Source organism: Macaca thibetana, chromosome X (genome assembly GCF_024542745.1).
Source record: "Macaca thibetana thibetana isolate TM-01 chromosome X, ASM2454274v1, whole genome shotgun sequence".
NCBI lineage: Eukaryota > Metazoa > Chordata > Mammalia > Primates > Cercopithecidae > Macaca > Macaca thibetana.
Window position 1 is genome coordinate 92,003,573 of NC_065598.1, and position 72,089 is coordinate 92,075,661.

Genomic DNA, 72,089 nt, shown 5'->3' on the forward strand with positions numbered 1-72,089 from the left:
ACTTGGTTGAAATGAATTTGGCGGCATATACAATTCTTGGTACCAACATATTTACTCCCCCAGCCCCCTATTCACTGAAGAACAACAAAATATTCTTTTGCTGCTAAAGGCACTTATTATCTTTCACGTATCAAACTGATGTCATAGTTAAGTATTGAGGTATGAATATGAGTATAGTTTACTTACAAGTATGCATAGCTAACATGTCTTGTGTTAAGTGCACACTTTACTGTGTTTTCTCTATAAATTTTCTGTAAACTCATATATGCAGATCCTAATTAATCCAGAGACTTGCGGATACGTGAATTCACAGTATACTACCATCACAATTCATAGAAAAGGCACAGGTGAGAAAACACAGCCCAGAAAGCTGAAATTCTTTGACTAAAGTCCCACTCTCTTGCATATAAAACTAAATCATTCTCTTTATATATGTTTATTTAGTGGGGTGTTATGCTTTAGAGAAAGAAGAAAATAAAATGAAAATCACTTGTTCTGAGTGCAGTGTTGATCATTAAAGTACTAAGATTAAAAGAAGCCTATACCCACAATAGGATCTGCCATTTGTTCATTTTACAAAACCAAATATTATTCCTTTCTTGTTTCTCTAACACCAAACACACAAACACAGGTTGAAACAGTAGGATTAGTATTTCTGCTGTAAGCACTCATTACCAAACCTGAATTTTCACTAAAATGTATGCCTAGGCTGCAGTGTAACACCCATCATTATCTTCATCCCTTTGCAGATAAGTCAGGAGGATTTGAAGGGTTTGAAAAATATCTTTTTTAAAATAGCCAGAAAAAAATTACAGTGAAATGCTTCTCTTTCATCAGGGTATAACTGATCAAATATTTTCTAATCCATTTCCTAAAGGAAAGCTACTGCTGCTCATTAGAGAATGTGATCTTATTTTTTACTCATCCTTATAGTTGAAAAGTCAAAGACAAGAACTATGAATAGAATTTGAATTAAGACTTACAGATACAAGTAAACCAACTCTTAAAATAATAGCTAGAGCTACATACATAGCTGGCCCAAGGCAAAATTGTGAAGTAAGTGAAGCCTAATTGCACATAGCAATCACTTGCTAAAATTTCCCCCAGGCTCTTTATTCCTATTCTTTCAGTGTTTTTTGTTTGTTTGTTTGTTTCGATTCACAGATATCTTTGTACCATCATCCAGGTATCTCCATAGTATCTCTTTTTTTTTTTATTATTATACTTTAAGTTCTAGGGTACATGTGCATAACGTGCAGGTTTGTTACATATGTATACTTGTGTCATGTTGCTGTGCTGCACCCATTAACTCGTCAGCACCCATCAACTCGTCATTTACATCAGGTATAACTCCCAATGCAATCCCTTCCCCCCCCCCCCCCCTCCCCATGATAGGCCCCGGTGTGTGATGTTCCCCTTCCCGAGTCCAAGTGATCTCATAGTATCTTTATGCTGAATGCCCTTACCATTCTCCGGCTAATCAAACTCATTCCCACCAGATAATGTCCTGTATTCTTTCTTGGAAAACCTGTTTCCAACAGGTTTTTTGCTTTGTAGGGACATGGATGCAGCTGGAAACCATCATTCTTAGCAAACTATCACAAGAACAGAAAACCAAACACCGCATGTTCTCACTCATAGGTGGGAACTGAACAATGAGATCACTTGGACTCGGGAAGGGGGACATCACACACCGGGGCCTATCATGGGGAGGGGGGAGGGGGGAGGGATTGCATTGGGAGTTATACCTGATGTAAATGACGAGTTGATGGGTGCTGACGAGTTGATGGGTGCAGCACACCAACATGGCACAAGTATACATATGTAACAAACCTGCACGTTATGTACATGTACCCTAGAACTTAAAGTATAATAATAATAATAAATAAATAAATAAATAAATAAATAAATAAAAGATCTGTTCAATTAATTCTCACTTAAGGATTAATAACACTTCATTACTTAATACATTACTCCTCCCAGAGCTATTAGCATCTTTAAGGGTATCATCAAATTTCTACATCAGAAGAGTGATTAATGATTATTGCAAGCACCAGTAGGGAGCTCTTTGGGAGTATAATTGTGTTATTGTAAAGTACAGTATTTTAAGTTTCCTCTATCTATGCTCATGGACAGCAATACATTCCAGAGGGCCTTTAAAACATTAAATAAGCATCTTAGGATGTACAGATATAGTATCCCTTATCCAAAATGCTTGGGACCAGAAGTGTTTTAGATTTCAGATTCTTTTCAAATTTGAGGATATTTGTATATACGTAATGAGGCATCTTGGGGATGGGGCCCAAGACTAAACACAAAACTCATTTATGTTCTATACTCACCCTATAAACATAGACTGAAGGTAATTCTATAAAATATTTTTATTAATTTTGTGCACCCATCACACGAGGTCAGGTGTGGAATTTTCCACTTGTGGCATCATGTCGGTATTCAAAAAACATTGGATATGGAGCATTTTGGATTTTGGATTGTTGGATTAGAGATGCTCAACCTGTAATAAAAGACTAGACTAACACTGCACAGGTACATTCAAACAGTAAAATATGTCATATATTCCTTCTCCTCATCCTTTGGGGTAAGCAGAGGTAGACTTTAAGTGTTTCTATTCCCTGACTCCTCCCCCACTTCTGAAAGTGCTGTTAACAGTAATCCTGTTAATAGCTGCCTCTGTAGCCAATAAGCTTCCTTTTTTAAGATACGTGCAAAAATTTGCTAACTTCATGGTTTGAGGAATGCTCTCAAAGTTGCAGTAACTAAAGTTTCCATTGACCTCACTGATACATGAGACCCACTAGCTTCACACCACTCTAATTAACACCCACACTATTTCCTGAGAAAACTGATTGTACTTCCAACTTAATCAGGCTTCTGGCAATAGAAATGGTAAACATAAAAAGTAATGTCTAAAAACTGATTTTAAAAGAGTCTCTTTCTTTTTCTTGTGATTTGCCTGCATGAAACAGAAATTATTTGTAACTCTATTTTTTTTCCTGGTACAAGTGACTCCTTTTCATTATACCATTATACCCTTGCTTGGGCTGTTTCTTCCACTGTCAAGGCCTCCTCACTCCCACGACTTATTCAATTCAGCCTGTCAAAGCACCCAGTAGCCATGAAGATAACTGCTTACCTGCACCAGCATATTTCATGCCATACAGATTCTGTGTTCTAAGATAAGCTAAAGCGCCCTTTTAATGCTCACTATATACCATGTTTCTCATTCTTTGTTACAGTATCCTGTGAGTTACATAATATTATCCTCATTTTACACAGATGGGACTCAAAGAGGTTAAGTCATATCAAGGTTATGCAACTAGTAACATATAGATCCCAGATTAAAATCCTGGATGCTCTAACTCTGTTTGTCTACATGACCTACACAAATGGTCGTTCTCCTACCAGTTGAATCCCCCTAGTCTTTGCTCCATCCTTGTCCAGATATTCGTCTTTCTCAAATGTTCTCATTCATTTAAATTAGCCAAATCCTGACCCAGCAGGATCTAGAGATAACATAATGAAGGTAATTTACTTTCCTCGCTGCCCCAAGTGACTTGTAGAGATTGTTGAAGAAGCACAGACTAAACAGAGGGACCTCAAGAGTTATAACAAAGAGTCTCATTCACTTGCTTTTTTGCTAAGGTGGGCAGTTGAAGTGATATCAGTATGGGCAACTGGTACTCCAATGTGCAAGCAGCCTAGAAGGTCAGGAGGATAACGGTGTGGAAGGCAGTGAAGCATTTCCCTGGTACTGTCAGATAGATAAATGTGGTGTTTCATGGACCAAACACTATGGCTAAACAGGCCAGAATTTTAACTTTTTATGCACATAACTTACTGTCACATAGATATGTCTCTCCACTGGATAAGCCCATGGGCAAGGAAAAAAAAACTAAGATCCATTTGTTGAAAGTAGAAAGATAACACCTCAAAAATTTTATACCTTAATGAATAAACTAAAGCAGGAATCATCTTTATCACAGGCAATAAGATAAAAAGTGGTCTTCTCATTATCAATTTTTCCTTTTGTTCCTTCTTTTCCCTCATATCTTTTATTTTTCTGAAGATTACACTGAATGCAACAATATCATTCTCAGAATATGCTGTTTTCTATTTTTAGAGCACTTTTCCAGGAAACCTGTACAACACTGTTCTTGTGTGGCTAATGCATTCACTCTGATGAGGATCTCTCAGCAGCACTGTCTTCATGACCAGCTGAAAGTAATTTTTCACAAAGTTGGGTTCTAGTCGTGTCATTATGGAGAACCCCCTATGCAGTCTGATATGGCTTGAATTTGTGTCCTCACCCAAATATCGTGTCAAATTATAATCCCCAATGTCAGAGGAGGAGCCTGATGGTAGACGATTGGGCTATAAGGTAGTTTCTAATGGTTTAACACCATCCTCCTGGGTGCTGTTCTCAAGATAATGAGAGAGTTCTCATGAGATCTGCTTGTTTAAAAGTGTATAGCACTCCTCTCCCTCTCTCTCTTCCTCCTGTTCCAGCTATGTAAGATATGCCTGCTTCCCCTTCACCTTCCGCCATGATTGAAAGTTTCCTGAGGCCTCCCCAGAAGCGGTCATGCTTCCTATACAGCCTGTGAAACCATGAGCAAATTAAACCTCTTTTCTTTATAAATTACCAAGTTGCAGGTATTTATTTGCAGCAGTGTGAGAATGGACTAATACACAGATTATCTGTCCGAATATAGAAAAACAACCTAAAGTTTCTCCACCATTGAAAAACTTCTATATGGCACACTCTTCCTATACAATTTGTTAGACTAAGTAAGAAGAGGTACCAGGAAGCTTAATAAGCAAAAATTAGAGTAGATAATTTTTGCACTCTATTGGTCTCTGTACTTGCCTCCAAGTCTCCAGAATTGTCATCTGATGCCAGACATTCAACATACCATTGTAGACTCTTATAGAGTACTACTTCTGTTTTTTACTGAACTATCAACTCAGGTGTGGGGTCACTCATCCTCAATATTCACAAAAGGAGACAAAAGCCTAAGAGTATGGGGACGTGGAGAAAGTGCTCATTAAACAAAGTTTCTCTCTGTTTTGACATACGTGGTTAACATCGCTTATTTTGTCCCTCGATTTGACGTGTTACCTTTTCTTTTGGATTATAACTCTACTTCTGCATTCCCTGGTTCTAGATTTTTGAACGGTGTCTCCTCCTGGCATGCTCTTGACTCTGACCCATTCATTTCCATCAGAACGTTAGAACCTGGCCTGCAAGTCAGATTATTTACCCTTTTATGGTAAATCTTAAAAGTAGGTAGGGTATATTATTCCGAATTAAGGACAGAAAGAGAAGAAAAAAAATTGTTAATAGTTAGAGGGTATGGGTAGGCATGTGGGCAGGTTAAAGCAGACAAGGAAAACTGCAATTCAATTTCTTGTGCTGTCAACATGGCAACCATTTTGGAGAAAGACAAATGAGAATCATGTTGTTTGTCTTTTAAATCAATGCCATGGCCAAAATGTTTAAGTGCCTTAACAACAGAATTTTCCTTCAACTATTTCAATAATTGCTTCATTGCTGAATTTACCTGTTCATGACTGTCTTCACAGATTGTCTTTTCAGTTCAAGGTGGGAACATTGTAAGATCTTTTCTACCTAGAGATGTCTTTTCTTCAGTAGACCACTTTATATGAATAACAAATAGTAGATATATGCTTTTTATTTGAGACAATTTTAGTATCAATTCTGAAAATATTATTGTCAATAATATTAATATTAATCAGTTATATAATTGTCTGATCAGAGAATTATTTTTCTGTAAATGAAAATTCAACATAATAAGCATCTATTGAGTGGTTATTTATATGATAGATACTGTGCTACAGACACCACTGTTTCACTACATACACCAGTCAGATGGAGGTAATGTGCAGAGGCCATTTATATCCATTACATAGAGGCAGCTATTTTATATAGCTCAAGAGACAGAAGAGTGGCATATTGACTCTATCTTAATATATACTTTTATGATAATTGTACTATAAATATCTCAGGGGAATTATAATTAAAGTAGTGTAGCTACCTCCTTTTATCATGTGTAGAGTAAGATAATTAGTTTGGAAAATGAAAACTTTAAAAAGCAGATGCTTATAGATATGTGAGTTGAACGAGTTCATATGACCTGCACAAGGTCATGAGAAAAGCTTGACTGAATGAAAATTAGGGAAGTTATATATGCTTCTCACATATCCTAAAGCACAAGACAAGAATGTCTCAAAATTCTGTCATCACTTTAACAATTTACTTACCCTTTTCTAACTCCATTTCTTTTGGGGAAACATATGTTCCTTAAACTTTGGACAAATGATTTAAGAGGTTAGTTTTTTGGGGTATTATGTTGTTTTTATTTTATTTTATTTTGAGACGAAATCTTGCTCTGTTGCCGGGCTGGAGTACAGTGGTGCAATCTCGGCTCACTGCAACCTCCGTCACCGGGGTTCAAGTGATTCTCCTGCCTCAGTTTCCTGAGAAGATGGGACTACTGGCGCGTGCCACCACACCCAGCTAATTTTTGTATTTTTAGTAGAGGCGGTGTTTCACCATGTTGGCCAGGATGGTCTCGATCTCTTGACCTCATAATCTGCCTGCCTTGGCCTCCCAAAGTGCTGGGATTATAGGTGTGAGCCAATATGCCTGGCCAAGAGGTTAGTTTTATTAAATGCAAACATAAATTAGTGAGGTTTTCTAAGTGAAAACCAACATAATACATTATTCCTTTACTTAACTTCATCATAATTCAGTTTTAGTATAATATTTAATGGAAATTATTAAACACAATAGCAGACCCATCTATCATAGGCTGCCTCGGAAAACATTTAGTTGTAATGGAGATCTGTAGGAGCTATTAAAATGCTCCACATCCTTTGCCCACTTTTTCATGGGGTTGTTTGTTTTTTTCTTGTACATTTGTTTGAGTTCTTTGTAGGTTCTGGATATTAGCCCTTTGTCAGATGAGTAGATTACAAAAATTTTCTCCCATTCTGTAGATTACCTGTTCACTCTGATGGTAGTTTCTTTTGCTGTGCAGAAGCTCTTTAGTTTAATGAGATCCCATTCGTCAATTTTGGCATTTGCTGCTGTTGCTTTTGGTGTTTTAGACATGAAGTCTTTGCCCATGCCTATGTCCTGAATGGTACTACCTAGGTTTTCCTCTAGGATTTGTATGGTATTAGGTCTAACATTTAAGTCTCTAATCCATCTTGAATTAATTTTCGTAGAAGGAGTAAGGAAAGGATCCAGTTTCAGCTTTCTACTTATGGCTAGCCAATTTTCCCAGCACCATTTATTAAACAGGGAATCCTTTCCCCATTTCTTGTTTCTCTCAGGTTTGTCAAAGATCAGATGGCTGTACATGTGTGGTATTATTTCTGAGGACTCTGTTCTGTTCCATTGGTCTATATCTCTGTTTTGGTACCAGTACCATGCTGTTTTGGTTACTGTAGCCTTGTAGTATAGTTTGAAGTCAGGTAGCGTGATGCCTCCAGCTTTGTTCTTTTGACTTAGGATTGTCTTGGAGATGTGGGCTCTTTTTTGGTTCCATATGAACTTTAAAGCAGTTTTTTCCAATTCTGTGAAGAAAATCATTGGTAGCTTGATGGGAATGGCATTGAATCTATAAATTACCTTGGGCAGTATGGCCATTTTCACGATATTGATTCTTCCTATCCATGAGCATGGTATGTTCTTCCATTTGTTTGTGTCCTCTTTTCTTTCACTGAGCAGTGGTTTGTAGTTCTCCCTGAAGAGGTCCTTTACATCCCTTGTAAGTTGGATTCCTAGGTATTTGATTCTCTTTGAAGCAATTGTGAATGGAAGTTCATTCATGATTTGGCTCTCTGTTTGTCTGTTACTGGTGTATAAGAATGCTTGTGATTTCTGCACATTAATTTTGTATCCTGAGACTTTGCTGAAGTTGCTTATCAGCTTAAGGAGATTTTGGGCTGAGACAATGGGGTTTTCTAAATATACAATCATGTCATCTGCAAAGAGGGACAATTTGACTTCTTCTTTTCCTAACTGAATACCCTTGATTTCTTTCTCTTGCCTCATTGCCCTAGCCAGAACTTCCAACACTATGTTGAATAGGAGTGGTGAGAGAGGGCATCCCTGTCTTGTGCCAGTTTTCAAAGGGAATTTTTCCAGTTTTTGCCCATTCAGTATGATATTGGCTGTGGGTTTGTCATAAATAGCTCTTATTATTTTGAGGTACGTTCCATCAGTACCGAATTTATTGAGCGTTTTTAGCATGAAGGGCTGTTGAATTTTGTCAAAAGCCTTTTCTGCATCAATTGAGATAATCATGTGGTTCTTGTCTTTGGTTCTGTTTATATGCTGGATTATGTTTATTGATTTGCGAATGTTGAACCAGCCTTGCATCCCAGGGATGAAGCCCACTTGATCATGGTGGATAAGCTTTTTGATGTGCTGCTGAATCCGGTTTGCCAGTATTTTATTGAGGATTTTTGCATCGATGTTCATCAGGGATATTGGTCTAAAATTCTCTTTTTTTGTTGTGTCTCTGCCAGGCTTTGGTATCAGGATGATGTTGGCCTCATAAAATGAGTTAGGGAGGATTCCCTCTTTTTCTATTGATTGGAATAGTTTCAGAAGGAATGGTACCAGCTCCTCCTTGTACCTCTGGTAGAATTCAGCTGTGAATCCATCTGGTCCTAGACTTTTTTTGGTTGGTAGGCTATTAATTATTGCCTCAATTTCAGAGCCTGCTATTGGTCTATTCAGGGATTCAACTTCTTCCTGGTTTAGTCTTGGAAGAGTGTAAGTTTCCAGGAAATTATCCATTTCTTCTAGATTTTCCAGTTTATTTGCGTAGAGGTGTTTATAGTATTCTCTGATGGTAGTTTGTATTTCTGTGGGGTCGGTGGTGATATCCCCTTTATCATTTTTAATTGCGTCGATCTGATTCTTCTCTGTTTTCTTCTTTATTAGTCTTGCTAGTGGTCTGTCAATTTTGTTGATCTTTTCAAAAAACCAACTCCTGGATTCATTGATTTTTTGGAGGGTTTTTTGTGTCTCTATCTCCTTCAGTTCTGCTCTGATCTTAGTTATTTCTTGCCTTCTGCTAGCTTTCGAATGCGTTTGCTCTTGCTTCTCTAGTTCTTTTAATTGCGATGTTAGAGTGTCAATTTTAGATCTTTCCTGCTTTCTCTTGTGGGCATTTAGTGCTATAAATTTCCCTCTACACACTGCTTTAAATGTGTCCCAGAGATTCTGGTATGTTGTATCTTTGTTCTCATTGGTTTCAAAGAACATCTTTATTTCTGCCTTCATTTCGTTATGTACCCAGTAGTCATTCAGGAGCAGGTTGTTCAGTTTCCATGTAGTTGAGCGGTTTTGATTGAGTTTCTTAGTCCTGAGCTCTAGTTTGATTCCACTGTGGTCTGAGAGACAGTTTGTTATAATTTCTGTTCTTGTACATTTGCTGAGGAGTGCTTTATTTCCAATTACGTGGTCGATTTTGGAGTAAGTACGATGTGGTGCTGAGAAGAATGTATATTCTGTTGATTTGGGGTGGAGAGTTCTATAGATGTCTATTAGGTCTGCTTGCTGCAGAGATGAGTTCAATTCCTGGATATCCTTGTTAACTTTCTGTCTCGTTGATCTGTCTAATGTTGACAGTGGAGTGTTGAAGTCTCCCATTATTATTGTATGGGAGTCTAAGTCTCTTTGTAAGTCTCTAAGGGCTTGCTTTATGAATCTGGGTGCTCCTGTATTGCGTGCATATATATTTAGGATAGTTAGCTCTTCCTGTTGAATTGATCCCTTTACCATTATGTAATGGCCTTCTTTGTCTCTTTTGATCTTTGATGGTTTAAAGTCTGTTTTATCAGAGACTAGTATTGCAACCCCTGCTTTTTTTTGTTCTCCATTTGCTTGGTAAATCTTCCTCCATCCCTTTATTTTGAGCCTATGTATGTCTCTGCGTGTGAGATGGGTCTCCTGAATACAGCAGACTGATGGGTCTTGACTCTTTATCCAGTTTGCCAGTCTGTGTCTTTTAATTGGAGGATTTAGTCCATTTACATTTAAGGTTAATATTGTTATGTGTGAACTTGATCCTGCCATTATGATATGAACAGACATTTCTCAAAAGAAGACATTCATACAGCCAACAGACACATGAAAAAATGCTCATCATCACTGGCCATCAGAGAAATGCAAATCAAAACCACAATCAGATACCATCTCACACCAGTTAGAATGGCGATCATTAAAAAGTCAGGAAACAACAGGTGCTGGAGAGGATGTGGAGAAATAGGAACACTTTTACACTGTTGGTGGGATTGTAAACTAGTTCAACCATTATGGAAAACAGTATGGCGATTCCTCAAGGATCTAGAACTAGATGTACCATATGACCCAGCCATCCCATTACTGGGTATGTACACAAAGGATTATAAATCATGCTGCTATAAAGACACATGCACATGTATGTTTATTGCAGCACTATTCACAATAGCAAAGACTTGGAATCCACCCAAATGTCCATCAGTGACAGATTGGATTAAGAAAATGTGGCACATATACACCATGGAATACTATGCAGCCATCAAAAAGGATGAGTTTGTGTCCTTTGTAGGGACATGGATGCAGCTGGAAACCATCATTCTTAGCAAACTATCACAAGAACAGAAAACCAAACACCGCATGTTCTCACTCATAGGTGGGAACTGAACAATGAGATCACTTGGACTCGGGAAGGGGAACATCACACACCGGGGCCTATCATGGGGAGGGGAGAGGGGGGAGGGATTGCATTGGGAGTTATACCTGATGTAAATGACGAGTTGATGGGTGCCGACGAGTTGATGGGTGAAGCACACCAACATGGCACAAGTATACATATGTAACAAACCTGCACGTTATGCACATGTACCCTAGAACTTAAAGTATAATAATAATAAAAAAAAATGATAATATCTTTAAAAAAAAGAAATGTGAGCTAAATAAATGCCATTAAGGTTTTTATGGTTGCTTACTATTCAGGAATAACTAACCAGTAGTTATTTTAATATATGATAGCATGTCAACTTGTTTTGTATATTTACTTTTGCAAAAGTATTTTGTAGCTATTCTTGGCCATTCATTCTGATTTGCTTAATTATACAATTATTCGTGTATATTTCTTATCTTTCACCTTGACCCAGTCTAACAATAAAAGATCTTTGAAAGCAGACACTAATTTGTTCATCTTTAGTAGTATCTGTCACAATATGTAGCTCAGGGCTTTTTGCTCATAGTGGTACTCAATACCTAGTCACTGTTTAATTAAATTGAGTAACTTCAAAACAAATTCTGGTAGCACAGTCAGAATCCCACCATTCCCATTTCCTTCATTACCTATAATGAAATTTAGAATGTCTGGTATTATATAGCTGTAGCCTTTTTTTAGATAGGTTTTCTTTTATTCTGTTATCTCTTATCTACTGTAGCAATGGTTATTGTAATTTATATCAAATGGCATATGATACCTTGGGTTTTGATAGTATCCAAAATGTAGGAGCCACATAATCATTTTTTGTATGTCTTTGTTTTTCAATTTTACTTTAGCTTACTCTCTTTCCAGCTTACTCTGAAATCTTCCTTAATTTTCTTATTTTTATTACAAGAAACGGAAGTAGTATTTGAATATATATGAAGCTGTTTGAAGTAGGTGGACAACACTGATTCACCCAATTAATAGTGTTTGCAGATTTTTCTGGGGGGATTTTGTGACCTTATATGTAACACTTTTGAATAATTGCAAAGTAGATTCATTATACATAACTTAAGAATTTGAAGTCAAAATTGCCTGGCTTTTGATTTTGCTTTTAAGAAAAGGAGGGGGGAAGAATATCAGGGCCTAGTGAATATATCACCAACATTATACTGATTAATTTTCTTGAGTAGGAATGTATTTTTTAATTTTACTATCAGGATTTGCTGGAATCATCTTCCCCTCAATATTTATCCCACTGGAGATCTTATTAATGGTACTTTATCTTTCGGCTGCACCTTTTACACTTTCCATCTGTTTGTGGAGCATTTTATTTTTTTTATTTTTATTTTTATTTTTATTTTTTGGCAATGTATGCATTTATTCCTTTTAAAAACAAAGCCTCCACTCCATTATTATTATAATAATGTTCATTATAGGAAATTTGGAAAAGTATATAAAAGTTGAAGGCATAAATAATTCTTTTTTTTTCTTGTTAAACTTTTATTTTTATTTTTTTTTTATTTTTAATTTATTTACTATTATTATACTTTAAGTTCTAGGGTACATGTGCATAACGTGCAGGTTTGTTACATATGTATACTTGTGCCATGTTGGTGTGCTTCACCCATCAACTCGTCGGCACCCATCAACTCGTCATTTACATCAGGTATAACTCCCAATGCAATCCCTCCCCCCTCCCCCCTCCCCATAATAGGCCCCGGTGTGTGATGTTCCCCTTCCCGAGTCCAAGTGATCTCATTGTTCAGTTCCCACCTATGAGTGAGAACATGTGGTGTTCGGTTTTCTGTTCTTGCGATAGTTTGCTGAGAATGATGGTTTCCAGCTTCATCCATGTCCCTACAAAGGACACAAACTCATCCTTTTTGATGGCTGCATAGTATTCCATGGTGTATATGTGCCACATTTCCAGTCTGTCACTGATGGACATTTGGGTGGATTCCAAGTCTTTGCTATTGTGAATAGTGCCGCAATAAACATATGTGTGCATGTGTCTTTATAGCAGCATGATTTATAATCCTTTGTGTACATACCCAGTAATGGGATGGCTGGGTCATATGGTATTTCTAGTTCTAGATCCTTGAGGAATCGCCATACTGTTTTCCATAATGGTTGAACTAGTTTACAATCCCACCAACAGTGTAAAAGTGTTCCTATTTCTCCACATCCTCTCCAGCACCTGTTGTTTCCTGACTTTTTAATGATTGCCATTCTAACTGGTGTGAGATGGTATCTCATTGTGGTTTTGATTTGCATTTCTCTGATGGCCAGTGATGATGAGCATTTTTTCATGTGTCTGTTGGCTGTATGCATGTCTTCTTTTGAGAAATGTCTGTTCATATCCTTTGCCCACTTTTTGAGGGGGTTGTTTTTTTCTTGTAAATTTGTTTGAGTTCTTTGTAGGTTCTGGATATTAGCCCTTTGTCAGATGAGTAGATTGCAAAAATTTTCTCCCATTCTGTAGGATGCCTGTTCACTCTGATGGTAGTTTCTTTTGCTGTGCAGAAGCTCTTTAGTTTAATTAGATCCCATTTGTCAATTTTGGCTTTTGTTGCCGTTGTTTAGCTCACATTTCTGTGAGACAGTTAGTGTTTATCTAATCTAGACTAGTCTAGGCTATTTTACCTTGTGAATATTGACTGGGATTTCTTAAACATTTGTGGGTTGACTAAGAGTCAGATAACCTAGGCTAAGCCTAGCTGGGGTGGCTTGGCTAAGATAGCTCTTCTCTATATGTCTTTCACCCTCCTCCTGGGTCTAGTAGGGTACTCTAGCCATGTTTTTCTTATGGCAATTGCTGAACTGAAAGAGAGTAAGCGCAACTCTGGAAGCACTTTTCAAATCTCTGTTTGCATCACATTTTGTAAAATCATGTTGGCCAAAGCAAGTCACATGGCCAGCTTAGATTTAAGTGGGAAGAGGGAACTGCAAAGTTCATGGCAAAAGATGTGAATAAAAAATCTTATTATTTGGGAGAGACTAAAGATTTGGAATATGCCTGTCTACCACAAGTTTAGTTTTAAAACATTATTGGATAGATGAAAAACTTGGCAAGAATATCATTAAAACAGTATGATAGGCCAGAATAAGACACTAAAATATTAACCAAATTTATGATAAAAGTTGTTATTCAGAACCAATATGTAAAGTGAGAGTTACTAAACGAAAAATGTTGGGAACTTTTTCTTACAGTGTATAAAGATATCAAGTTGGATACTTAACATGAAAATAATTCCACATGGTTTAAAAAATGAAATACAAAATTGAAACTATAACATTTAGAAGAAAAGACAGGTACATAGGTAGTTATATAATTGATCTTGAAATTGAAGGACTTTTTAATTCTCAAACCAAAAAAAAAAAAACAGATTTCAAAACATGTATAAAATGTACATTAATTTGGGTGTGGTGGTTCAGGCCTATAATCTCAGCTACTCAAGAGACTAAGACAGGAGGTCACTTGCTGCCAGAAGTTCAAGATTAGCCTTGGAAACATAGTGAGACTCCCATCTCTAAAAGCAAAAAAAGAAAAAAATACAAATTCACCAGATGTGGTGGTATATGCCTATAGTCCCAGCTTCTTGGAAGACTGATGTGTGAGGATCACTTGAGCCCAGGAGTTTGACACTGCAGGAAGCTGTGATCGGGCCACTGCATTCCATCTTGGGCAACAAAACAAGATCCTATCTTTTTTAAAAAAGAAAAAAGTATATTAATAGCAACAAAATTAACGAGCAAACAGAAAATAGGAAAATACTTTCTTAATACATTAAGAGAATGAAAGAAAAGAACTGCATAACTATCTCAACTGATGCAGAAAAAACACTTGACAAAATCCAACACATATTCATGATAAAATACTCAAAAAACTAGGAATAGAAGGAAACTTCCTTAACACAAGTAAAGACTATATGGAAAAACCCACAGTTATCTTCATACTAAATGGTGAAAGACTGAAAGGTTTTCCTCTAATATCAGGAACAAGAAAAAGTTGCCCACTTTTGCCACTTCTATTCAACATACTACAAGAAGTTCTAGCAAGAATTTAGGCAAGAAAAAAAAAAATTTAAAGACATCTATATTGAAAAAAAAAGTAAAATCATCTGTTTACAGATAACATGATCTTATATGTAGAAAACCCTAAAAATTCCACACCAAAATATCTTTCAGAGCTAACAAACAAAAATCAGCAAAATTACAAGATACAAAATAAAAATGCAAATATCACCTGCATTTCTAACACTAACAATGAACAATCTGGAAAAATAAATTTTAAATATAATTTAAGATAAAATCAAAAGGAATAAAATATTTAGAAATTAATTTAACCAAGAAGGTAGAATAGTTCACTAAAAACTACAAAATATTACTGGAAGTACTTAAAGAAGATCTAAATAAATAGAAAGACAACTCATGTTGATGGATTAGAAGATGTAATACTGAGATGATGGTACTACCCAAAGTGATCCACAGAGTCAATGTAATTCCTATTAAAATCTCAACAACACTTTTTTGAAGAAATAGAAAAACCAATACTAAAATTCATGTAGAATTTCAAGGGACCCTAAATATCCAAAAGTATCCTGAAAAACAACAAGTTGGAAAGACTCTCAGTTCCATATTTTAAAACTTACTCCAAAGCTGCCATAATCAAAATAGTGTGGTACTGTTATAAGACATATAGATTGATGGACTAGAATAGAGAACCCAAAAATAAACTCAAATATTGATCTACAACCAAGGTGCCAAGACCACTCAGTAGAGAAAGTACAGTCTTTTCACGAAATAGTACTGGGAAAATTGTATATTCATATGCAAAACAATGACGTTAAACCCTTATTTCACACCATATACAAATATTAACTCAAAATGGACCAGAAATTCAATTTTAAGAGCTACAACCATAAAATCTTTAGAAGAAAACTTAGGGAACATTTTCATGAAATTGGATCTGGCAATGATTTCTTGGACATGACATCAAAAACACAGGCAATAAAAGAATAAAGCAAATAAATGGGACTTTATCAAAAGTAAAGCCCTTTATTAATCAAAAGACACTGTCAAGAAAATGAAAAGACAACACACAGAATGGGAGAAACGACTGAAACAATCACATATCCTAAAAATATTAATATCCAAAATCCATATTTTATAAAAACTCCTACAACTCAACAACAAAAATGAACAACGCACTTCATAAATGGGCAAAACATTTGAATAGACATTTCTCCAAAGAAGATACACAAATGGCCAATAAGCACATAAAAAAGATACTCATCATTGTTAGTTATTAGGGAAATGAAAAATCAAAACCACAATCAGATACAACTTCATAACCATTAGGATGGCTATCATCAAAAAACAGAAAAAAACAAGTGTTGGTGAGGATGTAGAGAAATTTGAACACTCATTTATTGCTGGTGGGAATGTAAATGATGTAGCAGCTATAAAAAACTTTTTTGGTTCCTCAAAAAGCTAAGCAAAGAATTACCATGTAATCCAGCAATTCTACTCTTAGGTATATACCCAGTTCTGTATATAAAAGTTCTGAAAGCAGGGGTTTAGGATTAGTCACAATACCCAAAATGTGGAAACAAAGGTCCATCAACAGTTGAATGGATAAGGAAAATGTAGTATATACATACGATGGAATATTATTCAGCCTTAAAAAGGAATGAAATTCTGATACATGCTATAACATGAATGAACCTCGAAAATGTTATGCTAAGTGATATAAGCAATACAAAAAAAGAACAAATATTTTATGATTCCAAATATATGAGGTACTTAAGATAGGAAAATCTACAAAGACAGAAAATAGATTAGAGGTTACTAGTGGCTGTGGGGAAGTGAGTTGGGAGAGAATGGGATATTATTGCTTAATGTTCAGAGTTTCCATTTGGGTGATGAAAAATATTTGCAAACAAATGCTGGATATTATAGTGGTGCTGGTGGTGTAACATGAATGTAATTAACGTAATTTAATTTAGCACTTAAAATAGTTAAAATGGTAAATTTTATGTTACATATAATTCAGCTTAATTTTTAAGATAATAATGTGATAGATATATCAACAAGCCATTGACTTGTACTCTTTGAACATGTTAATTTTATGGCATGTAAATTATATTTCAATAAAGCTATTAAAAAAATCAATTCACAGAATATATGTAAAGACCAATAAACATAGACTAACAGATTTATAATTTCTAGAAACCAATAAAAGGCAAATTAAAACAGAATATATATAAAGACCAATAAACATAGACTAACAGATTCATAATTTCTAGAAACCAATAACAGGTCAATTAAAACAAGAAATAATTTTACATTCATCAAATTGGTCAACAATTTTTTAACTTATTGCACTCAACATTGACAAGGGCTGAATGGATGCTCGCATAAACTACTACAAGGTGTATAAATTAGTGTAATGGCCTGTAAAGTAAGTACAACAATAAGAAGGAACGTAAAATGTCTCTCTTCACAGGAAGAGAAATCATTTGACTTCCTCTTTTCCTCTCTTTGTATCCTTCAGGATACAAAATTGATGTACAAATATCAGCAGCATTATCTATACAGCAATAACACCTAAGTTGAGAGCTAAATCAGGAATGCTATCATATTCACAATAGTCACAAAAAGAAAAAAATACCAAGAAATACAGCTCACAAGGAAGGTAAAAGAGCATTACAAAAATTACAAAACACTGCTGAAAGAAACCAGAGATAATACAAACAAAATAACATTCAATGCTCATGAATAGGAAGAATCAATATTTTTAATATGGCCATATTGCCCAAAGCAATTTACAGATTCAATGTTATTCCTATTAAACTACCAACAACATTTTTCACAGAATTAGAAAAAAATTATTGTAAAATTAATATGGAATCAAAAAGAGACTGCATAGCCAAAGCTACCCTAAGCTAAAAGAACAAAGCTGAAGGCATCACATACCCAACTTCAAACTACGCTACAAGGCCACCGTAACCAAAACAGCATGGCACTGATACAAAAATAGACAGACCAATGCAACAGAACAGAGAACTCAGAAATAAAGTTGCACACCTACTAACATTTGATGCTCATGAATAGGAATAATCAATATTGTTAAAATGGCCAATTTGACCAATTTGATGAAATAAAGCTGCACACCTACTACCGTGTGATCTTCAACAAAGTTGATGAAAACAAACAATGGTGAAAGGACTCCCTATTCAATAAATGGGGCTGGGATAACCAGCTACCCAAATGCAGAACATTGAAACAGGACCCCTTCCTTTCATCATATTCAAAAATCAACTCAAGATGGATTGAGACTTAAATGTAAAACTATAAAATGTAAATGTAAGACTATAAAAACTCTAGAAGATAACCTAGGAAATACCATTCTGGACATAGACCCTGGCAATGATTTCATGACCAAGACTAAAAGCAATTATAACAAAAATAAAAATTGACAAGTAGGACCTAATTAAACTAAAGAGCTTCTGCACAGCACACACACACACACACAAAAAGAAACCTATCAAGAGAGTGAACAGACAACCTACAGAGTGGGAGAAAATATTTGCAAACTATGCATCCCACAAAGGTCTAGTATCTAGAATCATAAGAAACTTAAATCAACAAGCAAAAAACAAACAACTACCCATATATGGGGAACTTCAGGCTCAGGTGAGGGAAAAAAATGAGCAAGTGACAGGAGCAGACACTTATCAAAAGAAGAAATACATGTGGACAACAAACATGTGAAAAAAAGTTCGACAGCACTAATCATTAGAGAAATGCAAATCAAAACTTCAGTGAAATACCATCTCCCACCAGTCAAAATGGCTATTACTAAGACGTCAAAAAATAACAGATGCTGGCAAGGTTGCAAACAAAGGAGAACACTTGTACACTGCTGGTGGGAATGCAAATTAGTTCAGCTACCATGGAAAGCAGTTTGGCGATTTCTCAAAGAACTTAGAACTATCATCCCACTCAGCAATCCCATTACAGGAATATAAATCATTTTACCATAAAGACACATGCAAACATGTGTTCATCACAGCACTATTCACAATAGCAAAGACATGAATTCAACTCAGATGCCCATCGGTGGTGGACTGAATAAAGAAAATGTGGTACATATATGCCATAGAATACTACACAGCCATAGAAAAGAATGAAATCATATCCTTTGCAGCAATATGGATGGAGCTGGAGGCCATTATCCTAAGCAAATTAATGCAGTAACAGAAAACCAAATACAACCTGCTCTCACTTATAAGTAGGAGGTAAACATTGAACACACATGGACACAAAGAAGGGAACAATAGACACCAGGGCCTACCTCAGGATTGAGGGTGGGAGGAGGGTGAGGATCGAAAAACTATCTATCTGGTCGTATTATCACTACCTGGGTGATGAAATAATGTACATCAAACCACTGTGACATGCAATTTACCCATATAGCAAATCTGCACATGTACTCCTGAACCTAAAATAAACGTTGGAAAAATAAAAGCAAGAAAGTATTGTCTTGAAGAGAAATAAAGATATTTGATTAAGTATCCAAGTTACAGGTATTGTATTAAAACACTTTGCATTCTGGTGAAAATAAGAGTAAGAATCCCTGATGTTTAGTTGATTTAGTGGTAGTCGATTCTCTAAATTACTTGGATAATATCAGAAAGACACTTCTCAAAAATTAGATGGAGGAATTGCTTCTTCCTAGAATATGTACTTTATTTTGATCCTTGAGAATTTTCCCTCAGCTTATATCCTAGAATAAACTTTTTGAATATCCTTTGTCCCTGGAGTTTTCATTTATTTTACGAGATTTCAAAAACTTTATTTCAAGTTTTTTTAACACTAAATTATATTTTCAATAAACAACTCAGAGTTCTCCAGAGAAACAGAACCAACAGGAGTGGTGTGTGAGTGTGTGTTTGTGTGTATGCATGCGGGTCAGCCTTTTTGTTCTATTCAGGCCCTCAAATGATTGGATGAAGCCTGGTCACATTAGAGAGGACAATCTGTTTTAATCGGTCTACCTATTCAAATTTTTTATCCAAAAATGCCTTTGCAGACACACACAAAATAATGTTTGACAATATATCTAAGCACTCCATGGCCCAGTCCAACTGAGACATAAAATTAACTACCATAGTCATAGAACATCATGTTGAGAATTAAAAAGAAGTATAGAATAAATAAAAAGGTTTTATCTTTATCAAATACTTTCTGTTTCAAAACTAGTTAAATATGGCTTGTTCTCTGTAATGCCAAACATTCCAATTTTTTAATTATTTTTGAAAGCATGACATATAATTTTTCATCAAGGCCAAAAGTTCCAATCTTCTGCCTGCCAAACATGCTGCTTTTTTAAAATGAGAAGCTTTTGCCAACAAAATTTTTGTTTATTTCTATCTCCTCTAACCCAACCACAGTCACTAAGCAACAAGGACAACAAATTAAAGGGTGAAGAAAAGGAGAAATGAGGAAGGAGAAAGATATGGGAATGAGGCCATAAACATAAAGAGGACAAATTTTTTTATCACAGAATTCATTTATTTTACTAGTGATTCAATTTCCTCCCAGAAAATTTACTCTGTGTCTTTCCAACACACTGTGCCAAGTTTGTTCTACAAATACTCAGCAGGTCATTCTAAAGGAAAGGGCACTGTAAAATAAGCAAGTCCCCTATTTTTTCAAAGGGAATAAAGCAAATAAACAAGGGAAAAAATGGAAGCCTACGTTTCAGTCATACTTCATCTATATCTACTTTTGAACTGCAGTTGCATGAGTGTGTCCTTATTTGTAGATTAGAACAATCTCTCCACAGGTGATTGCTGTAATGTCTAAGAGACTGCACAGAGTCACCTCTTGTGAAGAGATGAAGTTTTACCTCAGTCTGAATTGATTTAAATTACATTCAGTTGGGAATTGGGGACATGGAACTCCTAACCACATTGACAAAGTAAAGGATTGTTTCTTTTTCATTCTCCACAGTCACTCTTATATTTGTCAATGTTTACAACAACTATCTATATAATTGGCTCAGTACTCCCCTCTCTTTTAATCAGCATGCTGTACAGTCTTAAGTATAGACACTGATTCCCTGTTTTTTAATTGCTCATCCTAATAAAGAATGAGATATGCAAGCAATCTGTAAAGCTAAAGTGAGTAAAAGGGTCTTCCAGTAATGATAGTGCAGTGGATTCATGAAAATATGGTATCAATAGAAAAATAAGACAAAATCAGAAAAACATAGCTAGCATCAAATAGAAGATAAACATATTTATGCACCAGAAACAGAACTGGAATGCAATGAAGTGAGCAAAGCTTTAGGCATAGGACTTCAAGATTTCATGTCTAAAATCCAACATTGGTTTCCAGGAGTCAAGGCCATGAAGGAATAATGTGAATAAAATTGTTCTAGTCATTATAAAGTGAGAAATATAAAATATTTAGAACTTACTAATGGAAGTACTATTTGTCAAAACTTGTGGGATGCAGCTAAAATGGTATTTGGGGCATATTTAGAGCAGTAACGGCATGTATTAAAATCAATAATGATGTTTACAAAATAAGTTATAAAAATAAGGGAATAACCCTATAGGAAATTACAGAAAGGGGGCCAGGTGCAGTGGCTCACACCTGTAATCCCAGCACTTTGGGAGGCTGAGGCAAGAAGATAACTTGAGGCCAGGCGTTCAAGATCAGCCTGACCAACATGGCTAAACCCCAACTCTACTAAAAATACAAAAATTAGCTGGGCATGGTGGTGCTCACCTGTATTCCCAGCTACTTAGCAGGCTGAGGCATGAGAATTGCTTGAACCTGGGAGACAATGTTTGCAATGAGCTGAGATCATGCCACTGCACTCCAGCCTGGGCAACAGAGCAATATTCTGTCAAAAAAATAGAAGAAAGAAGAAAGAAGAAAGAAGAAGCAGAAGCAGAAGAAGAAGAAGCAGAAGCAGAAGAAGAAGCAGAAGAAGAAGCAGAAGAAGCAGAAGAAGCAGAAGCAGAAGAAGAAGAAGAAGAAGCAGAAGAAGCAGAAGCAGAAGAAGCAGCAGAAGAAGAAGCAGAAGAAGCAGAAGCAGAAGAAGAAGCAGAAGAAGCAGAAGCAGAAGAAGAAGCAGAAGAAGCAGAAGCAGAAGAAGAAGCAGAAGAAGCAGCAGAAGAAGAACCAGAAGAAGCAGAAGAAGCAGAAGCAGAAGCAGCAGAAGCAGAAGCAGAAGAAGAAGAAGCAGAAGCAGAAGAAGCAGCAGAAGAAGCAGCAGAAGAAGCAGAAGCAGAAGCAGCAGAAGCAGAAGCAGAAGCAGCAGCAGCAGCAGCAGCAGCAGAAGAAGAAGGAGAAGGAGAAGGAGAAGAAGAAGAAGAAGAAGAAGAAGAAGAAGAAGAAGAAGAAGAAGAAGAAGAAGAAGAAGAAGAAGAAGCAGCAGCAGCAGCAGCAGAAGCAGCAGCAGCAGCAGCAGCAGCAGCAGCAGGAGAAGGAGAAGGAGAAGAGGAAAGAAAAGAAGAGAAAAGAAAAGAAAAGAGAAAATTACAGAAAGGTTAAAAAAAAAGTCACAGAAGCATTTAATTGAATAGAAAAAAATAATGTAGAGAAATAAAAAAGAAAACCAAAACTAATAAAAGTGTTTAGCAAGACTAATTAAGAAAGACACAGGTCATATATAAACAATATTAGAAACCAAAAATGGAATATAACTGCAGAGAAAATAGAGAGTTAAATAATAATAACATATTATGACTAATACCATACCAATAAATTTGAAACTTTTAATGAAATGAATAAACCTAGAAAACATAAATTACTAAAACTGACTGATGAAAATCAGAAAGCTTGAAGAAATCAATAACCATTAAATAAATTAAATCAGTAATTTAAAAAACCACTTTAAAAAAGACACTAGGCTCTAAAGATTTTAACAGGTGACTTTTATCAAAAATTCAAGGGAATAGGAATCTTTATTTTATGTGAAATGTTCAGAGAACAGTCAAGTAAGACAACTTTAAGTTACCACTTGTTGAAAAAGTTGTGGAGCAATTGGAACACTTATACTCTACTGATGGGAATATCAATAATTGCATGTACAGAAAGTTGGCAGTGTTGTCTACTCAATCTGAAGGTGCACATACCCTTTGATCCAACAATGCCAATCCTCGGTACAGAACAAGAGAAATTTTCACAAATTTATTTAATATCCCTATAATATTTTTTCTTTTCTCATAAAACTGTTAGTAGTACCTTAAAAAATAGACTGACTCTAAAAATACATCAGCAAGAGAATAGGTGCGTTAGCCCATTCTTGAATTGCTATGAAGAAATACCAGAGATTGGGTAATTTATAAAGAAAACAGGCTTAGTTGGCTCATGATTCTGCAGGCTGTACAGGAAGCATGATGCTGGCATCTTCTCTGCTTCTGGGGAGGCTTCAGAAAATGTACAGTCATGACAGAAAGTGAATGAAAAGCAGGCATGTCTTACATGGCAGGAGCAGAAGCAAGAGAGAGAGAGTGATGGAGGAGGTGCTACACACTTTTAAATAGCCAGATCTCTCAAAAACTCACTCACAATCATGAGGACAGTACCAAGAGGGATGGTGCTAAACCATTCATGAAAAATCTGCCTCCATGATCCAGTCACCTCCCACTAGTCTCTACCTCCAACACTGGTGATTACAATTTGACATAAGATTTGGTGGGGACACAGATCCAAACCGTATCAACAGGCAAACTGTGGAATATTCAAATAATGAAATAGTATATAGAAATTAAAATGCAAGAAGTAGAGCTACTTGTATCAATATGGATATAAGCTCAAAAACATTTTTGAGCAAAAAAAAATCAGGTTGCAGAATGATACAGTTAGAATAATACTATTTATATGCAATTTATATAGAATTTTAAAACATGCAAATCAGTCTTATAAATTGGTATAGATATATGCATATGTAGAAAATGGATGAAAATATATCAAGTGAAGGATGTCAATTGCCTCACGGGAATAAGTGAAGGCAATAGGAACAGGAAGGGTAACTCCAATATTTTATTTCTTTTTAAACATTTCTGAATCAAATATTTAAAAATGATAAAGTTTAGTGGTTAGCACAAAGACGTCTGTTTAGTTATCTATTTCTCTCTAACAGCTTGATACATACCAGAAATTTTTAAAAGAAGGAGAACACGTTCATATGAGCTCAATATAGATCAAAGCATATTACCTGACTCATGGGTGTACCCAATGTATTTGACGAACAGATGAATAAATAAACGAATGAACAAATTAACCTATAAAACTCTGCCATATAAATTGAACTTCTTCCACTTACTTGTCTTACCTTTATCACCCAAAGGTTTAAACTTTAGGTTGTCCCAGTGCCAACTGGAATACACCCTATCTTTCAGAGGCACTCTAATTGAAGGAATCTGGAAACAAAAGTGAGAAAGACAAATGAATGCTTTGCTTTTTGTGTTGAGATAAAGTATATCCACAATATCTCCTTTCCTTTAGATTAGGAATTTCCTTTTTTTAAAAAAAATTCCTTCTGTATTTTTACATATGTTACTCCGATTTTGACTCACTCAACACAAGCATTAATGTCTGAAAACATTCTAAACTTCTCACAAGAAGTGTGGCAAATAAAATGGATGGTCTTTATTGAAGGACATTAATGTTTTGCAGGAAAGAGGATGAATTCATATAAAGAATGAACTTAATTTTTATTAGTAAATTCTGTCAGCTTATTTATTACCATGCTGCTAAAGAGTTTCAAGTTAAAGGAAGATAGAGATATGATATTTCAATACTGAATGGTTTCCAGAACAGAGGACTTCAAAGTGGCTGCTATAATTCTGCAAATTAATTGAAAATATTTTTTCTAAAGAGGTCAAAAAACAGTACCTTATAATAAGTACTATTGCAGATAGAGGTAGTCTTAAAACAATAGATCACAGACATTTAAAGAAAAATGGGAAAATAAAGACTTCAAATCTCTTATTTTTTAAAGATAATATTAATTCAAGATGGATTAGAGACTTAAATGTTAGACCTAAAACCATAAAAACCTAGAAGAAAACCTAGGTAATACCATTCAGGACATAGGCACGGGCAAGGACTTCATGTCTAAAACACCAAAAGCAACGGCAACAAAAGCCAAAATTGACAAATGGGATCCAATTAAACTAAAGAGCACCTGCACAGCAAAAGAAGCTACCATCAGAGTGAACAGGCAACCTACAGAATGGGAGAAAATTTTTGCAATCTACTCATCTGACAAAGGGCTTATATCCAGAACCTACAAAGAACTCAAACAAATTTACAAGAAAAAACCAGCCCCATCAAAAAGTGGGTAAAGAATATGAACAGATACTTCTCAAAAGAAGACATTCATACAGCCAACAGACACATGAAAAAATGCTCATCATCACTAGCCATCAGAGAAATGCAAATCAAAACCACAATGAGATACCATCTCACACCAGTTAGAATGGCAATCCTTAAAAAATCAGGAAACAACAGGTGCTAGAGAGGATGTGGAGAAATAGGAACACTTTTACACTGTTGGTGGGACTGTAAACTAGTTCAACCATTGTGGAAAACAGTGTGGCGATTCCTCAAGGATCTAGAACTAGAAATGCCATTTGACCCAGCCATCCCATTAGTGGGGATATACCCAAAGGATTATAAATCATGCTGCTATAAAGACACATGCACACGTATGTTTACTGCAGCACTATTCACAATAGCAAAGAGTTGGAATCAACCCAAATGTCTATCAGTGACAGACTGGATTAAGAAAATGTGGCACATATACACCATGGAATACTATGCAGCCATAAAAAAGGATGAGTTTGTGTCCTTTGTAGGGACATGGATGCAGCTGGAAACCATCATTCTCAGCAAACTATCGCAAGAACAGAAAACCAAACACCGCATATTCTCACTCATAGGTGGGAATTGAACAATGAGATCACTTGGACACAGGAAGGGGAACATCACACACTGGGGCCTATTGTGGGGACAGGGGAGGGGGGAAGGATAGCATTAGGAGATATACCTAATGTAAATGACAAGTTAATGGGTGCAGCACACCAACATGGTACATGTATACATATGGAACAAACCTGCACGTTGTACATATATACCCTAGAACTTAAAGTATAATAATAATAAAGAAAAATATATGGAGCCCAGTGAGGGGAAGTGACTTGCGTTAAATCATCTATCTAGTCAGTGGCAAAGCCAAGGTCAGAGAATTAGTCTCTTGATCCCTGGTTTGGTGTACTTTTCACAAACGTCTTATGTGTCATTATAACCATTTATTACTATTTTGAAAATTCAGGAGGATGGGAGATAGGAAGAGGTTGATCAACGAATTCAAAATCACAGCTATATAAGAGGAATAATTTCTAGTGCTCTATAGCACTGTAGAGTGAACATAGTTAACAATTATGTATTGTATATGTTTGAAAGCTAGAACAAGGGATTTTTTAATGTTTCCAACACAAAGAAATGATCAATGTTTGAGGTGATGGATATCCTAATTAACCTTATTTGATCAATATAAATTGTATACACATATCGAAATATCACTCTGTATCCCATACATGTGTACAATTATTATGTCTCAAGTAAAAATAAAAAGAAAAAAAGATGAAAGCAGGAAAAAAGAAAAGAAATTTTAGTGAATGAAGAAGGAAGCCACACTGTATTTTTTTTTTTTTTTTTTTTTTTTGAGACTGAGTCTCACTTTGTCACCCAGGCTGGAGCGCAGTGGCACGATCTCGGCTCACTGCAAGCCCCGCCTCCCTGGTTCACGCCATTCTCCTGCCTCAGCCTCCCGAGTAGCAGGGACTACAAGGTCCCGCCACCACGCCTGGCTAATTTTCTTGTATTTTCAGTAGAGACGGGGTTTCACTGTGTTAGCCAGGATGGTCTCGATCTCCTGACCTCATGATCCGCCCGTCTCAGCCTCCCAAAGTGCTGGGATTACAGGCCTGAGCCACCGCGCCAGGCTGAGCACTGTATTTCATGTTTAGTTTCAACATAATCCAGGACTCAGTTCAGTTTACACCAAATGGAGTTTGAATATCAATTTTAAAAAACATAACCAGTTAGCTTGCAGAATACTAGAAACAAACCTGAGCAGTTTTGTAGGCATTTTATCAGAGAAAAAGTTTATTGAGACTATATGGCAGAGTGGAAAATTTAGCTTATTTCATATCTTTAGAAATACAGCCCATGGTTCATTTTGTTATCTGCTTACTGTTTTCTTATTGTAGCCAATCTACTTTAAAAATATAAAGAACCTTTCAGTCTTCTCAAGCCTGGGGCAGAAAACCACACACACACGCACACAGAGAGAGAGAGAGAATTTTCCTATTGGTTGTCTGATATTATGCTGGTAATGATTAGAAAGATACAACTAAATAATCATACTACTAGAAGGCTGTTTCTTATTAGCTTTTGCTTAGTGGGGTAAGTGTAGTATCATGCAAGAGGGCAATTATTATACCAAAAATAGGTGATAGACATGAATGAGAATCTTCATTGCAATGGTATTTGCCTCAGATAAAAATTGGAGAGGAAGAGTGTCGGAAATCCCATTACATTAGAGCACCAGAGCCTGGGTATCTTTGACCAATGCTGAGATGAAATGAGCCACCTAGTCATGCAGCTGTATTATTCAGGAGCTTCTAATTAGGAAAAACCAAGTAAGGCTCAGTGATCAAACAGCAGCCACCTGAAGCCTCTGGCATCCAGTCACATCTCGTGTAGAAATCCAAGAATCCTTTTAAAAAAATCCTCTAGAAAATCAGAAAGCTCTATGGATTATTTTTAGCTAAATAGAAATATGAGAATTTAAGGCTATTTTTAGAAAATCCTTCCTGTAACATGCTCATTCATCATGCACCCTTCACCAAAGGAATGCACTATTCAATCTACCCTTAGAGTGACATCAACCTAGGAAGCAGAAATGCTTCAATGACTTTAAATAATGACTTATTGGAAAGACACTTGAGTGTGAGTTTTTCCATTAAGGATTCCTCAACATAATGAGATTTTTTTTCTAGTTCCAAAATACATGTAAAATTAATTGAGCAATACAAAATTTAGAGTGTTCCATCAGTGAAAGTATTATGAGGGCATAAGTAAACGTAATACAGAAGCTGTGACACTGAAAGTCTGGCAAAGTGGGTAAAAATTTCAAAATAGAATCCTGTGGTGTACATAAATATCAGCTACCATAAGTGCACTTCCAACTTCAACTTCCAAGTAGATGACCATGTCACTAGCAATCTCAGCCAAGACCCAGACAAACCACATGTAGTAAGAAGCCATCTAAGATGCAATTAATTTATTGCAAATACTTCATTCTGGGATTATCACCATTTCTTTGTATGTTTTAATATCATTGTGAAATCACAAGGGCAAAGGAAATTCATTGATATATAAGGGGATTGCTGAAGAAAAGGTTGGCTGTATTTGTTGGTAAGATACACGGATGTAAAGAAAAAAATGCAAAAATGAAGGGATTATTTAATTGATGCTTATCCATTAAGTCTGTATTTTTATCAGTTCTCAATTAACCCAAGTCGATTCATTACTGCCTACACACTTCTCAAATTTCCAACATTTTCAGTAACTCACATTTTTGTCACTGCTTTGAGGAGCTTTTACCATTATTCACTCTCAGCAAGAGTAGCATACTGTACTATATTTTCTTATATTATTAGCCACAAACAATGTATTAGAGTTCAGTGTAGAAGATATTTTGGCTAATCAAACTTTCTCACATATGTTATGCATTTACTAGATGTATGCTCTGTCTATAAGTAATAGAACCATCATAACTGATTCAGTTATGAGGTGTTATTTTTCTTACTGAATGGCAAACAGTCTTCAAAGTAGATATCCAGTAGATTTAACAAGACTATTATGCACAAAGCAAGTACATTATTTCAGTGTTAGGCTTGTATAAGAACACCTTAGAGAGTTTAAGACCTGGATTAAGGACTGGCAAGTAAATCCTTGGGTAAACTGTACATAAAAGAAGATAAAGTCATTCTCTCTAAGAAGACTCTTGGAGTAGTACTATGTGTGTAGTGATACAGTTACAACAAAAGTATTTTGTGTTCCTGACCTTACTGTTCATAACGAATGCCTTAAAATTTGTGTATTGCTGTACATTGTTTCTAGGTAGATGAAGATCTAGCACAAAGCAATTTTTACTTCTTCTCCAGCAACTCATTCTTCCCCTGATTTATTTTAATAATTAACCAAAACTTCCATTTTAATCCATATCCACATAAAAATAAAGAAGATACAAGATTTTAAAAATAGGTCACTACAGTTCACTTAAAATTGTTACACTTTTGCATGAACAATGAAACCAATGTTTCCAGATGTCCTAGTCTCCACTGAGTAGAATAGAGGTCCACAACATGAGGCTCCAGGGTGGGCTTCAGAGGATCCACAATTTTCTGGAAATTATATGCAGAGGGGTGTGTGTGTGTGTGTGTGTGTGTGTGTGTGTGTTTGCAGTTTTCTCAACAATAGGTCTATAAATTTCATCAAATTAAGAAAAAAGTTAGGTATGCCATTAATGCATAAAATATACGTAGATACTAGTCTATTTTATCATTTGCCATCATAAAACATACACAAATCTGTGGTAAAAAGTTAAAATATATTAAAACTTGTGCATACAAACACAGATGGTATACGGCACAATTTGCGATTGAGAGAAATGTAAACAAACATAAAGATACACTATTAAATCATAACTACAAACATTAACTCTATATACTGTACTACTGTAGTAATTTCATAGCCACCTCCTGTTGCTTTTGCTGTGAGCCCAAGTGTTATGAGTATCCACTTAAAATGCCCTGTGACGCTAATCATCTCCACATGAGCAATTGACCTCTCCAGTAAATTTAATATCACACTAAAAAGAGATCTCTCCTGGTTCTTATGTAGTTTTCATCGTGTTTAGTACAATACCATAAACTGAGTAACACCATGGCACCCATAAAACGTGCCACCAGTGAAGCTGAAAGTGCTTCCAAGAAGCAGAGAGAAGTTACGACACTACAAGAAAAAGTTGAATGTTTGATATGTACTGTAAACTGCAGCATGCAGCTGTGGTTGCCCACTTTTTCAAGAAAAATGAATGCAGAGTAAGAACCATTGTAAAAAAAAAATAAAATGAAAGGGGGGCAATTCATGAAGCTGTCACTGGAGCTATGCAAGCAGGCATGAAGACCCTACACTTTTTACAAAATACCTTTTTATATAGTATTAAAAATGAAGCTTTTATGTGGATGAAGGATTGCTATAAGAAAGCCATACCTATAGACTCCAATATGATTTGAGAAAAACTGTGGTCATTATACGACAATTTAAAGCAAAAGAAAGGTGAAGGATTTAAAGCTGGAGAGTTTAATGCCAGCAAAGGATGGTTTGATAACTTCGGAAAGAGGTTTGGCTTAAAAATGTCCAGATAACAGGAGAAGAAGCTTCTGCAGACCAAGAGGCTGCAGACAAGTTCCAAAACGCCATTGAGAAAATCATTGAGGAACAAGGATATATGTCTGAAAAAGCTTTTAATGCAGATGAAAGTACACCATTCTGGAAAAGAAAAATGCCACCATGGACATTTATTAGTGAAGAACAGAAGCAAACACCGGGATTTAATGCAGGAAGGGATCATCTAACTCCACTGCTCTGTGAAAATGCCATAGAGTTATAGTCAGGACTGCCTTTGTAGACAACCTGATAACCCCTGAGTCTTGAAGAGAAAAGATAAACACCATCTTCCACTCTCTTGCTTGTACAACAAGAAGGCCTAGACAATGAGAACTATTTTTCTGGATTATTTTCATTGATATTTTGTTCCTGAAGTCAGGAAGTGACTTGCCAGTGATGGGCTGCCTTTTAAAGTTTTCAAAATGTTGGATGATGGCCCTGGCCACCCAAAACCTCATGTGTTCAATAATGAAGGCATCAACATAGTTCACTTGGCCCAAAATACAACATCTTTAATTTAGCTTCTAGATCAGGAGTTTGTAAGGACCTTTAAGGCTCATTACACATAGCATTCTATGGAAGGGATTGTCAACACTAGTGAAGAGAACCCCAGTAGAGAGGACAGCACAAAAGCCTGAAAGGGTTACAGCATTGAAGATGCCATCATTGCTATGGAAAAGCCATCAATCCCAAAACAATAAATTCCTGCTAGAGAAAACTGTGTCCAGATGTTGTTTATGATTTCACAGGATGTACAACAGAGCCAATCAAGGAAATTGCAAATGAGATTGTGGATATAAAGAAAAAAGGTGGTAGTGAAGGATTTCAAAATGTAGATCTTGGACAAATCAAGAGCTAAAAGACATCACATCAGAGTAATTAACAGAAGATGACTTGATGGAGATAAATGCTTTTGAATCAGTACTAGATGATGAGAAAGAAAACGTGGAAGCAGCAGTGCCAGAAAGTAAGTTGACATTAGACAACCTGGCAGAGGGTTCCAATTATTCAAGACCACTTTTGAGTTCTTTTACAACATGAACCCTTCTATGATAGGGGCACTGAAACTAAACCAAATGGTGGAAGACAGATTGGTATCATATAGAAACATTTTTAAAGAAATAAAGAAGCAAAAATATCAGACAGAAGTTATGATGTACTTCTGTAAAGTTACACCAAGTGTGCCTGCCTCTCTTGCCTCCTCTTCTACCTCCTCCACCTCTTTTGCCTCTGTCACTCTTGAGACAACAGAACCAACTGATTTGGTTTGGCTGTGTCCCCACCCAAATCTCATCTTGAATTGTAGCTTTCATAATCCCCACGTGTCATGGGAGGGACCTGACTGGAGGTAATTTGACCAAGGGGGGTGGGTCTTTCTTGTCCTGTTCTTATGACAGTGAATAAGTCTCACAAGATTTGTTATTTTTATTAAAAAAAAAAAAAGTTCCCCTATACAAGCTCTGTCTTTCCTGCTGCCATGTAAGATGTGACTTTGCTCCTCATTCACCTTCAGCCAGGACTGTGAGGTCTCCCCAGCCATGTGGAACTGGGAGTCAAATAAACCTCTTTCCTTTATAAATTACACAGTCTCAGGTATGTCTTTATTAGCAGCATGAGAACAGACTAACTTCTCCCCTTCTTCTTCCTCCTCAGCCTACTCAATGTGAAGACAATGAGGATGTAGACCTTTATGATGAACCACTTCCACTTAATGATTAGTAAATTTATTTTCTCTTCCTTATGATTTTCTCAATAATGTTTTCTTTTCTCTAGCTTACTTTATTGGTAGAATACAGTATATAATACATATAACATACAAAATATGTGTTAATCAACTGTTGATATTCTTGGTGAGGCTTCTAGTCAACAACAGGCTATTAGTAGTTAGGTTTTTGGTAAGTTAAAAGTTATACATGGATTTTGGACTGTATAAGGGATCAGTGCCCTTAACCCCTCCATTCAATGGTCAACTGTGATTTGCCCATTTTTCTTGGATTGTTTGCCTTTTATTTTTAATTTTTATTGAGGTCTCTGTTCATTAGGGATAACAGTCTACTAAAGTATTGCAAATATTTTGTCAGTTTGTTGTCTTTCAACCATATTTATGGCTTTCATTTTATTTTATTTTTACAGTACATGATTTTTCATGTTTCCCTAGAAAAATTTGTGAAAATTTTACTTATAACATCTATAGTTCCCCTCTTGCTTGAGATTTAAAAGTTAAACTTTCTGCTAATAATATTTTATTTTTGATATTTATATCATTCCATTTTGAATTTATTTTTGTACATAAAAATATTGGGAGATATATATATATATATATATTTTCCCCTATATTGATAGAAAATTATTGCCAGCATCATTAAATTTTAAAAATGTCATTTTCACACAGATTTAAAGGGCAATATTTGTGAAATATTAGGTTCCTATATATATACATACTCAGGTCTATTACTATACTTAATTATGCCCTTGTTATATGTATCTATCTATCACCTACTGTATTTTCACAGATTTCTTAAATATTCTCAGGTATTTATCCTTCTATTCGAACTCAAACAATTTCACCTTGTTCTAATAAAATATTGAGGATGTTTCTTGAGATTTTCCTTTTAGTTGCTTACATTTGTATAGGATAGTAGGATAAATTGACATTTTTAGAAGAGTGTTTAGAATAGAACAGAGACATGGTGCAGTTGCCCAACAGGTTCTTCCTACCTGCTGTACAGACAAAGTCTATTCACTGAGACTGTGGCATTGCAGCAGAGAAAGAGTTTAATTGATGCAAGACTTGTCATGCAGGAGAACTGAAGTTATCACTCAAATCAATGTCCCCAAAGGCTCAGAGGTTAGAGTTTTTATGGACGATTTGGTGGACGGGGGCTAGGTAATGGGTGCTGCTGATTGGTTGGAGATGAAATCATAGGTGTGTGGAAAACAGTCCTTGTACACTGAGTCCACTCCTGGGTGGTGTCACAGGACCAAGTGAGTCCTGAGTCACGAGTGTGGATAGGGTCAGTCTGAAAAAGGTCTCAAAAGAACCAATCGTATGTTCTACAATAGTGATGTTATCTATAGGAGCAATTAGGGAGGTCTCAAATCTTGTGACCTCTGGTCACATGACTCCTGAGCAGTAAGGGACTAGAGGTGGGTGGATCACCTGAGGTCTGGAGTTTAAGACCAGCCTGACCAACATGGAGAAACCCCATCTCTATTAAAAATACAAAGTTAGCCAGACGTGATGACGCATGCCTGTAATCCCAGCTACTCCAGAGGCTGAGGCAGGAGAATGGCTTGAACCTGGGAGACGGAGGCTGCTGTGAGCCGAGATCACACCATTGCACTCCAGCCTGGACAACAAAAGCTAAATTCCATCTCAAAAAAAAAAAAAAAAAAAAAAAAAAAAGCAAAAGAAAAAGAAACAATGCTTACATCTTAGCAGAGTTCAGGCCCCTCCCATAATCTTGTTCTTGTGGCCTATCATTAGTCTTATGAAGGCAGTTTTTGGTCCTTGAGCAAGGAGGGGTAAGTTTTAGGGACAGAATATTATCATCTTTGCTTTGAAGTTAAACTATAAATTCCTCCCAAAGTTAGCTTGACCTGTACACCCAGGAATGACCAAGAATACCTTGGAGGTCAGAAGCAAGATGGAGTAAACTGAGTCAGATTTCTCTTACTGTCATAATTTTGCAAAGGTTGTTTCAATGGAATGGCTCCCCATTTTGAGAAACATATTTTACATTTTTAAAGAAAATGTCGGCCGGGCGCGGTGGCTCAAGCCTGTAATCCCAGCACTTTGGGAGGCCGAGACAGGCGGATCACGAGGTCAGGAGATCGAGACCATCCTGGCTAACATGGTGAAACCCCGTCTCTACTAAAAAATACAAAAAAAAATAGCCGGGCGAGGCGGCGGGCGCCTGTAGTCCCAGCTACTCGGGAGGCTGAGGCAGGAGAATGGCGTGAACCCGGGAGGCGGAGCTTGCAGTGAGCTGAGATCCGGCCACTGCACTCCAGCCTGGGAGACAGAGTGAGACTCCGTCTCAAAAAAAAAAAAAAAAAAAGAAAATGTCATAGCTGTCTTCACATAGGTCCTATATTCCCTTTACTACATTTAATTTCAGGTATTTCATATTTTGTATTTATTACAGATATATTTTCCATTTGGTTTTCCAATTGTTTACTCCTAGTTAAGGAAGGCTATTTATTTTCTATATTTACAGTTTATCCATTTACCTTATGAAATTATCTTACAAATGCTAATATTTATTATAGCCTTTTGGATTCTCTAGGTATACAGTTGCATGTGTCTTTGATTATATTCCTCTTTATTTCCAAAATGTATATATACCATTTGTCAATTCTTTTAGTGCATTACCCAGATCACCAAAATATTTACTTGACTTGATCCTGCCTTTAATGTAAATTTAATGATTTCATTATGTCAATCACTTTATAATGTTTCTATAGTTTTTGATAAGTAATGTTATCATGGTAATTGGTTTCTAGTCCAAACTTATTCAGAGATTTTCCTAAAAATGCTTGCTAATAACATTTATGCATCTACTGATAAAACTATATGGTCTTTCTCCTTCCATTTTTTAGGGTAATGAATTATATTACTAAATTCCCTAATGGTGAACCATCTTTATAATCCTAAAATAAACTCTACTTAATTGTGGAGAATTATTCCTTTAATGAACTACTGGATTCAATTTGTTAGCATTTCATTTAGAATCTGGTATTATATGAATAAGTAACATTGGTCTATAGTACATTAGAAACAGGCCATATCCCAAATCAAATAAATCAGAAACTCTTGGATGAGGTTTAGGCATGAGCATTTTTCAAAAGCTCTTCAAATAGTTATATTGTGCACCCAGGACTGAGAACCACTGGTCTATTTTTCTTTTAGGTATGTTTATCAGATTTTGATAATATGATTATGCTATCTGCATTACATGAACTGGAGAAATTTTACCTTTTCAAAATAATGTAGGAATTATTTATAAAATAGGGAAACTCCTACCTTTATAAAATAACATAGGAATTGTTTCTAAAAACCATCTGGACCTGCTGCCTTTGGGCTACAGTTACAGACACTCTGTGATGGACCTACAGATAGATACCCCGCCATGGGGCTAGAGTTACGGGATGTCTCCCCAGGACTATTTCTCTATTTCAATTAAATACATACACATTGGGTCAGCAGCACCCCGCTGGTAGAGACAGTGCCATAGCCAGACCCTAATCCAAGAGAACTAGGCAGCCACTTGAGCTGGCATCTGCATCTGTCACTGGAGAGGGGCTGTGAAACCATGGGCAGGTAGCCACAATAACAATCCCCATTGAGTCCCCAAATTTGTAACCGCCCAAAGGGTTCACCTTGCCCACTGCCTAGATAGCAGATTTCTCAAGACAGGGAAATTGCAATGGAGAAAGAGTAATTCACACAGAGCCAGCTGTGCGAGAGACCAGAATTTCATTATTACTCAAATAAGTTACCCCAAGCATTCTGGGACCAGAATTTTTAAGGATAATTTTAAGGGGAGTGCTGACTGATCAGGTTTGAGATGGAGTCATAGGTTAGAAGCAAGATGAAGTCAGTTAGGTCTGATCTCTTTCACTGTCATAATTCCCTCAGTTATAATTTTTGCAAAGGTGGTTTCAGTGACCCTTATGATGGATGAGAAAAGGTATTTTTCCCATACTGACCGGGTTTGGCTGAATATTCTTGCAGCCCAATAACGAGATGCAGATGAACTGGGAAAGAAGAGAGTTTATTTCTGTAACTGGGTACAGGGAGAAGGCTGGAGATAATTCACCAGACAAACTCCGGATTCTAAAGTTTCTAAAAGCACTTGCCCTGGCTCCTGCGCCTGCTCACTTGCATCCTACTCCTCTTATAAAGGGTTTGAGTGCATGGTGGCAAAATAAAGAAGCCACACCCCTGCTGCACATCCTGCGAGGGGGTCAGGGAACTCTCCCATTTCATTATGATGTGTATGTTTACATATATATGGTATTAAGTTTATATAGTAATCTAATTAAATACAAGAGATGTCATTTCCTTACATACTTTTCATTCACTCTAGACCATGTTAAATCATTCATCAAAAGTACAAATAGTCGTTATTTTATTTTCATATATTACAAAAAGATTTTATTTTTTCACAGCACACTTCATTTTATTTTTTAAAGTTATGTCATTGGCTCTTACCTGTTATGTTTGTTTAGACAAAATGACTTTCATTTCTTAGTGTATTTAATTTCCCAGCCACTAACATCAAGGTAGTGTATAACCTTCTTTGTTTAATCTTTTTAAATTAAAGAATTATCTATGTAACAAAACCAGGAACATTTCCATGGCAATCCTGGCCCTAATCAGCATAGTGCCTTGACAAAGGCACTACAAGCAAGAATAAATAAGGAAAAGTTTTGCAATTCACACTTTATTTTGCAGGTAATCTAGATTATAGCTATTCTTAATCAAATCAGGCAATTAGAGTAGTTCCTAGTCAAAATGAAGATCACATCATCAAATGATTTTATAAACCCTTAAAATTATTTTACCATAAATTTCTTCTAATAAATTCTGTATGTAATGAGAGATAGTACCAGGCACAATATTTCCTTTCTCCCTTTATTCTATCTTCATCAAACCTGCTCTAATTCACAGGTATTATTTGTTAACAAGACACATTAAAATGTTGTACCAGTCATCTGTCTATGCAAACGGACGACTCAGAACAGGTGCTCTTGATTTGGGTGCTGTATCCAGATGGAACCAGAAACTGACCTAAGCTATAGACCCGTCTCATATCTATCATTTACAATCTCTTCTCTGGTTCTCAAATCAACTGTCCTCACAAGGCCACAGAGCCACACAGTATAGTGCCATTTCCATTATACTCTGCTGCTATAAAATATCAATAATTAGAACTGGCAACCAATTTCTTCTATTATCATTTGGTTTCATTACTTAGCAATGTATATGATAAGATTTTGGGCAAATGCCCTATTTTACTCCATTTAAGCACTAATAGTTTAAGCTTCTTAAGAGCGCACACACCTGAAAGAAAGTGCCTGTGGGCAGAAGAAACCCGAACTCTACTTGCAAGTATCATGGCAACTTTTCGTCACCCTCTTTTTACGGGGTTAAGAAAAAGAGAAAAAATTTGTAACTTCTCTGTGCTTTAGATTCCTCTTCTAATCACAACAAAAAGACCTTATACACAAGATGGTTATGAGAATTAAATGAGCTATATCAGGTGCTTAGCATACAGCCTGCTACAATAAGTACTCAATAAATGTTACTGAGCATCATAGTTATTGAGGTCCTTTGGAATCCGCTGAAGATCTTGTTAATATGTAGAATTCCAACATTGCTCCAGACCTACTGGGTAAGAAACTTTGGGGTATATGTTAGTCAGGATTATCTAGAGGGACAGAACTAATAGGATATATATACACACACACACACATATATATATATAAACTCATATATGTGTGTGTGTGTGTGTATATATATATATGAGATTATTAAGTAGCATTAACTCACATGATTACAAGGTCCCACAATAGGCTGTCTGTAAGCTGAGGAGTAAGGAAGCCAGTCCAAGTCCCAAAGCTGAAGAACTTGGAGTCCGATGTTAAGGGCAGGAAGCATTGAGCACAGGAGAAAGATACAGGCTGGGAGGCTAAGCCAGTCTAGCCTTTTCACGTTTTTCTCCCTGCTTTATATTCTAGCCATGCTGACAGCTGATTAGATGGTGCCCACTCACATTAAGGGTGTGTCTGCCTTTCCCAGCCCACTGACTCAAATGTTAATCTCCTTTGGCGACACCTTCACAGACAGACCCAGGATCAATACTTTGCATCCTTCAATCCAAGCAAGTTCACACTCAGTATTAACCATCACAGGGTATAAGCAGAAAATCTGCAGTTTTATTAACCATCCCAGGAGATTCTAATACAGATAGCCCAGGAAATCTACCCTTTGAGAAACACTGGAGCAGTCACTGCAAAGAGTAGTTTCAGTCACAAACTACACCTTTATATCTGTATAGCAGATCACATAGATTACATGTTGGCCCCAAGTTCAACACAATCAATTATTTGGCCGGGACTCATTGAGCATTTACTCTGAGCCCAACAAAGATAAAATCATGATAGAGGTGGTGTGCACAGAGCCACTTCATCTTGCTCATGACTGCATTCTGTTGGGGCTCAGAAAACAATACCCCAAAATGAAGGCCTCAGAAGCAAAGTTATTCTCTCACCTTCTTCTGTCCTCGGGTCTCTCAGTCCCATTCTCCCCTAAGGCGAGCCATAGAAACTAGAATAACTCTTCCCCAAAGGGGTCATAGAAACCAGAGCTCCATTTCACTAAAGCCAGTCATAAAACCTAAAAATATTAGTCCAATTTTCCTTCCACCTTTCTGTGTAAAAACTGGCCGTAAAGAAATTATCAGACCTACCTCACTTGACTGTAGCTTCTAAGACCTCCATGCCAGACAGGGCCCTACTCCACACCCAGAAGAAAGGAAGGAATTCTCAGAGACGCCAAGAAGAATCTAAACAGACAGGCCTTGCTGGGTTTCCTCACTTCATCTGTTAGCATTAGATCATACCCTTTTTGTCCAATCATATTTCTACACAGGTGTCCATATGAAAACCAGAAATAAAATTCCAAGGTTGCCCAACCATCTGAATGGACCCCTTCTCTCATCCAAAGGCATTCCACAGTTAATCTGAAAAACTAGTTCAGGCCATGATGGAAGAGGGAATTGGACATGCTTCACTACACCCCTCCAGAATTAACATCAACACAGACCTTAAGTCTGATAAGAAACATTTACATTCTATTCTCCTCAACCTCTGTGGTAACCCAGACATTCCTTTCTACTGATAATAACTCTTCAACCAATTGCCAGTGAGAAAATTTTTAAATCTACCTATGACCTGGAAGCCACCCCCCTACTTCCCTCTTCAAATTGTCCTGCCCTTCCAGATTCAATCAATGTAAGAATTAAATGTATTGATTGATGTATTATGTCTCCCTAAAATATATGAAAGCAAGCTGTACTCCAACCACCTTGGACACATGTTCTCAGGATCTCCTGAGGCTGTGTCATGGGTGCATCCTTAACCTTGGCAAAATAAATATCCTAAATTGATTGAGACTTGTCTCAGATATTTTGGCTTTATACATACTTTGTTGAACCTAAGCATCAAAATAAACAATTCCCCCTGTATCTTTGGGTCTTCATTCTGAAGCCTCCTGTGTATGCGTGTTAAATAAATTTGTATGCCTTTTCTCCTATTAATCAATCTGCCTCATATCAGTTATTTTCAGAGAACCTCCAGGGGACCAAAGCCTCACACCCCATAATCTCTAACAGTGCCTGAAGCATAGGAATCAATAATGTATTGGGAAGTTTATATCCTACTTGCAAGGACATACTGGTAGTGATCACCACTGGCAGAATTATCTAAGAAATATAGGGGTGTGTGTAGGTGTTAATTCAGATATTTTTCCAGGAAAACCTCAAATTCTTCAGAGTGAAAAAAAATGTGACAACAAAAATTATTGCTGTAAAAATTTAAACAAGTGGTTAAATACAAACAATGCATGGCAGTTTATCATGCTGATACAATTAGAGAGTGGTGGTGAATGGAATGATAATTCCATAATAAAAGATATCTATGTATCCCCTACCTACATCCACTTACACATGTTGAACCATCATGAACAATTCTATAGTCAATAAAATAATCTTTGGATATTTCCATCATACAATACATCTAGTGGGCTGGGCACAGATCTATATGATAATATGGCTACTGTACTATCTTTTTCAAAGAAAATAAGGAATGAAATCAAAGCCTGATGAAAATAGAAATGTGCAGAATACAATGCCATTCATAAAAAGTTTTAATTCTAAAACTGAAATCATATTCAGATGACTAATGACTACAACAATTCTTTAAGATACAGAACTTATAATAACATTACTTGCTATAGTTCTCCCTCTCACCCTCTGTCCCCACCCCACCCAATCCCATCTTCCCCTGCAAAAAGACTATAGCTACTATAGAGCTACCTTGACATTTCCCATTCAGGCTAAGATTGTTTTCATCCCTGTGCTTCAGAATTCTATTTTCAATAACTCCCAATCACAGTATCAGAATCACATTAATTATTTAAATCACAGCTCTAAAAAGAGAATTTCTTAGCAGATATAAACCGGCAAGTCAGGATGAGGAGGTTTTTTAATACCCCAGAAACACTCCACTTTATAATTGATTTGTCTCTCCTCTACCCTCCCAGCCTAAGCCTGAAGTATTCATGATGTTTCTCTTTCCCCTCCTGACTTTTTATTCTCTTACACTCTTATAAGGCTCATCAGCCTGACTCTGATCTATTGTGTTCCAGATCATGGTTTCAACATTTTGACAGTTCAAAATGCTGGTTAAGAGCAATGGCTTTGGTGTTGAGCAGATTTAGATTTGCATCTCACTGACACCAATTACTAGTTATGAGATTCGAGCAAATTATTTAACCTCTCTAATCCAATTTTGTCAGCTGTAAAAAAAATATAAGACACTGAAAATAAATATGATATGATATGTCAGAACTTAGGAAAATGCCCCTGTGAACAGTGGATATTGTTCCCTCAATGCTCACTCTTGTTCTACCTAGAGCTTATTGCCTGACACCTGGAAACTCCTGGTACTTGATGATTTCCTTCAATCTTTCTCATTCTGAGCTCCTCCCTGATTCTGACCTCTTCTTCTGACAGTGACATGATAAGTAAGAAATAATCCTTTCAAGCACATTAGATGGTAATAAAGTATCATTACCTCAAAACACATATCTAACTCATGGTGAAGTTACCCAGCTAATCCAAGATATACAGCTAATTTATCCAGCTAATCCAAAATAGCTAACAAATCACTCAGTTGAGAACTTCAGAACTACTGCTTCTTAGTACATTTGGATTTGCTTAAAAATTTATCCAAAACTCTGTCCTATCAATAGGACATAATTTATTCCATGAGTCTAGACATTTATTAACTATTTGGAACTATGGTTCTTGCAAACCCTCTAGCAAGGCTGTGGCCTAAATTCAGGGATAAGTGTGTATTTTCATGCATCAATGACATTCGCAAAAGTTAGCATTCAAGAATCAGAGGAGTTTTCCTGTCATTGATATAGTAAGTGCTCTGAAACTGCAGGGCTCTGAACATAGTACACAATTCTGTTATATGTTTGCATAATTCCCTTCTGCAAGTATCTTCTTGAGATAAGACAAGCTTTGAAAGCATTTCTAAACTGAGGCAGAGTTCCTCCACTAAACTGTGAGTTCCCTGAGAACAGAAAGTGTGTCTGCTTTTATTTTTACCCCCAGGATTTCGCATGCTCAGTAAATATTTAATTCATTTAATTTATTTATTGGATTCTGGCTGAACTTGGAGATTGAATTTTTAGACATTCTCATCAAAAAGTAACAATAATTCCAAGAGGAGATCTTCCTGGCAGGCTGCAGCAAAAGTCTCTGTGAGCAATTCCTAAGAGCTAACCTGAGATTGTTTGCTTCTTTTGTTTTCCTGCTTTCTTTCATAAAATAAGATACAGAATAATACTACTATGAAGGTCTTTGTATTTAAAATTGTATTTTAGTATTTTTGGCAGAAAGGAGCCCTAACAATCCGCAATTTTCTTGATATTTCTGGTCCCCATCTTATGATTGCATTGTCACATATTTTCAATAATTTTTTATAAATTAATTTATTCATATTAGTGGAGGGGGGCTTTTAACAAATCTTTTATACCTCACTATTGACAGAAAGGTTCAGAGGTTAGTTATTAAGTGTCTTGTGATAGGGTATGAGCAATTATTCCAAATGGTAAAGTCTCCTTTGACTTAGATCAACTCCTGAAACAGGGTAGTTATCCATATGAACCTCACATGGGAGCAGAGAGCCTTACATGTTGAATTAAACCAGGTCATTCAATCCTAGTGATGCCTCATTTCCCGGTCCATATCTGCATCTTGCTTCATGTTTTTAATCTTCTGAACCTTGTGATTCCTAGTGTTTACTCTCAGCTTAAACTGATAAATTACATCTTGTGATGTCCACTGATAATCCAGTAAAAGGATCTTTCAATTGTCCAGGGAGTCTAATTGCATTCCAGGTCATTTTTATCCAATTCTCATCTGTCTATACAACCAGTATATTAAACTCAAGGTGCCCAGAGCAGGTCTCATCTTCCAGCTAAACTTTCTCCTCTCTTCATTCCATTTTTTCCTTATAGGTATCTACATCCTGTCATCATCTTGGCTTAAAATACCAGAGCCAGCTTTGACCTCTCTGTTTCTCTAAGTTCCTTCATTCAGTCAGTTACTAAGCCCTGTTTATTTTACCTCTTTCATATTCTTAGAATTGAAGTTTACTTTACATTCCTAATGCTACTATAATCCACTCAATTAACTAATATAATAGGTACTTATTAGGTACCCACTTATGGCAGGCACCTTAGTAGGGGCTGAGGATACAAAGGTGAATGTAATCTCTCTCCACTCTCAATTATCTTCAAGTGTTGTGGATACTAGTATAGAAATCTGAGAGTAAAGCAACACATACTTGAGGGAATGGTCAAAACAGTCTTCATAAAGGTTGGTGAGAAAAGTCTTCATAAAGGACATAAAATACAACTGAATGTGTATAGTATTATTTGGTTAAAAGTTTAAATATAGAACTGAAGGTGGAAAAAGGTATTTAAAGCAGAGGGGAAAAAAGTAGAATAATGTGTGATAGAAAGGAAATGGTCAATTCAGTAGGCTATTCAGCAGAGATAAAGCTAGGGAGAGGTAGGCAGGATACAGATCATGGAAGGCTTTGCATGCTAAGAAGATTCTACTTCATCTACTTGGTAATGTAAAATCACTGAAGAATTTTAAATGAGATAGCATTCCTTTCAGAAATAAATAGATGTCCATTTCAGAAACATAACCATGGTGACAGATTAGTGGATGGATTAGATATGTAGCAAGATCTGAGGCAGATAGATTAGTTAGAAATAAATCAAGTTGTGCCAAAGGGCCTAAAGTGAAGCTTTAATAGTGAAGATTCAGAAGAGGGGACAGATAAAATTCAGGGGATAGCCCCATAACTCCTGTCTCTGGATAATATTCGCTGAGGTTAGAAACATAGGAAAGGAGTTAGTTAGAGAAAATTACTTCATCTTCGAGCATCTTCAAACACATTAAATTTGAGATATGCATGGGCATATGTGTGGGTAAGTTAGGTAGGAAATACTGAATCTCATGAAGTTTAAAAGAAAGATAGAGATATAGATGAGTCATTGTTATATAAGAAATGTTATAAGTTGTAAGAGCAGTTAACATCACCCAATATATTAACTGAGAGTAGGTTTAGCTAAAAATGACCAAAAGTACAAAATAGGAGTAGCTTTAACAAAGAAAAAATTTACTTCTTTTTTCAAAGACAAAGTTCAGGGCAGCTAGGTTGGCTTCTCAAAGTCACGAGGAATGCAGGCTTCTTCCATGTGCTGCTGCGTTTTTCTCAAGCTATGGCATTCACTTCATGGTCAAAGATAACTGCTTTCTGCTTCAGTCATCACTTGCATTTCAGAAAGTATGAAGAAACAAGGGGGAAAGAAATACTCCCTTTTCCTATATGAGTGCTTTTTGAAAATTTCCTATACTATTTCTTCCTAAATTCCATTGGCTAAGCAGTTTCAATAAAGTTATGAGTAAGGAAGTCTGGTTGCAGTGAGTTGACGAGTAAACATATGCGAGGAAAAATGGAGACAAGTGAAGAATACTCTGAATAAGACTAACTTTTAAAGAAATAAAAGAAAGTGAAAGCCATAGACATAGGAATTTGTTTTAAGTTGGGTATATAAAGTACTCGGAATGAGCCATTAGAAAGAAAGAAACAGGAGTTTTGGTTTAGCTGATAGAACAAGGCCATGATTTCAGGGAGAGCAGAAAGAAATGGGAGGAAGATGACAAGTGGAAAAATCCAAACCTGAACAGAAAAAATCTCTCTTTCTAAGACTGGAGGGAAAATTGGGTTCATGTCTAGCATCACAGAGGTTGAAAGACAATTAGGCCACTATCTATGTTAGAGTCGTGGCATACTTTAAAAGTAAAGAAATGGCAAAATGCTATGAAATTGTAAGACTTATTTGTAAATACTTACTCAATGATTTACCGGTAAGACTATCTTACCTTTAGCCATGGATCCCGGTATATACCCTGTGCTTCCTCATCTATGTATCTTTGTTGACTTTACTCCCCATCTGGATTTCACCTCAACATCCACTCAAAGTCCAACATCAGACTCAAGTGCCATTTCCTCCATGCTTCCTCTCATCCCTTAGCTAGAGATTCTCTCTTCACCTTCTGAATTTCTTTAGCATTTATATATGCTTTTTTTAATCACTTTTTTCTGTCTTAATATACAGTTAACTATGGATAGGATTTATCTTTTATATTAATAGATTTTTCAAATCTGGATCCTAGTTGAATTTATTCATTTATGTCCCACAATACAAGAACAGTTCTGGACTCCAAACTGGAAATAAAATGTATTCATAGTTATACATTTAATGAAGGAGCCATAGTGCTCCCTTCATGAATCTTAATCATTTTCAACCATGAATATTAAGTTCTCCAAAATATTATTCTCACCCCCAGGCTTCCCATGTGAATCTCTAAGGCAAATACCCAAAGTAATTATATATGTTTTCTCTTTGTTTAAATACAAACAGCTCTTTCTTTAAACAAAATCAAGCCAAAAGCCAAAAGTGTAGATAACCTTAAGCAAAGGAGTCCAATTTCATTACCAAACCAATTGCTGAATGTTTGGCCTACCGAAGAAATAGCACAAACACTAAGAACTCACTGATGCCAAAGTCAAGCAACATAACGTTGCAGTCAACAGAAGAGAACCAGCAGCTGCCACTGTAAAAAGACCATGCTGTGATGTGACATTCTGAGACACAATGGCTCAGTTAGAATTTACAAGTTCATGCATCAGTGAAGCCAAAAAGGAGAATAACAACACAGTCCAATAAGTGACACCAAATAAGAACATCAATATACAGCCATTCAAGTATAAAGAAAGGGTTTGTGAGTCATAGATGGATCACGCCAATCACTCCCATCCTCATTAAATATACATGAAGAAACCACATGTACATACAAGAAATCAGGTGATATTTTATCCCTTTTTATACCACAAAAGTATGGGACATTATAACAATGCTGAACTCACAGACAGAATCAGTCAGGAGAGAATATTTGAGAATATGCCAGTATTTCTTTTCTACTCTGAGGTCAAAAACAAAACTGCCAAAAATAGGGTGTGGTATTAAAAGCTCTGTTTATAGTCACATGCTTATACTAATATCACAGTTTATTACAGTTAGATATTTTAAAACCATACATCTAATACATCGAACAGAAAAAACTAATGTGCACTAGAGTCAAGACTTAGTCCTTGCCAAAGAGAAAACTGAAATAGTTTAATTACTTTTCATTCTCCTAAGAAAAAATGAATAAAAAAGTAAAGAGTCTATGCAATTAATATAAATATAATAACTAATTTTTACCTGGAATAAAATATAATTGAAAATTATAAAGCTAAACTCAGGAAATAATTTAGCAATTCCTTTTTAATGTCTGTATCTAAAAATATACTTGAACAGTCTCAGAATTTTAAAGATTTAATGATTTGATAAATCACTCACTTTATTCATCTCAATCCTTTACATACACTAGCATTCCATAAAAGTTTGTTGAATGAAATGAATGGGTGAATAAATGTATGATCAAAGGAAACTAATAATACTGACATTTTATACATGAGGAAAAAAATGAGTTCTGAAAGAGTTAAATGACTTGGTCAAAATCACAGAGCTAGTTAGTGAGAAATCTTGAACAAGAAACTATTTTTCCTGAGCACAATGCCTCCTTTAACATATAATTTTTCATAGGAGTATAGGGGAGGAGATACAATTCTTAATCACCTATCTATCAGATAGGTGATGCTAGAGGCTTTTGTGTAGGAAGAGAGTAAGCAAACACACTATACAATCCCAAGTTTATATATACCTTTGCCATACTACTGCTTTTATCTGTCCTTTAGAGCAAAATTGTTGAATAACAGGGTTGGAAAAAAGCCTTATTCATTCAATAAACATTTATTGAGCGTCTACATTGTGCCAGACACTGTTCTAGGTGCTGAAGATACATGAGAAGAGAAAAGAGACAAAATTTTTGTCCTCGTGGAATTTATATCCCAGTGAGCTTAGAGATGAAAACTTCCTCAGTTTTTTACAGATGAAGAAACTGAACTCCAGACAGGTGAAGTGATTAACTTCTTTTATACAGTGAGCTTGCAAGAGAGCAGAACCTAGAACTCAGGTCTCCCAGTGTACTTCACTTTCCACTTTCCTCTAAGACATGACCCCTTACAAGCTTTGAAAAAAATTGAATGTAAAATTAGGCTCATCTCTTTCCTCTCTTTCATGAATTGCATTCATTCATTCATTCATTCTCTCTCTCTCTCTCTTCCCATCCCAACACCTCTCTCTTTCCATCTCTTTGTTTCTTAGTCTCTCTCATCATCCTAGGCCACTATGTATCAGCATCACACTGGCAATCAATTGCCAAGGTTTTGAATGCTTGATGGCAATAATAGAGAAAATATAATTAATATAATCATAGCACCTAGATACTTTTTTATTATTAATTTTTATTTTTATTTTACATTCTGGGGTACATGCGCAGTATGTGAAGGTTTGTTACATATGTAAACATCTGCCATGGTTGTTTGCTGCACCTATCAACCCATCTACTTTAAGACTATGTCCTTTCATTTCCTTAAATCTGCAGTAAGGAAGCATAAGGAAGAAAAGAGAGAAAGAAGGAAGGAAGGAAAGGAGAAAAGGAGAGAATCGGGTGGCAGAGAGGGAGGGAAAGAGGAAAAGCAAGCAAGCAATGGCTTAAGAATGCACATGAATTGCACATCAAGTTTCAAACACTGCCAAAATGTTGACTGCTGTAGTTTAAAGAGGAAAATTAGTCAGATACAAATTTCTTATATCTAACTTGAGAACAAAAGGCAGTTAAAATTGTAGAGACACTCAAAAACAAAACACTCTTTACCATTTGGATGCTTATAATCGTAGAAGCGTTATTTCAGTGATTTTCTTGTGCTTCTCAGCTAAAATATTTAGAAAAATAGAAATATGAATGATACAAATGTGGACTTTCCTTAGAACCTCATATTATACACAAATATATATTCTAAATGGCAGAACTGGAAATTGGCTCTTTGAACTCAAATCTGTTGATCAACAGTTTCAATTGGCTGCATTTCTTTTGTTTGAAACCACTGATGTTCTTACCATGGGGAATAAAATGGATTATATTAACAGAAGGGGTAATGTGTACAAAATTTGATACACCTTTTGAAATGTGAAAAGAGCTCTTCAATTTCATCCGGAATAATAGCATTGGGGGAAAAAAAATCCCAAATGGACTGATGTGATTAGGCACAATTAAACCAAACAGTCATTTAGAATAATATCCACTACAAAGAAAAAAAATCAGCTGACTGAATTCAAAAAAAAATGCTTTTGCTTTTGTTTTGCTTTTCTCTTTGTTTTATATCTGCTCAAATTATTTTGTGTTTAACAAGTGTGAATGATGCTGAATGTTTAAAAAACGCTTACTAGAAGTTTCAAAGTATCTTTCTTTTATAAGAATAAGTAATCAACAGACCATAACAGTGCATAAGATTCTTTAAAGTGGTGGCCACAAAGCCTAATGCTTTAATTTTTAAAAAATAATGAAAAACATGTTATTAAGCCTAATTCTTTTTTCCTGATTTAAAAAAAAAAAAATAGGAAAAAATAGTTTTTGTCACACAGGAAGTTTGAGACTCTAAAAAAGGATTTCTCAAATTTTATTCAGCATTCCAAACATAAGGATGGCTCACTTAGAACATTTCTATTAAAAAAATTGCTTCTCAACGGCAGCAAAAGCCAAAATTGACAAATGGGATCTCATTAAATTAAAGAGCTTCTGCACAGCAAAAGAAACTACCATCAGAGTGAACAGGCAACCTACAGAATGGGAGAAAATTTTTGCAATCTACTCATCTGACAAAGGGCTAATATCCAGAACCTACAAAGAACTCAAACAAATTTACAAGAAAAAAACAAACAACCCCATCAAAAAGTGGGCAAAGGATATGAACAGACATTTCTCAAAAGAAGACATTCATACAGCCAACAGACACATGAAAAAATGCTCATCATCACTGGCCTTCAGAGAAATGCAAATCAAAACCACAATCAGATACCATCTCACACCAGTTAGAATGGCGATCATTAAAAAGTCAGGAAACAACAGGTGCTGGAGAGGATGTGGAGAAATAGGAACACTTTTACACTGTTGGTGGGATTGTAAACTAGTTCAACCATTATGGGAAACAGTATGGCGATTCCTCAAGGATCTAGAACTAGATGTACCATATGACCCAGCCATCCCATTACTGGGTATATACCCAAAGGATTATAAATTATGCTGCTATAAAGACACATGCACACGTATGTTTATTGCAGCACTATTCACAATAGCAAAGACTTGGAATCAACCCAAATGTCCATCAGTGACAGATTGGATTAAGAAAATGTGGCACATATACACCATGGAATACTATGCAGCCATCAAAAAGGATGAGTTTGCGTCCTTTGTAGGGACATGGATGCAGCTGGAAACCATCATTCTTAGCAAACTATCACAAGAACAGAAAACCAAACACCGCATGTTCTCACTCATAGGTGGGAACTGAACAATGAGATCACTTGGACTCAGGAAGGGGAACATCACACACACAGGGGCCTATCATGGGGAGGGGGGAGGGGGGAGGGATTGCATTGGGAGTTATACCTGATGTAAATGATGAGTTGATGGGTGCAGCACACCAACATGGCACAAGTATACATATGTAACAAACCTGCACGTTATGCACATGTACACTACAACTTAAAGTATAATAATAATAAATAAATTTTTTTAAAAAATTGCTTCTAATAAAGTGAAGCCTCTTTTTTCTCCTTTTTTTAAGTATCGAAAAGCTATGCCCTAGGCTTATAATTAAAACTTTCATATAATTAATATGTAACCTAAAAGGTTAGATATTAAAACTTAATGTTAAATTTCAACCTATTGAAAAATAGAAATAAAAGAAGATGCCCATTATAACTACTGTGAATTAATATTGTTCTGAGAATGTTGTCCAATTAAGTAAGATAAGGAGAAAAGAGAAAACATATTAAAAGAAAGAGGCAAGTTTACTATTATTCATAGATAGTATGATTTCCTACATAGAAAATTTATAAGATTCAACTGGACGAAACTGTTAAAATCAACATGAGAATTTAGAAAGTGACTTTACTCCAGCCACTGTCTATGTGTATACACATATACACTGAATAAAAGCATAATAAAAGGAAATATCCTATTGAAAACAGGAAAAACAAAACATGTAAAAGATTTAATATTGAAACTACTCAATATTAAAATGTCCAGGACAAAACATTCAATATTCTACTAACAGATATAAAAGAATAGGCACACAAACTCAAAGATGAACTAATCTCCTTAATATATAAGGGTCTCTCATAAATCAGTAAGGAAAAAAAACAAGAGTTCAAAAATGGAAAAAAGATATTCAGATACCAATAAACATTTGAAAATTATTCACTAGTGATTGAAATAAAACATATCTTGATTATTAAATTACAAATAAAAATCACGTTAACACTCAGTGTGCTGAGGTTACACAGATGGTAGTGTAACCACCCAATAGATTCTTCCTGCCCACTGCACAAACAAAATCAGTTCACAGAGGCCATGGCATTGCAGTAAAGAAAAGTAAAGAAAGATTAATTGACATTAGGCCAACCATGCCACATGGGAGACAAATTTATTACTCAAATCAATCTCTCTGAGCATTTGGGGGCTAGGGTTTTTCAAAGGTAGTTTGGGGGAAGGGGTGGGGTTGTTAGGCAATGGGTGCATGCTGCTAATTGGTTGGGGGTGCAATCATAAGGGTGTGGAAATGGTCCTCTTGTGCTTCTGGGTGGGACCACAGGAGTGGTTGGTCAAGCTGGAGCCATAGGTCCTTGGGTCCAGTGGTTGAGTTTTGGGGAAAGGCTATTATCATTGAAACTATAAATTAATTGTCTCCCAAAGTTAGTTTGACCTAGTTTGAGTAGTAATTAAGGACAGCTTGAAGGCCAAAGGCAAGAAGGAGTTGGCAACATCAAATCTCCTTCACTGCCATAATTTTCTCATTGATACAATTTTTGAAAAGGTGGTTTCAGTAATACTATGACTGCAACTTTCTAGAGGATATTTTGGCAATGAAAACCAAAATTCTTGAAATTCTCCATTCCCTTTTATTCAAGCATTCCTCTTTTATGAGTTTCAAGGACATAAACTTATTTATTTGTAAATATATTTATTTTCATACAGTTCTTCCTAACATTACTTGAAATTATGAAAAATTATAACCATATGTTATTGGCTAAATAAATTATTGATTTATTTGATGAATACTATGCAGACATTAAAAATTATAAAAGGTGTTCATTCAATTAAGTGTACAAGTATAAAAAATTCCATTTTTATTCATGTATATGAACATTGCACTTTTTTCTTGTCTATTAAATAACGACATTGCACATAAATTTACATTTTCCCAATGCCTGAGTCAGTTTATGTTAATCAATCCACTAATCATTATCATTAGTGATCACATATTAATTAATGTATTATTAATTCTTAATTTGTTAATTACCATACTTGTCTGTAATAAATGACATCTAGGTGACCTTAAAGGTTACTAACGTGTGTAAGTTTATATGACCCCTCAGTGAGCGCCATCAGAGTGTTCTATCCCAACTTTCAAAGAATCAGAAAGGAGGGCAACAGAGGCTTAGTCTGGAAGCTAGTATCCCAAGCCCAGAGGTGGGCATTACTTACCCAAGGGACACAGTGGCAGGAGCCTATGGTGAAAATTTTTAAAATATCTTGGAAACAAGCTAAATCAATATGTCATGCAAAACCTCCAAATTCAAACAGAGAGAAATTCTGGGTGTAAAATCAAAACGAAGGAAACTGTGGGGTAAACATTCAATGTAAATGGTTGAAAACCAAGGCTATAGTGATTTCCTAAGCCAACCATTTGCAGCTGCAGTGGGGACTTTTTATGGTTTCTGTGGCTAAAGATAGGATATAAATTATGACCTAAAGTGTTCAGCTCAGAGACAAACATATATTGCTCTGCTTTGTAAATTCTTAGATTTTGCCACCTTTTTTCTCTCTTCTATTCCGCTGTAACCTGTCACCTCTGCTGTCAGCGTGTTTCTTTTTTTCTGAACACCCTTTCTAAACTGTGTATTATCTACCATGAACTAGAATGGCATGTAGCCAAGTATGAATGCTTTTTGTATAAAAACAAAGTGATGATAAAAATGATAGAGTTAGAAAATCACCACTTTGTAACCATCATATTAATAATGTATTTTAAGAATCATCAATAGGCACTAAAATTATTGGGCAATACATGAGGCACAATATACTATATTTACTGCATTTCTCCACAAATTATGTATTGACTACAGAGAGAGAAATAGTAATTTTACAGTGGAGAAAATTTGCAGACATTATCTTAAAAACTGATCAAAATTAATATCATTGATAATCAGACACATCAAAGTACTCATCTCCTCTTCAATATTCCTGCAAAAAACGCACAACCTAAATACAACCATGAGGAAACCTCAGACAAATACAAATTGAGGGACATTCTACAAAATACATGGACCATAATTCTCAGTAATATCAATATCATAGAAGAAAAAGACTGGCTGAAATAACATTCTAATTAAAGGAGACTAAAGTCACATGCTAGCTGAATGAAATGTGTGATCCTGCATTGCTAGAAAAAATATTATTGGGACATTATTGGGATAATCGGAAGAAAGTGAATATATACTATATGCTAGATAATAGGATTGTGCCTATTATTTGAGAATAATAATGATAAAGGACATGTGGCAAAATGTTAACTTGTGAATATGTGTAAAGGATAATGGGAGTTCTCTATACTACTACTACAATGTTTTTGTAAGTTTGAAATTATTTAAATTAAAGTTAAAAATAATAGTCAAAGTTAACTTATAAGTAGGAGCTAAACATTGAGCACACATAGACATAAACACGGGAACAACAGATACTGAGGACTACTAGAGCAGGGAGGGAAGGAGAGCGGCATGGATTGAAACGCTACCTATTGGGTACTTTACTCACTACCTGAGTGACAGGATTTCTACTCCACACTCCAGCATGATGTAATATACCCATGTAACAAACCTGCATATGTATCCCTTGTATCTAAAATAAAAGTTGAATTTTTAAAAATGGCGATGATAGAGTGCCTATTTTTATTTTCTTCTAAGCAAAGAACATGGGCAGCCAGGCGCAATGGCTCATGCCTGCAATCCCAGCACTTTGGGAAGCTGAGGTAGGCAGATCATGAGGTCAGGAGTTCGAGACCAGCCTGGCCAATATGGTGAAACCCTGTCTGTACTAAAAAATACAAAAATTAGCCAGGCGTGGTGGCACGCACCTGTAGTCCCACCTACTCGGGAGGCTGAGGCAGAAGAATTGCTTGAACCCGAGAGGCAGAGATTGCAGTGAGCTGAGATTGTGCCACTGCACTCCAGCCTGGGTGACAGAGTGAGACTTCATCTCAAAAAAAAAAAAAAGTACATGGGCATTACTGATATATATTTTGGCTTCCCAGATACCTTCTTGGCTAAACACCCTTTTGCTGATTAAGACAAATATAGAGAAATTAAGTGTTAATAATTTACAAATTCTTTACTATTGTGCACTGGCTTGAATGCATTTATTTTACTAATATTAAATTACCTTTTATTTGTAATATGTACGGGGTACAAGTATAACTTTGTTACATGTATAGATTGTGTAGTGATTAAGTCATGCCATTTAGGTCATCCATCATGCAATTAACCTACATTGTATTGCTGGGGGACCATAGGCTCTTGACCCCTCAAAGGTTTGCTGAAATATTACTGACCTAAGGCAGATTGATTAATAGGAGAAAGGACATACAAATTAATTTAACATGCACACATAGGAGCCTTCATAATGAAGATCCATCCAACAGTAAGATACAGAAGCTCATATACTATTCCGAGGCCATAGTAAAGAATGCAGACTCAGAGCATGCTCAAAAATTGGTTATGTTGGTAAGTCAGGTTTAGTAGCAAGACCACTTGTGAGAGAGAGAAAAGAAGGAGCCTGGCTACCAAAAGTTGGCCTTGTTATGTAGATGAAGTCTCCCTCAGAAAGAATAGATAGTAAATATTTATTTCTAGGTTTTTAAAGGTGACAGATTCTCAATTTCTCCTGGATCCCAGAAAAGCATAAAAAGTAGGGGTGAGTGCCACTACATTAATGAAGGTTCTCTAGTGATGCCATTTTTTCTCCACAAAAGACAGCTTAGCAAGGCCACTTCTTTTGCTGGCTCTGTGGCAGCCATTTCAAAATATGCAAAAGAAATATATTTGGGGGTAAAATATTCTATTTTCCTTTAGTACTCATTGAGTAATTTCTCATCATCCACCACACTCCCACCTCCTCAACCTTCCAAGGCTCTACTGTCTATCATTGTATTCTCCATGCTCATGTGTACACATTATTTAGCTCCTACTTACAAGTGAGAATATGTTGGTATTTGTCTTTCTCTGTCTGACTTGTTTCACTTAAGATGATGGCTTCCGGTTCCATCTATGTTGCTACAAAGGACAAGTTTTTTTATATATCTTCCTAGCCATAATTCTCTATCTTTGCACCATTCATGATTATGTCCCAGTAATGAACTAAAGATTACCTGAAAGGAGAAAATCTGTAGACTATATAGAAACTCAGAAAAATATCTTAACCTAGGACTTCATGTACATAACTTTATCTATTTTGTACTGAATTATAGGGTTCAGTCACAATAAAATAATTGATACTGTTCTACGTATGTGGCCACAGTAGTTGCATTGTCTAGTGGTGGGAAGGTAGCAAGATTATAAAATTCTAAATTATCATAAAGAATAATCATGAAAATTATTTATCTAAAATTAAAAGGCTTGACCTAAAGAAATTATCAGCATTTTTACTGACAACTTAGAGCTACCAACAGTTCTACAAGTAGCCAATTCTATTCAAGCTAAATAAGAAGTGGCTACAGTGCTCTCCATCTCTACTATTGAACAACATCTTTCCAGTGAGGAGAGACAATTACCAATTCATTTTCATTATGATTCGGCCAGAAAATATGAAACATATCTAGACTAGAGAAAATGTGGCTCATATGGATCTGCTATTACTAGACAGAATCATCCAATTTGAATGAAAGTTTAACTAAAATTCTTGAGATTTAAATTATCTGCTTGATTTTATGTGATAAGAAAGATCTACCATCTAAATGGAAGTAATTTTATTACTTTATTTCTGACGCTTGCTGTTTTGTTCACACCAATTAATATCTATACGTGAATATCTATTTTAATTGTGCAGTGAACATCACAATTTCACTTTTGCTGACCAGACCACAAACTTAGCCACTATTTCTTTCAAATATAATTTTCACAGAACTTAGTTATCTATATTCATAATAATGATCATGTAATTTATTCATAATAATAATGATCATGTTAATTGAGCACTCACAACTACTACTAATAATAAACATTCATATAATACTTATGTGCTTGGAATACTTAAAAGTATTTTACATGTAATTAATTTAATCCTTCTAATGACCCTCTGAGATAAATGATATTATTAGCTCTATTTTTTAAAATACTTGCCCAAATTAGTATACCTAGTAAGTGGTAGATCTGAAATTTGAAATCAAGCAGCCTGGTTCTAGAGTTCATTCTTTTAACCATACAAAAATGTCCTCAATTTGTATGTTTATACACTGTGCTAACCACTCTACACACTTCGCTATTCAGTTGTTTATTATACGGACTAAGATTATTTTGGCTGCAAGTAGTAAAGAATACCATTTAAATTCACTTAACCAATAAGGACACAAGTGAATTCACATAATGGTTCAGAAATAAGACAAGTTTAGAGTAGCTGATTCAGTCTTTTACTGACTTCAATGAATTGATGTGTGTCTGAAAGAGGCAGGAAGCAGACAAATGCCTAGGCAGAAAGGAAAGGGTCCCCGGTGAAACCTCACCTTCAAGCCTAAAACAGCCTGAAGGCTGAAAGACCAGACTGGTGGTACGGATGAAACACATGACCCAGAAAGTGAACTTCTGCCCCTGTTTGCCCTCCCTTTCCTGATTGATTCTTTCTGAATAATGCTTTTAATCAATTGAATGTTGCCCTTTCTGATAGTACCTATAGCTTGCCTGGGCATGCCCGTGTGCCCACTGTGGGAATGGGGTGGAGCCACCAAGAATTCATGCCTTATGCAGGGGAGAGGCCTGGCCTCTTCAGCTCATGTGGAGTGGCCCTGGTATTCAATTTTTGAGGTGAAAAGCTGCTTACAGGACCCCTCTCTTTGCTGAGAGTTTTCCTTTTGCTTAATAAATTCCATCCTCCTAACCCTTCAATGTGTCTGTGTGCCTAACTCTCCCTGGTTGTGAGACAAGAACCCAGATTAGCTGAGCTAAAGAGCAAAAAATTCCTGCATATGTCCCCGCAAAATTCCTATGCTGAAATCCTAACCCCCAAGGTGATGGTATTAGGAGGTGGAGCCTTTGAGATGTGATGAGGTCATGAGGGTAGAGATCTCATGAATGGAGTTTAGTACTCTTATGAAAGAGACCCCAGAGAGCCAGTTAGCCCTTTCCACCATGTGAAGGCACAGGAGAAGATGCCATCTATGAACCAGAAAGCAGAACCTCACCAGATATCAAATCATCTGGCATCTTGATCTTGGGCTTCCCAGCCTCTAAAACTCCAAAAAACTAATTTCTATTGTTTATAAACTGTCTAGTTTATGATATTTTTCTAGAGCTACCCAAATAGACTCAGACACTGACATTGACTAGAAACCAGATCCTTTCTATTACTGCCCAATATGTCAGCATCAACCTATAGCTAGTTCTTTTGGGTTATATGAAGGCTTCTAACGGCAACTTAGATTACATGCTTCTACATTCATGTCTGTGTCACTTTGGATCCTCTGAAAAGCAGAAAGCAAGATCTAATTTTACGTGCCAGAGATGTATTTAGAGGAATGTCTGTGAAGGAAAAAGGGGAAGAAGGAAGAGTCAGCAGGAAGATCCCTTCCCATAATGCAAGTCTGACACCTATTTCTGTCTTGGTCTGTTGTATGCTGTTAGCTGCAGACTAGGTAATTTATAAAGAACAGACATTTATCTTTTGAAGACTGGGAAGTCAAAGATCAAGGTACCAACAGGATGGTTGTCTGGTGAGGGCCGCATCTTCCAGAAGGAAGGAACGCAGTGTCCCCATGTGGCAGAAGGCAGAAGCGCAAGCCTGTCTTTCTGTGGTACATATTAAGCTCCACCAATTTCTGTCATGATAGGAGCTATGATGCACAAACCACTACAATTATATAGGATACTATATGCCTAAGACAGTGCCTCATAATACATCTGGAAATTTTCAAATGACTATCACTGAGGTGTTCTTTTCATGAAAATCAACTTGACCAAACAGTTTGTTGGGTTTTTAGTCTTTATCTTTATTAGTGCTTACATGAGGTATTCTAGATCAAAGATAAATTTCTAAGTAATTACCTTTCTTTAAATAATAAGCACATTCCTCCTTGTGGTTATCCCCAACCTCATCCTTGAGGTAATACAATGAGAGCTATGCCAAATTCCCTGCTCAAGTAATGGGCATTTCATGAATTAATGTTGGACATTGAATTTTCTCCCATTATGCACAGAAGAAAGATGCCAATGGCAGGGAAAAAACTTTTGCTTCTTTGAGATGGAATGGAAATGATCCTAGATTCTCATCCTAACCTTTGGAAATGTAAATATGTCTCTCTAAGAGTCAGATAAACTCCAGATGTCTCCAGCTTCTAAGCTCTAAAGATGTCTCCAAGGTCTGGTAAGTGCCTAGGAAGATAAAGCTCCAGGCTTCCTGGCACCTTGGATCTTAACCTACGGACTTTTTTTGTAGCTATTTGTCCCTCTTGGGTCAGAGTAATTAACTAGAAAAGTGGTGACAGATCGAATTTTCATTGAATGTAAATAGTAAAATGTTCCTAGGGGAAATGTAAGCAAATATCCCCCATATTTAGATTGTATACATGTCTTTGTCCTAGAAGGACATGTCTTTGTCCTAGAGATTTTTGCAGGAAAAATCTAGGGAAGTTTTATTTCCCCACAAGTCATTCATTTAAAATACAAATTAACCTGCCTACTCATTCTGATCCTAAAGGGCATGACTTTCCGGAATGCATTATTGTACAATAGTTCTATTTGTGTTAATAGCAAAATGAGGTGACTTACAAAATTTGCATCAATAATTCAAGGAATAATTTGTAGAGTTTCTCTTTCTACAGACAGAAATGAGGTGATACACACACAAACATATAAATGTATAGGGCACATCAGTTTCATTAATTTAGTTCCTTGTTATTCACTGGAGAAAGAGTGCTTAAATCCTATAGTCCACTGCTATTACTGAAGCCATTACAACAACTGTCTTGTTCATTTTCATTGCCTGGAAAGATAGACTTTTATTCCAATGATTTTTTGTCAGAGAGAGTGATGGGTTAGCAAAATAGGAGTCATGTTGCTTGAATTAACTACATAAGTGGCCAGGGACTTCTGGGTACCTTCAAGCCTTTTATAATAATAACACACTTTCACCCTAGTTGTTTGTGAATGAATGCACTCCATTATTTTATTTAACTCACTACATATCAATAAAGTACAGTAATCAAAACAATAGTTACCACAGCATGCAGCTGTGGACAGCAGATGGCACTATAAGAAACCCAAAAGTAGCATGCCCAAAAACTTCTAGGATTCCTCCCTCTCAGACTATTTCTTTAAGCTCCTCAAAATGTTTAAGAGGTGATGTTAATCTAGTCTTTTCACATTCACTTCAACAGACTGCGATTCTATTTCCATACCTTTGTTTCACCTGGACACAGGGAATCTGCATCCACCTTCCTCATTCATTTTTATTCATTTGATTCTGATTGTCCATAAAATCTTTTCAATTGAATTATTTTCTATGACCTAAAATTAGACTCTTATCAGAATGTTTCCAGAACATCCCAAAATTCTTCATCACTGTCAGCATTATTACTGATACTGCCTAGGGGGAATCATTTTTGAAACCCCTATATTACGTCTACAAATTTCCTAGACCTACCACTGGTTTTACATTTTCACAGACAAGGCTCTAATCTAAACCCTAATCCATCCACCCTAAGGCAAATGCAATATCCTCCTTTATTCTAGTTTCTCCTCATCAGCTTGCTCTACCCATGTTTCTCTAGTCCTTTTGTTAGCGTCTTGAATTTTCTCTTACATCCTTCAAATGTAAAAGTAAGACAGTATTGCCCAAATAGCAGGAAGTATATATTATCATTAAATAGACATCTTCCATTCTTCTTCCTTTCAGAGATCCTGATGCTAGACAAACATAGAAGTATTTGTACAACTCAAGAAAAATTTCACAGCTGAATGTGTTCCTGTGATTGCCTTGCTGATAATCATTCTATTATTTTCCAAAATTTGTGAATTCTCTTGTTGCATGATCCCAGGCAACCAAAGATAACACGAGGAAATTAGCATAATAGGAGTTCTATCCAAACATATCTATCAGTGGAGAAATGGGAAAGGTGTAGAACCAAATGCTTTTACTAATCTGCATCATGTTTCACAGTAACAAAGAAGCAATGAGACTGGTTGTTCAATCACTGCATGGTAGATATGCAAATTTAATTTTAAAATCTCATACTCATTCAAGAGACCTTGTTAATGGAATGTTGAAAATTAGCCTCCCATCGAATACAGCATAAAATGACTGCTATGGATTTTACCAAAATTAAAATCAAAGCATTTCACAGCCAAGACGGAAATCTGCCATGTGTGCTTTAATAAGAACAAGGCAAATTAAAATATTAATTCAAGTGGATGCTCATTGTGTTCAGGCATCATGAGACTGCTGATGGTTTTGCTTACAACTTAACAATACATTCCTTCATGTGACTTAAAAATAATTGAGACCTTTCCTTGTGTACTGCCCAGCAGCTTTTTCCAAGTTGCTATGAATTCTTAAAGGCTTCTTGTTCCTTAAATGAAGAATCTATTTCTAAAATTTTAGCATACTACTTTTTCTAAAACTGAAAGTGTCTTCACAAAGCATAGAACTATTAAGGACATTTTGTAAAGAGGACTAATGAAAAGAGAAATTTTCTTTATTTCCAAAGGTAATTGGTAGACCATCATCTGTTGTGCTAATAACATACACTGAGCATTAATGAAGGCACATATTAGGGTTTTCATTTTTGTGACATGTTAAAGGATTGGTGAGACTTTGTTAATTTCAGCTTTGAGATAAAAGACTGGCATTGATTTGGCAGGCATTAATTTGTTGCTTCATAGAGATTCCAAAGTTGATGTACTGATGTCAGGAGCGCTTTTTAAGATTTGCAAAGTATTATTAAAGCACTTGATCTATTCTCATCACAGGAAAGTTTTCATGTAATTTACTCATTCCTCTGGGCAATAGACATAGCTCAAATTATAAATGAAAACTTAGTTTTGAGTCTGACTTATTTTCTGTCACGAGCAGTATTTTCCAGTTATCATGCAAAAATGTCTACAGGATCAATGATCCCCTTTAAAAAAAAAAAAGTTACCTTATCAGATGTCATGGATAGTGAGAGCATGAGATTCTGTGAATTCCAGCCCCTAAATGTGTGATAGCAATTTCAAACAAACTTCCTATGGAAAGCTCTGTCATAATGGCTTAGGAAATATGAGCTTATATCTTCTAACAAGAAAGTATATTCATTCTCTGAAATCTTAACTATATCATAACATAGTCAAAGCATGCCCATTACCCAATCAACATTGTATCTTATTTTTAAGTATCTCCCACATGCCCAGTGTACTTTCTTTTGAATTTTAGGTAACAAATTACCTCCTTTAGACTGGATGTTCTTCTTACTCTTTTGTACCCTCTCAAAGCAAACTGCAGTATAACAAATATTAACAAATGATGTGGATATGCATCACTGAAGATGACCAGAGAAATTTTAACATCTTGACAATGTTGCATTTACTTGGCCATAAAATAATAACTAAAGTTAGGCAGTGTGATAGACTCACAAAATCATGACACTGAAAAGAACAAATGCTCATCAAGTCTTTTTCACAGACCCTAAGCTGAAACAAATGTAAGATTCCTAATGTATCTATGTTGACTCCTTCCTTTCCCCCTTAACAGCCCTTCTCCTCCTGCCTCCTAATTACGAACAGCAAGAGATATCTCTTTAGGCTTTCACTTTCTTTACACATTTATACCTTTTACAATTCACATATTTTTCATGGCTTTAAGTGTTACCACTTTTTGGAAGACTTAAAGCTTTAATCTCTTCATTAGTCAGCCCTAGTTTGTAATTTCCAGATGTCCTTTCTACCCAGATTATCTGTAACCACCTCAAAAATGCTTTGTGTTAAAAATGGAATGTGTTTTTCCTTCCAAAACCAAATGCCCCTTATAATGTGCCTGTTTCATTCATCTGTGCCCCAAGGCTTGGAAACTCTTTGGGGCTCATAACTAATCAATGACCAACTACCATCAATTCTTTTGGTTTGCTTTTGACACTCATTACTTCCTTCCCATTTCACTACCACTATCCTTTTTCAAACTCTTATCAATTCAAGCACGATTTATTACAGTAGCTTCTTAACTAGTCTCCCAAACTCCAGTCTGTGTTCTCTAAAAACCATACTGCACTATCTTATATTAAAGTTAAAAAAATACTTAGCTTATTGTCACTTAAGCATTTGTCACTTAAACATTAAAGTTGGGATTAGGTAAAGATGAGCTAGGGCAGTGGTTCTCAAATTTGAGCACTTCTCATGAATAGTACTGACTATATAATTTGCAGGACCCAAGGCAAAATGAAAATGTAGGACCCCCTGTTAAAAATATTATGTCAAAAATTATTATTAAAAATTATTATGAATTTCAAGAGAGCAGCAGCACAGCATTAAACCAAGCTCAGAGCCCTTCTGATTATGGGTCCTTATGTGACTGTATAGGTTGCAGGCCATGAAACTGGCTATGTATGTAAGACTAATCTAGTTAGCTTGTTTTCAACATGAATTATTCATAGTACCCCTTAGAGATTCCGATTCAGCAAGTCTGAGTAGGACCTGAGAATCTGCATTTTAACATGTACCCTAGGAGATTTGGAAGTTGTCATCAGCAGACTACACTTCGAGAAACACTAACCTAAGGAATTATCACATGGGACTAAAGTTACTCTGCAGAGAAGGGTCAACAGTTCAAGTTATAATGTCAAAAAGTATATGCCTGATTTTGCCTAATCTGGTGGAGGGAACATTGAGATCTGGGATAATAATGTGACTTTAAAACAGGGCTGAATCAAGCAGAAGCCAAGTTAATCATCTACAGGATTAAATTCCTCTCATTGTCTTAAGTCTGAAGGGTTGCCATTACCAGTGCTCCATTCTGATATTGGTAACTTACGACCCATTACTTCCCAACAAGAATCCTTTCCTCCAGAGGTGGTTGAATACTCAGGTTTACTCTATGTCAGCAGTGCTTATGCTGCCTTCCCTTCCAAGTATCTACTCCTTTTGCTCTACTATTTAAGACCCAATTCAGACTTCATCTCATATACATAACTTTCCAAAGTTCAGAGAACTTAGAATTGGAAGATTGCTTAGAAATCATCTAGTACAATGTTTTTGTCTGTAGATGATGACACCATGGACAAGAAATGTAATGATTTGTTTAAAATTACAGAGTTACTGGGCAAAAAAGAACCAGAACTCCAAGCCTCCCCCTTGATTGATAACTCCATGCTCTTGCCACTGCAGCGTACTATTCCCTTTGATATCTCTCTTCTCAAATCCTATATCATATACTCATTCATGTATGTACTTACTCATTCAACAAATATTTATTGGGGACCTACTCTTTTCCAGGTTAGGATCTGGGAAAATATGAAATTGGTGTGGTCTCTGCTATCATGTAGCTTATTTTAGTGCTATTATCTTTTCCATTTATTTTACATACTTCTCAGTGTTTTGTACTGCTATGCAATCTTTAGTATTTATGCCTTGTATACACAATTAAACTTTGTACTTTAAGAAAATGATTTTGGTTTGTTTTTTCTCCTACATTGCCTAGAAAATGCTATTGCCAACTCTTCATTGTGTGGGACTGTCCTATGACCTGAAGGGTACTTAATAGCTCTGGCTCTCACCTCCTAATTCCAATAGCATCTCAGTCATTGTGAACATTCAAACTGCCCCCAAACATTTCTGCACTCTGATACGGGATGCAGATTAATTTCCCCAGTTGGGCAGAATCATCTCTGTATTAGTAAACTCTTCTCAGTTGAGAAATATTGCCTCAGTACAATGTTTTGCATATACTATTCATAAAATATTTTCTTGTATCATACTGTTAGAGAAATTCCAGACAAATCTCATAGATGATATAAAAACTCACAAGATGAAGAGTGAACCAAATATTGAACCTCATGAGAAATAACAGAATATAAAACAATTTGCTTGCTAAAGGCTATCACTAGCAATGCAAGGTATAAGACTAGTGGTATTCCCACATTTGTTCAGGCTCTTCAAAAATAATCAATTTATAATTTGAATCTGAGCAAATTAGATGTAAAATAGCCTGCAATGTTCTGTAATTACACCCTCCAAGCTTCTCCTTTAAACTTTATCTTCTTCCTCCCTTCTGTTTTGGAAGAAGTCATATCTAAACCAATTTTCAACGAGAAGCTACATCTGAACCCTCGACCCTATCCTCTTGAACTTTCTCAATAGAATCACTATACTCTTACTAATAATAACTCTACCAAATAAAAAAGAATCAACATTAATGATCACTTATCACAATCCTGCACTCTGATGTAGAACGCAGATTCATTTCTAATTATACTTCTGTAAATATTATTCAATTTGATTTTTATACCAATTCTATAAGGAGGATATAGTAAACATGATCATTCTGATTTTACAGATGAGGAAAGTTTGGACCAAAACAACAGTACATGATTTGTATATAAACGTATCTCTGGAAAATGGCAGAGGCAGCACATAAACACTATTCTCTTGGCTATAAATTCCACAGTCTTTCCAACATATTTCCTAATGTATCCCCTTTTTCTTGAATTTCCAGTCAATTTTCCAGTCAAGAAATTTCTTGAATTTCTACAGCATTGGTAACATCCTCTCACACCCAAAAATATGTTTAAATGTCACTATTTAAAAAACAAAATGAAAGAAACAAATAAACCTATACTCTTCCTGCCTTTTGCTTAAACAGTATCTCTTTGCATTGCCAAAAACTGAATGAAAAAATAAAATCTATTATTTTACATCATTCAGTCATTTCTAAATCTATTACAATCACCACTCAGTCCCCACAACTCTACTACAGTTGCTTTCAATAAGTTGCCAATAATTTTTCAATCATTGAATTTTGTGGACTTTGCATAGTTCTCTTAATACTCAGCCTCTCTACAGCAGTTGACACAAGTACCACCACCATCTCCTTTATTGAAATATTCTCTTCCCTTGGCTATCATGAAACTACACTCTCCTAGTTTTCCTCATACATATTTTTCCATTAAGCTTAGTTTCTTTAGCCCTATCATCTCCCTCTGCCTATCCTTTAAATGTAAACAGAATGCAAAGCTCTACCTTTTTTTTGTGGTCCATATTTCTTACCTTAGATACTCTTATCCTTTCACATGGCTCCTATTATCACCTCTGCACAGATGAATATAGACATTTTGTTGCCTTTTACCTCCAAATATATGTTTCATATTTCTCCATAAATGGTTAGAAATAAATAATTTTGCAACTCTTCAAATTTACCTTTCTCTCATCTCATCTCCCTCTCTTGTGATGCCTAAGTTACTCCAGCTACCTCCACCAAAGCAGGTGCTGGAATCCACAGATAAGAGACCTGAAGACAGACCACATCACAGGAATCTTTGAAGATACTCCCAAGTATCAGCCCAGGGCCCAGTAGCTTTGCTGGGTGGCTAGATCCAAAAGAGGAATATCACTGGAGTTCAGTTCTCAGAAACCCACATCACTAGGGCAAAAGGGAGACCACCACATCAAGAGAGCACTCCTAGGGACAAAAACAATCTGAATAGCAGCCCTTGCATCCCAGATCTTCCCTCTGACACAGTCTGCCCAAAGAGAAGGAACCAGAAAAGCAATATTGAAAATATGACAAAACAAGATTCTTTAATGGCCCTAAAATGTCACACTAGCTCACCAGCAATGGATCCAAACCTAGATAAAATCTCTGAAATGCCATACAAAGAATTTAAGTCAATTATTAAGGTAATCAAGGAGGCCCCACAGAAAGGTGAAGTCGAATTTAAAGAAACCAAAACAATGATACAGTATATAAATGGAAAAATCTCCAGTGAAATAGATAACATAAATAAAAAGCAATTGCAACTTCTGGAAATAAAGGAAACATTCAGAGAAATTCAAAATGCACTGGAAAGTCTTAGCAATAGAATCTAACAAGTAGAAGAAAGAACTTTAGAGCTTGAAGACAAGACTTTTTATTTAACCCAATCCAACAAACACACACCGAAAAATTTTTTAATAAACAAAGCCTACAAGAAGTTGGGAATTATGTTAAATGACCAAAACTTAGGATAATTAGTATCCAGGTGGAAGAAGACAAATCTAAAAGCTTGGGAAAAAATCTTTGAGGTATTATTCAGGGAAAACTTCCCTTGCCTTGCTAAAGATCTAGACATCCAGTACAAGAAGGTAAAAATAGAAACAAGAAATGCATCACAAAAAGATCATCACCTAGGCACATAATCATTAAAATATCTAAAGTCAAGGCAAAAAAAAAAATTCTTAAGAGTTGTGAGGCAAAAACATCAGGTAACCTACAAAGAAAATCCTATTAGATTAATGGCAGATTTCTCAGCAGAAACCCTACAAGCTAGAAAGGATTGGGGCCTTATCTTCAGCCTCCATAAACAAAATAATTATCGGCCAAGAATTTTGCATCCAGTGAAACTGAGCATTACAAATTAAGGAAAGATACACTCTTATTCAAACAAACAAATGCTGAGAGAATCTGACAATATCAAGCCAGCACTACAAGAACTACTAAAAGCTCTAACTCTTGAAACAAATCCTTGAAATTCACCAAAATGGAATCTCCTTAAAGCATAAATCTCTCAGGACCTATAAAACAATATGTAATGAAAAAACAACAAAATATTCAGGCAAAAAATAGCATGATGAATAGAATTGTACCTCACATCTTGATACTAACATTGAATGTAAATAGCCTAAATGCTTCACTTAAAAGATACAGAATGGCAGAACAGATAAGAATTCACCAATCAAGTATCCATTGTCTTCAAGCAACTCACCTGACATAAGGATTTCAATAAACTTAAGGTAAAGAGGGGGAAAAGATATTTCATGCAAATGGACACCAAAACAAGCAGAAGTAGCTATTCTTATATTAGACAAAACAGACTTTAAAGGAACAGCAGTTTAAAAAGACAAAGAGGGACACTATATAATGATAAAAGTACTGGTCCAATATGAAAATATCACAGTCCCAAATATATATGAACCTAACACTGGAGCTCTTAAATTTATAAAACAATTACTACTAGACCTAAGAAGTGAGATAGACGGCAACACAATTCTAGTGGGGAACTTCAATACTTCACTGATAGCACTAGACAGGTCAATAAGACAGAAAGTCAACAAAGAAGCAAAGAACTTGAACTATACCCTAGAAAAAATGGACTTAATAGATATTTACAGAACATTCTACCCAACAACTGTGGAATATACATTCTGCACATTAGTGCATGAAACATTCCCTGAGATAGACCATATGACAGGCCACAAAACTAGTCTCAGTAAATTCAAGAAAATCAAAATTATATCAAGTACTCTCTCCAACCACAGTGGAATAAAATTGAAAATCAACTCTAAGACGAACAGTAAAAGTTTTGCAGATGCATAGACATTAAATAACCAACTCCTGAATGATTGTTGGATCAACAATGAAATCATGATGGAAATGTAAAATTTTTTTGAACTGAACCATAATAGTGACACAAACTATTGAAACCTCTGGGATACAGCAAAAGTGGTGTTAGAGGGAAGTTCAAGCATTAAATGCCTACATCAAAAAGTCTGAAAGAGCACAAATCGACAATTTAAGGTCATACCTCAAGGAACTACAGAAAAAAGAACAAACCAAGCCTAAACCCAGAGAATAAAGAAAATAACAAAGATGAGAGTAGAATAAAATGAAATTTAAACAAAAAATATAAAAGATAAATGAAACAGAAAGCTGGTTCTTTGAAAAGATACATAAAATTGATAGACCATTAGCGAGATTAACCACGGACAAAAGAGAGAAGATCCAAATAAGCTCAATCAGAAATGAACTGGGAGATATTAAAACAGACACCACAGAAATACAAAAGTTCATTCAAGACTACTATGAACACATTTATGGGCATAAACTGGAAAGCCTAGAGGAGATGGATAAATTCTTGGAAATAGAAATCCTCCTAGATTAAACCAGGAAGAAATAGAAACTCTGAACAGACCAATAACAAGCAGTGAGATTGAAAAGGTCATTAAAAATTTACAAACAAAAGAAGGTCCAAGACCAGATGGATTCATAGCTGAATTCTATTAGACATTCAAAGAATTGGTACCAACGCTATTGACACTATTACAAAAGATGGAAAAAGAAGGAATCCTCCTAAATCATTCTATGAAGCCAGTTATCACCCTAATACCAAAACCAGGTAACAAGAAGAGAAAACTGCAGACCAATATCCTTGATGAACACAGATGCAAAAATCCTCAGCAAAATACTAGTGAACCAAATTCAATAGCATATCAAAAAGATAATTCACCATTTTCAAGTGGGTTTCACACCAGGGATGCAGGGATGGTTTAACATACTTAAGTCAATAAATGTTATATACCACATAAACAGAATTAAAAACAAAAATGACATGAACATCTCAATAGATGCAGAAAAATCATTTGATGAATTCCAGCATACTTTGTGATTGAAACCCTCAGCAAAATTGGCATAGAAGGGACATAACTCAATATAATAAAAGCCATCCATGACAGGCCCACAGCCAACATTATGCTGAATTGTGAAAAATTGAAAGCATTTCCCCTGACAACTGGAATAAGACAAGGACGCCAATTTTCTCCACTTCCATTCAACATATGACTGGTCCTAGCCAGAGCAATCAGACCAGATAAAGAAAAAAAGGAAATTCACATCAGTAAAGAGGAAGTGAAACTGTCACTGTTTGCTGATGACATGATTGCATACCTAGAAACCCCTAAAGATTCATCTACAAAGCTCTAACAGATGACAAATGATTTCAGCAAAGTCAATGCACACAAATCAATAGCACTGCTGTATACCAACAGCAACTAAGCTGAAAATCAAATCAAGAACTCAACCCCTTTTACAATAGCTGCAAAAATAAAAAATAAAACAGGAATATACCTAACCAAGGACAAGTAAGACCTCTACAAGGAAAACTACAAAACACTTCTGAAAGAAATAATAGATGACACAAACAAATAGAAATACATCCCATGCTCATGGATGGGCAGAATCAATACTGTGAAAATGACTATGCTGCCAAAAGCAATCTACAAATTCAATGCAATTACCATCAAAATATCACTATCATTCTTCACAGAACTAGAAAATTCCAAAATTTCTATGGAACCAAAAAAGAGCCCACATAGACAAAGCAAGACTAAGCAAAAAGATCAAATCTGGAGGCATGACATTACCCTACCTCAAACTATATGATGAAGCCATAATCACCAAACAGCATGGTACTGCTATTAGAATAGGTACATAGACCAATAAAAAGAATAGAGAACCCAGAAATAAAGCCAATATACTTACAGCCAACTGATCTTCAACAAAGCAAATAAAAACATAAAGTGGGAAAAGGATACCCAAATGGTGCTGGGAGATAGTTGGTAAGCCACAAATAGAAGAATAAAACTGGAATCTCATCTCTTACCATATTCAAAAATCAACTCAGGATAGATCAAAGACTTAAATCTAAGACCTAAAACCATGACCATTCTAAAAGATAACATTGGGAAAACCCTTCTAGACATTGGCTTAGGCAAAGACTTCATTATCAAGAACCCAAAAGTAAATGTAACAAAAACAAAGTAGATGAGACTTAATTAAACTAAAAAGCTTCTGCACAGCAGAAGAAACAATCATCAGAGTAAACAGACAACCCAAAGTGGGAGAAAATAATCACAATCTATACTTTTGAAAAAGGACTAATATCCATAATCTACAAGGAACACAAACAAATCATCAAGAAAAAAAACAATCACATCAAGAAGTGGGTTAAGGACATGAATAGGCAATTCTCAAAATAAGATATACAAATGGTCAACAAACATGTAAAACATGCTCAACATCACTAATTATCAGGGAAATTCAAATCAAAATCACAATACGATGCCATCTTAATTCTGGAAGAATGGTCATAATCAAAAAATCAAAAAATAATAGATGTTGGCATGGATGTGGTAAAAAGGAAATACTTTTACATGTTGGTGAGAATGTAAACTAGTACAGCCACTATGGAAAATGATGTGGAGATTCCTTAAAGAACTAAAAGTAGAACTACCATTTGATCTAGCAATCCCACTACTGGCTATCTACCCAGAGAAAAATAAGTCATTATACGAAAAAGATCCTTGCACATGCATGTTTATAGCAGCACAATTTGCAGTTGCAAAAATATGGAACCAGTCCAAATGCCCATCAATCACTGAGTGAATAAAGAAAATCACCATGTAATACTACTTAGCCATTAAAAGAAATGAAATAATGGCATTCACAGCAACCTAGATGGAATTTGAGATGATTATTCTAAGTGAAGCAACTTAGGAATGGAAAATCAAACATCATATGTTCTCACCCATAAGTGGGAGCTAAGCTATGAGGACACAAAGGCATAAGAATGATACAATGGACTCGGGGGAAAGGATGGAAAGCAGGTTAGGGGTAAAATACTATACATTGGGTACAATGTACACTGCTCAGGTGATAAGTGCACCAAAAATCTCAGAAATCACCACTAAAGAACTTATTCATGTAAGTAAACACATAAACATTTGTAGATATGTGTGTGGGGGGCTGTGTGTGTATGATAGTGGCTACATCTAAAGGGCCAAGAGGGGACTGTAATCAAGGATGATCACAGAGGATTACTGGAATTGGTAATTGTATATTTCTAGATTTGATTGATGTTATTTAATTAAATATTAAATAAACTGGATATATATGTGTTTACTCTCCTCTATGTAAATCTTAGTCTACAAATAGTTCAAATAGAAAAAAAGTTGACTGGGCATGGTGGCTCATCCCTGTAATCCCAGCACTTTGGGAGGCCGAGGCAGGCAGATCACTCAAGATTATGAGATAAAGACCAGCCTGGACAACATGGTGAAATCCCGTCTCTACTGAAAATACAAAAAATTAGCTGGGCGTGGTGGCACGGGCCTGTAATCCCAGCTACTCAGGAGGCCAAGGCAGGAGAATCACTTGAACCTGGAAGATGGAGGTTGCAGTAAGCTGAGATTGCACCACTGCACCCCAGCCTGGGTGACAGAGCAAGACTCTGTCTTAAAAAAGCAAAGCACTTTTTGATGGGGTTGTTTGTTTTGTTCTTGTAAATTTGTTTGAGTTTTTTGTAGGTTCTGGATATTAGCCCTTTGTCTGATGAGTAGATTGCAAAAATTTTCTCCCATTCTGTAGGTTGCCTGTTCACTCTGATGGTAGTTTCTTTTGCTGTGCAGAAGCTCTTTAGTTTAATTAGATCCCATTTGTCAATTTTGGCTTTTGTTGCCGTTGCTTTTGGTGTTTTAGACATGAAGTCCTTGCCCATGCCTATGTCCTGAATGGTATTACCTAGGTTTTCTTCTAGGGTTTTTATGGTATTAGGTCTAACATTTAAGTCTCTAATCCATCTTGAATTAATTTTCGTATAAGGAGTAAAGAAAGGATCCAGTTTCAGCTTTCTACTTATGGCTAATTATCCCAGCACCATTTATTAAATAGGGAATCCTTTCCCCATTTCTTGTTTTTCTCATGTTTATCAAAGATCAGATGGCTGTAGATGTGTGGTATTATTTCTGAGGACTCTGTTCTGTTCCATTAGTCTATATCTCTGTTTTGGTACCAGTACCATGCTGTTTTGGTTACTGTAGCCTTGTAGTATAGTTTGAAGTCAGGTAGCGTGATGCCTCCAGCTTTGTTCTTTTGAGTTAGGATTGTCTTGGAGATGCGGGCTCTTTTTTGGTTCCATATGAACTTTAAAGCAGTTTTTTCCAATTCTGTGAAGAAACTCATTGGTAGCTTGATAGGGATGGCACTGAATCTATAAATTACCTTGGGCAGTATGGCCATTTTCACGATATTGATTCTTCCTATCCATGAACATGGTATGTTCTTCCATTTGTTTATGTCCTCTTCAACCCAAATGTCCATCAGTGACAGACTGGATTAAGAAAATGTGGCACATATACACCATGGAATACTATGCAGCCATCAAAAAGGATGAGTTTGTGTCTTTGTAGGGACATGGATGCAGCTGGAAACCATCATTCTCAGCAAACTATTGCAAGAACAGAAAACCAAACACCGCATGTTCTCACTCATAGGTGGGAACTGAACAATGAGATCACTTGGACTCGGGAAGGGGAACATCACACACTGGGGCCTATCACGGGGAGGGGGGAGGGGGGAGGGATTGCATTGGGAGTTATACCTGATGTAAATGATGAGTTGATGGGTGCTGACGAGTTGATGGGTGCAGCACACCAACATGGCACAAGTATACATATGTAACAAACCTGCACATTATGCACATGTACCCTAGAACTTAAAGTATAATAAATAAAAAATAAAAAAAAAAGGAAAGCAAAGCAAAGCAAGCAGGCAGGCAGGCAGGAAGGAAGGATTGAGGGAGGGAGGGAAGGAGGGAAGGAAGGAAGGAATGAAGGAAGGAAGGAGAGAGTAAGAGAGAGAGAGAGAAAGAAAGGCCCCAAAATTAATAAGTTAAGCATGCAACTTAAGATGTTAGGAAAAGAACATCAGAATAAGTCCAAAGAAAATAGAAGGAGGGAAATAATAATGCTAACATCAGGAATTAATAAAATAGAAAACAAAAAATATAGGTAATAAATAACACTAAAATGTGGTTATTAGGAAAGATTAAAAGAAGAGAGACCAGGTGACATCAACAAGATGTCAGAATAGGAAGCCCTTCACTTATATTTCCCCACACAGC